Consider the following 72089-nt stretch of genomic DNA (forward strand, 5'->3'; position numbering starts at 1 on the left):
GCTCATGCATTAGCACGCCATTCTCGTTTCTATGCTAATTCTTTCATTCATTTATTCATTCATGTATTCATTGAGGGCATCCTAATTCGGGACGTTACTCCTAATATCTGAATAAAAGGTTTTTTCTCTAAAAAAAACTTTAGTAAATTAAATTTGAAACCAATATATCGATAAGGAAAGTAGAAAGTCTCAACCGCAAAACTATCATCTTAGCTAAGTAATAGCTACAGAATTTGTTAAACACTTGACATAAGAGATTGACACGTTATCTAACTTTTTAATAAAATTAACACATTTCTCAGCCACATCAGCCAAATATAATAAATAATGAGCTGATTTTAATAGTTTGAACAACTAAAAGTCAATCCGATTGAACTACCACACTATTTGTACCTGACAATTTAATTCATGATAGTGATTTTGAGTAGTATATTTCGACATGATATATCTAAATACACTTCTCGACATAATGTCGAGATATATGCATCGAAATTCACCATTCATTTTATTTATACACGGGTTCTGTTTGGTAAAGAGTTTTTTTGGGATAAAATTAGATGTTTGAATCACTTTAAAAATTTTGACTAGTCCAATCTCTAATAGTGATGTTTGGTGAAGAAATGTTTGAAAGAGCTTATTAGATCCAACAAGCTAATTTAAAAAGAAGAATATGATTTTAGGAGTTTTTCAATTGGCTTATTGCTTCATCTCTTTTGAATGACATTTTTACCCCTTAATTATTACCATTTTAATCCCAAATAAAGGTTTTATCAAGTCCTTTTTTATCATTTTACACAAAGAGTTATTAGCAATCAGATAAGTTAAACCAAACAAGTTTACACAATCAGCTAGTCAAATCAGCTAACAGCTATTTGCCAAACAAGACCACAATATATTAAAGTATTTATCCGACCATTACAATTTTAAATATATTTATTTGTTATAGGTATTTTAATCGGAAGGCATAATACCTATTTGGCTTCCCAATCTAAGGATTCAAAATCAATTAAAACCTTAAACTATCAAAATCTTCAATCAGGTCCCTGAACTAAGTAAAAAAAATCAATTCAGTCCTCATCAAAAATTATTCGGTTGAACAGTTTCAGACCCTTTTTCTCAAACCCATTTTGAATCAACACAAAGATTATTATAGTCCATATCAAAAGTCACAATTTCTGATTTTAGAATAGAATGATGACTCAATTAATGATTTTTACTTAGTTCAGAAACCTAATTAATAATTTTGATAGTTTAATTAACTTTTATTCAGAATGTATTTATTAAAATATAATGAATATTAAATATTATTCTATTTCAGGAAAAATATGTAAACTAAATAAAATAATTTTATTTTAAGAAAAAACATGTACAACTTATTTAACGCGTAACTTATTACCTGGCTTTTAATCTATTCAAAATTTTATTATTTGTCCTTTAAACTATTATTTGGTCACATTTGGCGCCTACTTATCCTAATTAGTGAAATTTCACCCGATTTAAATGGAAACTTAATAAAACTGTTATCCTATTGACACGTGATGATATTTTGTCACTTAAACTTGATAAATTTTAATTGGCGGATTTGTTTTTATTTTTTTCTTTGTTTTAAATCTAATTAATTATGTTCACATAAGAAAATCTATGTGGCAATAAACTTTAAGACGTGCGGCGTGTAAACTCCATATGTCAAAATATCATCACATATTAGAGGTGTAACGGTTTTGGCACGTATTCATCCAAATTGGATGAAATTTCACCAATTGAGATTGTTCAGGATCAAATTACCTTAAAACGAAAATTTTCAAGAATTAAAATTCCTTAAAATATCATAAACTATTTGAATTTTTTATTTTAGACCGTCAACCGTTGTTTTGAGATGTTGAGTGACCACTTGTGTTAAAAAGTGTAAAGTTCAGTAGTTATACCGTTAACAATTGAAATTCAGTTGTGACAATGTTAAAATGGGTAAAGTTTAATGGCCATGGGTGTAATTTACCCATAAAAAAATGGGCTATTTACATGAAAATCATATATGATTACAAAATTACAATTAAATCATATTACAAAACTTAATTTTCAATATGTCATTATTTTCTCTATATCACAAATAAAATATGATTTTATGTCCTAATTTATAAATTTTAGACCTCAATTCATAAATCCTACACCATAAAAAAATATATCTTAGATCCTCAATCAATAAAACATTGTTATTAAAATATATGAAAACCACGGATTTTCTTAGTTTTATATTACTTAAATTAGTACTTGACATAGTTGTAAATAGTTTTTGAAATCTGAATTTCTGTGTAAATTTTCCTAAAAAAAAATGTAGTTAGCAATTGGAAGTGGCATGTGAAAAGCCCAAAATAGAGGAACTATTTGCACTCTTCTCTATAACTTAATTAGTTTTATGCAATTAGCCTATTACATCTTAATGGGCCCAGCCCAAAAGATGAAGTACTTAATGGGCCTAGCCCAAAAGATGAAGTACTAACACAAAGCAATTATGTCTTGTAATTTTATTTTTATTTATTATGCAGTAATCTTGATTTAACAAACAAATATTTTTTTTTAGAAAAAAAAATGTGTAAAAATAAATTTTGTGGTTTGACATATTTGAAAAGACAATTTTTCTCGTTAAAAATTTGCGAACAGACGTCTATTTTTTTGTGAAATTTTACAGTTAAAGAATTTGTAGGTCAATTTTTCGGTCAAATAATACTTGTAGTTTAGTTAATTTGCAAAGTTAAATCTTGTATTTTATATAATTTACAAAATCAGTGGCTTGAATTACTCCAAATCGCTCTTTTTGAGGTAAATGATCACGATAATAATTTACAACTCAGATATTAAAGTTTAGGGTAGATAACTAAATTTCATTTTATTTTAATTATGGGAAAAGTAAAAAAAAAAAAACCTGACTGATTTATAAAGACAATCATCTTGATTTATAAAGACAATCATTTGTGCTTTATGCAGTTTACAATCTCAGTCATTCCATCACACATAGTTGTTATGCCTATTTACCCTAAAAGGAACGATTTAGACTAATTAAAAATATTGACTTTACAAATTGCTTAAAGTATACGGTCTGATTTTACAAATTAACTAAACCATAAATATTATTTGATCGAAAAATTGAGTCATAAATCATTTAACTAAAAATTTCGTAAAGCACGGAACCCTTATTTACAAACTTTTAAACCACAATGACAGACTTTATAAAACGGTCAAACCACAAGACTTATGTTTATACTTTTTCTAAAATCATTAAACTTCGTATTTAACTTTCAGTGGTCAAGAGTATAAAAAATCATAGCAAGATTGACATGTCACAGAAGAAATTTGATTATAATGTTAGCTAAACATCATGTCAAATATGTCTAATTTGTATGATTTATGTATTAAGAGCTACTATATACCATGTGACACATCCTAAATCATAAAAAAAATCACATTTTTATCCAATATAACACTTAATTGTTGTTTTCATATAGTAAAAAAACTTGTATCACGTCGATATTTCGGTAATTTTTGATACATAAATTGTTCTGAATTATTTTATTAAAATCAAATATGAATTCTAATAATTTTATAGAAAAATAAAATAAAATTGAGTGACATTTTTTAAAAACAACATCAAACTCCACAAATTATCAGTGAAATTTACTCACACAGTTATCAATAAGTTATAAAAATAAAATTCTATTAAAAAATATTATTTATTTAAATTTATACTTTTAATACAGTAAAATCTCGATAAATGCATATTCTTGGGATCAGAAAAAAAATTCATTAAGCGAGATTATTTATTTATCGATAAATGAATAAATTATTCATTTATCGATAAATCAATATTTATTATTTTATAGATAATTTTCCATTGTAAAATGCATACATTGTATGTGATAAGAAAAATCAAAAGACATCAATAATGAACAATGATGATGGAAATAATCCAAAGCCATATGATAATTGCGTTGTCGCAAATATGTCGTCAAAAGAGGCCTTTCAAGCAAATGTACCGTCAAAAGATGCATTTCAAGCAATTGTCACCTTAAACAACTACTTGCTACAACATGAGCAAAATACACCAAAAGTTGTGTTTGCACTACAAAAAATTAAGGATAGTGTTCATTTTGGTTTAGGTGGAAAGAAAAAATAATCAACTATACATGCATTTTTTCAGAAGAAATCACTTCTAGTTGATTGATTGAAATATATATTGTATATAATTCAATAATTATTAATTTATATTTTTATTTGGCCCTTAAGGATTTAAATATTTTTATTACTTAATGCATTTAGCGAGGTTATTACTTTAGTCCATTGGCCCAAGTTGAGACCGAAAGAATTTATTATATAAACGAGGTTATTACTTTATCGAACATTCATTTATCGAGGTTTAACTGTATAGTCAACCTTTAAGTTAACTAAATTGCACAATACTTTTCTTATATAAAAAAATATAATTTTTGATGTAGGTAAAAAGAGTAACTCTTTTTTAAGTAAATTAAATATTTAATATGTAAAGATTATAATTAAAAAATAATTTAATGTGTCAAATTAAAAATTAAAAGGTGTAGTCAATAAAAAATGAAATCATAGGATAAGTTGATGTGATTTGATACTAATAGCATTTACATTTTCACTATTTTAAAATCATATCAATATCAAGCTCATTCTCTATATTACTATTCTTAAAAACATGTCATAAAACTACTAATCAATGTTTTAAATTTAAGGAAACATTTAATTTAAATAGAATAAATCCTTAATATTCATGATGATGGTAAAAAAAAGTAAAGGTAATAATTCACCTACCAAAGTAAAAAGCAAGAACATCATACTTATAATTTTTTAACCATAGTAAAAAAGGCACCACTTTAGAATTCTTGTGCTTGATTATATTGGGTAAATTACACCCATAACTTTACCCATTTTAGCATTGTGGCCACTAAACTTTACACTTTTTAACGTCAGTGATCACTCAATGCTCAAAACGACCGTTGACGGTCTCAAAATAAAAAATTCGAAGAGTTAATGACATTTTAAGAAACTTCATGTAAACAAAGGCCTAACTCACTCCAAAAGGTACTTCAAAGGGCGAGGATTGCCTCACATATTTAAGGAGCCATATAGTTTTCTCATTTAGCAATATGGGATGTTTAACACGCCCCCATCACGCCCAATTTATTTGGTGCGTGACGCTAATATCAGTGAGGCCCCAACATTGAATCATGGCTCTGATACCATGTAAACAAAGGCCTAATAATCATTTTTTCTATCTCAGTTACAATAGTTTTAATACTTTAATTCTTAGATTTTTTTTTTTGAGGTTATTTAGGTGTTGTTTGGTTGGGAGAGAGTAGGGCTGTAATCGAGCCGAGCCGAGCCGAGCTTTGGCCTGTTCAAGCTCGGTTCGCTATAAAATTAACGAGCTCGAGCCCAAGCCGAGCTTGCTATAAAATTAACGAACCGAACCCGAGCCGAGTTTTGGCTTGCTCAACGAGCTTGAGCCGAGCTTCGAGCTTGTTTCGAGCCCAAAATCTTCTTTTGGATTTGGTTCATTAAGAAAATTATCTAACCATGAATTGTTTGTGAGTAAATTGTTAATTATATTTGTAAAGTTTGCTCGCAAATAACTCTTTAATTGTGTATATAAACAAGCTCACAAGCAAAGTTCGTGAATAAATAAACAAGATGCTTACAAATAGTTCGTCTATTACTCATTTATTATGTTTGTGAACGAATTCATCTAATAGCAAATGAAATAATATTAAGTTTAGATATTTGTGAACTAACACAAAACTATATAGTTTTCTACAAAACTAAAATTTGTTTATAAATGTTCTAATCGAGCCTGCTCGCGAGCTTTCGAGCCGAGCTTTGGCCTGCTCAAGCTTGGCTCGTTTACGAACCGAGCCAGTAAATCATGTTCACGAACGGCTCGTTTACAAATCGAGCCGATCACCGAGCTGCTCATGAGCGGCTGTGTTCATTTACAGCCCTAGGAGAGAGAGTGAATTTTTAGAGAGATAAAGCTCCAAAAAATGTGATTTTGGAAAATAAAAGATGTGGTTTCATGGTAAATGTGAACAACTTTAATTCTTGAATATTTTCATTTTGGGGTCGTTAACGGTCATTTTGAGGAATTAATTGAAATTGAGAGGCCACCGGTGTTAAAAAGTGTAAAGCTCAGTAACCATATAATTAAGAATTGAAGTTCAGTGGCCATAATGTTAAAATTGGTAAAGTTCAGTCGCCATGAATGTAATTTATCCTGAATATATTTATAGGATTAGATATAAACCCTTTTTCATATTTAATTGAATTGAAACATTGAATTTCTCTATCTATCGGTGTTTCTATTCTTCTCATTCTGTTTGTCTTTTCACTTTAAAATAAAGAGTTTTAAGTGTTTGGTTAGACATCTCATATTTGCCTTTTATAGCTAAAAAGTAGCTTTTACAAAAGTAAAGAATTTTCGCTTTTTAGAAAAACAGTTCTTTTTAACAACAAACTTTAAAACTCTCATACTTATCTTTTATAGGTAAGAAATAGTTTTTACAAAAACAAAAAATTTCTGCTTTTTAAAAAAATAACAACAAATTTGTTGTAACAACAAATTACAGGTAAATTAAACGGACTCTTTATCTAATTTATCTCCGAAATGTAGGTTGAAAGGGAAGATTGTTTTAAACTTATAAATAACTCGTTATCTTGTAATTAAATAATGTTGAATATTTAATACATCCCCACTTTAGGGTTAATATATAGAATGTTAAATTTGAATTTTTATATTCGTGAAAATATTTTTCAGTTAAATCAATTGTTATCTATGTCTCTCGAATGAAGGTTGAGATCTAAATTTAAACGTTAAGAAACTCTCGTTTTTCTCATTAATTTTTTGAGGTTTACTTCCAGTTTTTAACCGGAAGATAAGCTTCTTTTTTGTTTTATTTTTCTTTTTTTTATTGAATAATTGTTTTAATCGATCTATTATGGTAGATTTAGTAATTTATTCTTTACTTGTAATTTTTCATAAAATATATTATTTTAATTAAGTAGAGACCATTTTTTATGAGAGAGACATGGAAGGGGACACTGAAATAGGGACAACAAATTTTCTTCCATCTCCCTATATGGGTGGTTATGATTTTTTTATATAAGTGTTTTTCTTGTTCTTCTCCACGAAAAAAACAGAAGAGTTTTGTACACCATCACATAAATCTAACTAATTGAAAGATTACGAAGTCATTCCTGAAAAAAAAGACTGTAAAGTCGATTTAGGTGGAGTTTGTTTCCTATTGTTATGTCAAAAACAGTTTCAAGCAATGTCTATCAATACTCTATCACGATTTATGATATTGAAGATGTAGATTCAAACTCCCCTGATGTACTTCTAGATTGTAATTTTTTTAATTACTTATGTCGAAATTTAGTATTTTCTATGAATTAAATAAGGGTAAATAATTTATTAGTCATCTAGTTTTTACCTAACACACTGTTTAGTCATCCTATTTTGAAAAACACATTTTAAGGTCCTTATCTTTTACCAATATTAACTTTGTGGTCCTTTTATCTATTTTTTTAGATTTTTAACCAAACATATCTTAGTTTTTAGGACAACCATAGTACAATACAAGTTGACCATATTACTCTGTTATTTTATATATATATCTGTTTATGCTAAAATATAACGATTACAAGTTTAAAAAAACTAGACAAAATGACCAAAAGGTTAATATTGGCAAAAGTTAGGAACCTCATAATGTGTTTTTGAAAATAAGGGGACTAAACAGTGTGTTAGGTAAAAAGTATGAGAGTAATAAATTATTTACCCATTAAATAATTACGTTAAAAAGGGGAAAAGTATAAAAATAAACCTTGTGGTTTAGTCAATTTGCAAATACAATCCATGTGATTTAAAAGTTGTAAACATGGGTCTGAACTTTGTGAATTTTACAGTTAAAAGATAAGTGAGCCAATTTTTTGACCAAACAATAGATGTGATTTAGTTCATTGCAAAGTTAGAACTTGAATTTTGGATAATTTACGAAAACAATCTTTTAAATTGCTCATTTTTTAGGGTAAATAGTCACGACATGAATAAATTTTTGAAAGAATAATTGAGTACAAACTCATATTTACAAACTTTTAAATTACGTAGATTGTCTTTACAAATCAATCAAACCACAATATTTGATTTTGTAATTTTGAAAAAAAAAATCATCTTAAAAATAGAAAATGTTCTCACAAATTATAAATAATTTAATACTAATGTATCAAAATCGTCAATTAGGTTACTGAACTAAGAAAAATCATCAATTAAGTCCTTATTCTAAATAAAAACCACGAATTAAGGTATCATCTAAATTCATTCGGTTGAACAGTTTCAAATCATCTTTTCCAAACCTTTTTTGAATAAATATATAGATTATTATAGTCTATATCAAATAATCACAATTTCTGAATTTTGGATACGATAGTGATTTAATTGATGATTTTTATTTAAATGAAGTTTTAATTTGGGACTCAGACAAGTGTAATGTCTTTTAAAAAATAATCATATTGACGTGCTTAATTAATTGGCTTCACTATGAGTGCAGTCACATGTCGTTAAAATATGAAAAATAGTTGATTCAAAAAATACAGGCCTAATGCTCTTTCAGCCCCCTTAACTTGTCTAAATTGATCATTTTATCCTTTCAACTTATTAAATATCCTATTTATACCTTAACTCCATAAAAATGGTATTTCTCACCCCTCTTAACTTATCCAAATTGACCATTTTACCCCTTCACAACTCATCAAATGTCTTATTTCCCTCCATAACTCCATAAAAGTGATATTTATCACCCCTTATGATCCTATTTACGCCATTAACTCCATAAAAATGGTATTTCTTATCCCTTTATAGTGTAAAATTAATAGAACTTATTCAAATGAGTTTGAAAATATTTTTTTAATATCAACTTTTTATTTTGTTAAACAAGTTAAAGACATTATATGTAGGGATAAGGTACCAAAATAGGCCCATGGTTTTTGGAGAAGTATCAATTTAGGTTCCACGTACAAAATAACACCAATATAGGTTTAACGTTTAAAAAATGGTATCAATTTAGGCATCGATAACAGATTGTAAGGGGTAAGAAATACCATTTTTATGGAGTTAATTAAGGGGTAAATAGGACATTCTATGAGTTGAGAGGCTAAATGGACAAGTTTAGGGGGTGAGAAATACCACTTTTATGGAGTTAAATGGGTAAATAAAATATTCGATAAGTTTAGGAGGTAAAATGATCAATTTGAACAAGGTAAGGAGGCTGTGAAAGCATTAGGCCAAAAAAAACCAAAAATATATATGAAAAACAGTAAATAATAATTTTTAATTAGTTCATTGACTAATAGGGTCCACTTAGGTAATAAGGAAAAGGTCAATTATGGATGGTGAGAAGTTCCATCTAAATCAAAATCAAAGTAGGTTATGCACTTGAAATCTTATCATTTTAATAAAAATTAGTTTGGTTTACTGTTGTTATTTTGCTATTGGAAAATACTGTTTTTTTTTAAAAATAGAGATTTTATATTTTTATAAAAAACTACTTTTTAGCTATAAAAGACAAACATGAAGTGTTTAATCAAACACTTAACATTCTTATTTTTAAAAGTGAAAAGACAAACACGAAAAGTAAAAGGAGTAACTAAACACCTCCTAAATCATTATTTGCCACTCAACCTTTCTAAAATGTTGCTATTTGCATTTTAATCTATTATTTATAAGATTGTAGTCGAGTCGAACTGAACCGAGTTTTGATTTGTTCATGTTTAGCTCAAATGAAAATAATGAGCTCAAAATCCTGTTTGTGAACAGTTCGTGAACAACTTGTTTATTTTGTTCACGAACTTTGCTCGTAAGCAATTCATTAATTATGTCCATAAATTTTGTTTGCGACTAACTCGTTAATTCTATTCATGAACTTTGTTCTTGAACAACTAATTAACTATGTTCATAAACAAGCTAACGAGTAAAGCTCATGAATAACTAAACAACCGTCTTGCAAATAGTTTATTCACTGCTCGTTTATTTTGTTCGCAAACGAGCTTACCTAATACAATAATAGAAATACTATGTGGTTTTGAAATCTACAAAACTAAAGTTTCATATGAAACTACGTAGTTTTATATTTCCGTCTTTAAAGAATGATAACAATCCTATTGTTAACAAATAATTAAACTCAACTTGCTTATGAACCTTATAATCCAATTTGTTCACGAACCTATAAACGAGTTTGCTCACGAGCTTTCGTGTCGAGAGACTGCTCATGAACCTTATAATCGAGTTTGTTCACAAACTTATAAACGAGCTTACTCGTAATTTTTCGACGAGTTTTGTCATGCTGAAGCTCGTCTGGTTTATAAATCAAGTCGAATATGATCGAACTTTTAACGAGCCGAACATCAAGCCATTCATGAGCGGCTTGACTCATTTACAACACTAATTATTCAGTAACATTTGCCATTTGGCCGATAGACTTCTACAATTTCGTAAGTCTTATAAGATTAGGATTTGCTAGTTTATATTAAACTCTTGTTCTTCTTGTATTCATTTTCCTATTATATCTATACTTCTTAGATTGTGTATATAACTTAATAAGTGTAAATCATCAGGTCCATCTTAAATATTTTTGGCCTATGTGTTAAATGCAAAAATTGAGTCATATTCATTAAAAAAAATTAATACTTTCATATAACAATAATATTTCTATAAAATGGTGGGTAAATTTCACCTATGGTGTACAACGTTTGCCCTATTTCACACTTTGGTGTATAACCTTCAATTTGTCTCACTAATATGTATGAACTTAGGGGTGACCTCCCACTGTGGTGTACAACTGGTGAAAATGACCGGTCAACGCCAGTCAACGCGTCACCTCACCATTTTTCAACTTTAATTAAACACACCCCATATAGAATTACCAAAATACCCTTTATCCCCAAAAAAATAAAAAAAATAAAAATACACTCTCTCCTTTCAACTCCCTCTCTTTCCCATGGCTCATTTCTCTCTTTAACTCTTCTCCCTGTCTAACTCCTCCTCTCTCTAATTCAGTAGCCATTTTTCTCTCTCTAGAACTGGTTGCAACCTCTCTCTCTCTAAAATTCAAACTGATGGCTCCTCCTTACACACATTCTCGGCACTAACACAATCAGACAGTTCCATGTTTCTGTTGTTAATATGTAGGTGTTAAAATTTTTATTAAAGGTCAGCAATTAAAATTGAAAATTGGAAAATATTAAATTTTTATTGAAGGTCCACGATTATATCTTCTAGATTCATCGATGCGCGACGAAACTCCATTTTCTCTCAAAGTGGAGCGTGAGAGATTCATCAGATCTAGCATATAGAGATAGTTCAAAAATATATAATCCCAAATCTAAGCTTGGAACCACTTAGGCTAGAAAAGAGAGGTATCTCTGGATTAATCTCTCTACTGGACCTGTCGATTACGGACCTGCTTTATCTGGAGATAGAGTTCTACCTAAAGGAGAGTTTTATAGAAGTCGCTGCTTGCAGATTTTTCTTCATTAATTTCGAGTGCTTATCATGTACAACTTGTGCCCTCCTTGAGAATTCCTATGACTTTTGAGAGTTATTTTTTTTATTAAGCTTTTGAGAGTTCTTTGATATTTGAGTGTATGGATTTTTGATAGTTGAGTTTAGGGAAGAGAGAGAGAGAGAGGAGGTAGATAGAGAAAGGATTTGCTAGAAAAAGAAGGAAAGAGAGAGAAATGATTGATATTCAATATGATGGACCAAATGATGGATTTTCCGGCATGCGGCAGTGGAGTGGGCGTAGGCGGTGGACGACGAGGGTGGGATGTGAAGGAAGACGAGAAGGCAGCGTATACAAAAATGGATATGCCTTGAGTAAGCAAAGAGGATGTATCAAAGTTTTAAGACATAATAAACAGTACACATGGAATTTTAACAAATTAGAACCTATTTCAAATTAGGTTGATTAAATATGAATGACATACAGTGAACTTGTTGAGAAATCAATGGTGGTTCATTATACGGGTTTTTGGAGAGAGGAAGTTAGAGCGTATAATGATAATTGAATATAATATGGGTCCCACATCTTGTAAGGAAAGAGTTGAAAAAATGTGAAATGGAAGGTTTGACCAGTATAACCGGTCATTTTTACCTGTTGTACACCATGTTGGAAGGTCACCTATAAGGTCATACCTATTAGTGAGACAAAATGAAGGTTGTACATCAAAGTTTTAAATATGGCAAAAGTTATACACCATTAATGAAATTTACCCATAAAATGGAACACCAAAATACTTTTAACTTGATTTTTGACATAATAAATATAATTTAATTAGATATTTATATTTATAATAATAATAATAATAAAAAATTGGATCCCTTAAGGCCTTAGAGCGTTAATTTTCTGGATAAGTTAACATTCACTTAATTTTTCACATAATAAATAATACTTCCTCCGTCCCATTATATAAGTCGTTTTAGAAAGTGAATATTTTTCCAAAATATAAGTCGTTTTGGTTTTCCAAGAACTTTTAGTTTAGTTTTTTTGTCCAAACATTGAATATTTTGTCTTGATCTATGTGTTTTTGAACATTTCAATGCTTATTGCCGAACCATTACATGAGAGGTGATTGTTTTTAAGTTAACCAATATAAATTCATTAATTTAACTCTACATTCATGGTATTTCTTAATTTGTGTGGAAATCTCTAGAATGACTTATATTATGGGACGGTGAGCTCTTTGTACACCCTTAAATTTGGGATCTTGTACGAGAGAGCTCTTTATACACCCTCTTTCTACTCATGCATGTAATCTCATTGTGAATAAATCGAATATACAAAATTTTCATGGTACCATAGCCTTATCTTAACTAAACATTATTTTTTCGCTACCTAAAAGAAAACCGTAAAAGTCTATCCGACCAATATACGAAAAATAAATTTGAACAACGTTCCTTACCTTGTGTTTTTGAGTTACAGTAACCAACATAAAGGTTATAAATACTTTCATATATCGACTTTTAAGATTTATATCTCACGTCATGTCTTATTTGATGAACGTGTGTTCCTATTCACTCATCGTATTTTCTCTTAATCAACACCCTAAGTATATATTCTTCCTCTTCCGTTCCTAAGATTAATTTTCTAGTACAAAATCCACGTAAGGTAATGTTGTCTGTGATAATTTTCTCCGTCTAGTCCAACTCTAAAATGAAAACAACTCTTGATTTTACCTTGACACCACAAACAGATCAGTCGTCAAACAGATCAGTCTCGTCGAGTCGCACTTGTATCAATGCATGACTTTGATGCTTCCCTGTAGGGATGTAAACAGCGCGGGACGGGAAATGCATTTCCCATCCCTGTTCCCCATCTCTATCCCTACGGGAAATGCATATTCCATTCTCTGTTTATCGATGTTCCAAAAAAAAAAATCCTCATTCCCTATGGGGAATCACTATTTATGTTGCAAAAGAAAATAGTAAAGTCTAAAACTTTTAAGAAGCAGTAGCTCATAATACCAAACATCAATAATCATTCTCAAATTTTTCAAACCATAAAAAACAAAAAATTGAAAACAACTAATCACGTAATTAAAATGTACTTAAATCATCCAAAAAATTAATTATCACAGTGAATAGTCGGAAATTCCCTATCAGGGATTAATGTGAAGGGGACGGGGATCCCCACAAGCGGGAATACCTTTCCTCATCCTCGTCCCATCCTCACCACAAAGGACAAAACTATCACACCCCTGTCTCATGGGGATTCTCATCCCCATTGAGATGTGTCACTAATGGAGACGAGAAATCTCCGCTCTATTTACATCCCTACTTCGTCTAAGTACTTGGCACACTTCTAGTGACTCTTCTACCTCTCCAGGATCCATCCAAACATCTCTAATTCCGAAATACCTCCAGGACTCCAACGCCCTCCCCATCATTAGTTGTTCATAAACAACACCTTATATTCAAAAAAATTTACAGTATTATGGGAATAATACATCTGGACGGGTTCGGATTGGACTGGACTCGGGTTTAAAAATCAAATCCCAAGCCCATACCATATAAACCCACCTAAAAAAATATAAATGATTTTTAATTATAAAAAATAAAATTTATACTTAAAAATAAATATTTAATTATAAATATATAATTTATTAATTAATTTTAATAAAACGGATTGGACTGGACCGGTCCGTGCTATTTTTATCAATCTCAAGTCCGTCCAAAAAATAAACGGACTTTAGCAGACCTGGATCGGGCTGCATCTAAAATCAATTTTCATTGTCCAAGTCCAGCTCAAAAGTCACGGGCTTGGGCGGATACCCGAGTATATAGACAAGTCTAACAAAATGTAAAGTTTAAGGTCTATAATAAAAATAAATGTAAAGTTCATGAACTACTAGTGTAATTTACCCCTTAAACAAAGAAAGAGGATAGAACAACATAGAAACTAATGTTTTGATGATAACATAGAAACGATGTAGGCAATCAAACCCCAACAACATAGTGTACCATATATATGAATAAAAGAATGAGACCTTCATCTTTAGATTTTTATTGATTAAACTATTAATTTATTAAATTTGACATGACAACCCGTCAAAGCTCTAGATTGTACATTCCAATCCATAAATATAATTTCATACCTTAACCTTTTAAATAAAAAATAAATATAATTTTTCCCATAAAAAAAAATAAATATAATTTTAAATTCATGTCATTTATTTTTACATACATTTTCGTATCTAATGAAGTTATAGATATTTTCATAAAAAAACTAAACCGTTAATATAGATTAATTTGTATCAAATTAAAGATCAACGACTTGTTCCTTAAAACGTTAAAATTCTAAAGCTTAATTATATGTTTTTTCGTATATTTATTTAATTATAATATTTTTTAATATTCAAAATTAATAAAATAATTTTTTTTAATTTTAAATATATATATATCTAAGGATTAAAAAAATTGAAATGGAAAATAAAAGATTCATAAGTATTTTACTTTAAGCAAATCGAATTTCAGCTTCAAACTAATATATAAAAATGATTATTAAAAAATCGATAAATTAAGTTAATTAACCGGCACCTATATGCAGTGATAAATTGATGGCCTCCAGTTCCTGCTTTTTGCCACATGTTTATCAATGATGACATTTGTAGTATTTCACAATTGTGTTTTTTTTTTACTTTTCCGATCTTTTCTCCTTCCCCTTTTTTGTTTGTTCTTCTTCATCTTCTCTTGTTCAAACACTCACTTTTTTCTTTTATTAATATATTGCGGATTTGACAGTTTTTGAACCATGGATGCTCACCCCGTTCAAGTTCTGTCTCGTCCCAATTTCTATAAAAAAAACTGACACCCTATACAAACATATTATATTAGCCAATTTATAATAAATTGACTATATTCAATTTATTCTCATTTTTTTAAATAAAAATCATATTAAACTTTTAATTTTTATAATTTTTATTAATTAAATCTCAAATCTTTAATTTTTACACGCATTAAACCCTTTACTAATGATTTATTTAACCGAACTGTTAGTGATAACGCTCAATAGGTGTGAAAACTAAAATTAAAGAGCTTAATTTGAAAAATAAATAATCAGGAATTTAATGTTTAAAACCAGGCATAATTATAAATTTAACCTTAATATTTCAAATCTCATTCGAGTTAGAATAAATTTAAGGCAAAAAACATCATTAGGTCTTTGATCTTTCATTTTTTAGTTCATTAAGCCGTTGCTCTTTTATTTGGATACATTAAGCCCTGATCATTTATTTTTGGTCTCATTAAGCCATTCATGATAAAAAAAAGTAATTTTGAACATAAAATTGGGTTAACATATTGTTATTCAGAGCACTTGCATTCGAAATTTGTATTTTTTACTGTTTGAAAGCAGTTTTGGATTTGTATGTGGCTATAGGAAACTATAAAAACCTTAATTCAAACTGTAAAAAATATATTTTTTAATAATTTCAAATACAAATGAAGTTAATAAAATATTTTTAACAGAATTAGATGTTCTTAACTTACTAATTTGGTCATAAAGGGCTTAATGAGATAAAAAATAAATGATCAGAATCTTAATATATCCAAATATCAATGGCTTAATCAACTAAAAAATGAAAGATCAAGAATATAATGATGTTTTTTTTGCCTAAATTTAACCAGTGGCAATCTAGAATAGTTTTATCCTTAACGTTAACAAATTAGATCAATTTTAACATTATTAAAAATTACTGATATTCTATTTCTGAATTTCGTATCAATTATATATTAGTTGGTTATAAAAAAATATTTTTTTTCTTAAAATTTCATAATAAAATTTGAGGGTAATATTTCTAAATTTGAAAAATATTTGTACTTATCAATTTTTTTTGTCCAACTTTTGTATGGAGCACAGTATATTATATATATTTTATGTGTATGCATGTATTTGTGATGTTTTACTAATTAATGATAAAATAGTGCACGTGAACATTAGAGATGACAAGATTCATGACTCGAAAGATAATTTAATGAATTATTTTTTCAATTGACACAACTTATCAACGTTAAATGTAAAATGTTTTTAGTTGTTAACGTTAGGGCAAAATTACTATTAAATGTCAATCGTTAATGATAACTTTGTACCTTCTCCCCATGTATAATTATAATTATAATTAATGATAACAAGGCTGTCTTGACCTCTTAGACGCTTGAAATCGAGGATTCGCTTTGGTTTTTTCCGATTAGCCTCTTTAGGCGTCTTTTGGCCTCTAGACGATTTTTAGCCGCTTGGACTCCGCCTAGGTTGTGACCATGCCGCCTAGACCGCGTAGGCACTACTTACGCAACGATGAATAAAAACATTTTTTTATTATGAAGTTTTTTTTTATAATTTACTTTTGAGTTGTTTCAATGACATGATTGTTGAAATGTTGATTTTTACACATTTTTAATGATATATGTTATAAATATACGTGTTTTTAACATTAAATATTTTAATATTATTATTTTTATATATTATAATACATATTTTAATTGAATTTATATAACAATTTATCGATTAACAAATGAAAAGTACAAAAATACAATTCCGATTAATCTTCAACTAATCTCCGATTAATCTTTAAAAGCCTTGTTCATCTGACTAGCACCTAACGTTTTTTACAACTTTAAGCTATTTTCCATTTTTTGTATCCAACCAATTCTATTGAAAAAAAGGATTATTGAATATAATTGGATAAAAATAGAAAGTTAGTTGGAACTTTTAAGTTCAGGAGCAGTTAAAGTTTTCGGCAAGGGTGCAATGAGTTTTAAAATTTCACGTTTAATCTATTGAAAAATTTCACGTTTAATCATACGTTTGTGATTTGTTACAAATGAGTTTTAAAATGACGTAGATGTGAATTTGTAGATGACAATATTCATGATCGATAAGACAATTTAAGAAATAACTTTTTCAATTGATCCAACTTGTCAACATTAAGGATAAAATTGCTCTTGACTGCTAATGTTAAAGGTAAAATTATACCATTTCAGATGTTAGAGGTAAAATTGCTCCTAGGTGTAAAATGTTGAGGGTATTTTTGCACATTCTCCCCGTAATTAATCAAGAATCAATGTATCAAATTGAAACATGAGTGCTCAATCAACAAAATCAATAAAACCAAAGGCTTAAAAATGTAATTTTCTTTTCTTCATAAAATACAAAAAGATTTTTTTAAGTATCAGAAAAAGTATACAGAAGTAGATAGTTTTCCTAATTTTTCCGCCATTACAGAGAAACAAACAGTAGCGGTGCGAGAAAGCAACAAAGAAGAAAGAAAGAAAGAAAGAAGAGAGACGATTTTGAGTGACACTTCTCGTGATTTGCATTTCCACCTTTCCTTTTTCCCCTTCTCTTTCTTCATTCACTCTCTCCCCCTCTTTCTCCTGTGCCTAAACCCTAACCTTTTTCCTCTCTTTCCTTGCTTTTTGATTTTTCTATCTTCTTCACCGCTCCTTTCCTTCTCTGCTGCTTATCTACTCCTTCTCGGGTTATTCATCTGGATTCAGGTAAAACTTTGTTTTTCTTTCTGAATAGTTGGATTTTCAGGTGTTCTTACGTTTTTTTTTGTTCTGTTTTAGATTTTTTGATTTTGATTTTGTTTATATTTATGATTATGCTATTTCGTGTTTGTTTGATTTTAGGGTTTGCGTGCAGTATTTTGGAATTGCTATAGTTAATTTTGTTCATAAATTCAAATTTTGAATTGCTGATTTAAAAAAAAATATAGTTATTGGAGATTAATAAAGCAAATCAGCTTAAACGAACTATGTTCTTAGCAATTTTGTTTGGATTTTAATATTATGGCATACTGTGATGGTTTGAGCTTTCAAAATAACGGCCCTTTTTGTATTGTTGCTGTTTTCCTTGGACGGAAGGGATTTGAGCCAAATTTAACTCTAACGGCTTAAGGGAAGTCCTGATTTAGCCATAATATTTTCAAGATCAATTTTAGGCCTAGATTGACTGTTATTTAAATTGGTATGGGACCTTCCAAACAAGCTCGTTGATAAATTGAAGCATTTTCGTATATTTTTGGTTGGTTATTTGTAACTATATTAGTAACAATAGATATTTTAGACATTTTGACAAAAAAGGAAAAAAGGATTGACTTATATATTGCGGCCTTAGTTGTTAGTGTTTTAACAGATTTTTTTTGTAATTGTGTTAGCAACACACTAAATATCTTAGACATAATTGATGTTTGGAAGGTTTGAAGTGACATTTAAATAAGTTAAATAACAGCAAACCAGTATTTTCAGATTTTCGATAACGTATGGCTAAAATTGATCTTACTTGAAAACGTTATGGTTAAATTTACATCATTTTTACGTTACGGCTAAACTGCACTTTCCGGTTAAATTTGGAATTTAATCTCTTGCACGGAAACTAAAAGTGAAATGGAAACGGATATCGACCCGGATGACCACATGAATTTGGTCATTCACCGTTTGATCTAAGCCGATTAAAATCCTAAGGTGGAGATTCAAAGCATCCTAAGGTTTAGATTTAATCAGCATCCATGTGAACACTACTCTATTGCTAGGAAACGGTAACAAAAACACTAATTAAAGAAGAGTTCCGTGCAATATAGTTCTTAACCACAGGTCCACAGAGATCTTGGGGGATTGTTCCTGTTTATGATTTGACCATTTGTGCTTTATCTTGGCCAATTAAAAGAGGGAGAGGACTTTTAATTGGCATCTTGTAAATATTATCTGGATGAATTTTTGTAGTTTTCTCATTGTCCAAATGCTTGATGTATTGGTTATGCCATCAGCATCAGTAGTCATGAGAATTCTAAGGGGTAAAATGCACTGTCACTGAAGTTCGGTCTGTTTCACAAATCTCATTGAACTTCATGTCCTTTCAATAAAATTGAAAATTACTGAACTTCATATCTGATTTCAATGAAGTTATTCCGATTGATTTGTGTACAAAAACTCATTGAAACGTTGATGTGGCCCATAATACCATCAATTAAGCCCATGTTGGACACGTATGACTCTATGGTGATGTGGCAGAAATGTAGCAACCACGTGCATGCCATGTGGCACATCTGAAGCCACACACACACCAAAAACAAAGATTAAAAAAACTCACATCCTTATCCGACGTGGCGCTTAGTTTGTATATAGTCAAATGTGTTATTGTGTCACATCAATATTTGAGTGAGTTTTTATGCACAAATTGGCTTGAATGGCTTCATTGAATTTATGACCTTTGTGAAACAAATTCCAAACTTCATTAACCTTCGATGTAATTTACCCGAATTCTAAGAGACCAAAGGATGCATAGTGCATAGCTAGACATTCTTTAATATAAATTTCAGTTGTGCCCTTGATGGTGTTTGAATTCAAAGTCCAATTTGAACTTTGGAACAAATTTAAAAATCCAATATGAAATTGTATGCAGATGAACACTGTTATGCTTATCTTTATTGCGTTGTGGATGAATTGTTTCGTCTTTATATCACTTTCCTTGTATTTATCCGAAACATATTGATTATGCAGGATTTGAGTCTTTCATTTATAGGTCAATTGGCTAAAGTAGCAGTATGGTTGAAGATATTCTTAAAGGATATGTGGTGTTTTTTCTGATTTCTGTGCTGGTTTACCTTAGGAATGCTTCTTCAGAAATTGGCTAATGTGTTATTGCGGGGAGATATAGGTTCGTTGTAGCATTTGAGTCAAATCTAATGGATTCCATGCCAAGTACCTCCGAAATTGTTGAGTCATTTGAAGAGTTAGAGTCGAATCCAAAAGTGGATGAGAAAGGTAGGAAGCATTTTGTTCTACAGTCAGGAAATAAATATTCAATCGAGGAGGACATCAATCGACTTTTCGAAGCAATCGAAATGAGAACTTCTTCTAAGGTTACTCGTCTATCTGAAAGCAGTAAAGATGGTTTACGAAAGAAAGCAATGAAAAGACCAATCAGAGTTGGTTCACCACAAATGTCAGGAATTGGAATTTCTGAGCCGGTGAGTTTGAAGCAAGCATTAAGGGGTTTGTGCATCTCTCAGGCATCGGAAATGGCTGCAATGAAGCGATTATCAAAACCGCCAAGTTCATCAGGGGCAGCCTTGGAAACAGGAGCTGTTAAAAGATTGTACAGAGCAGTTGTAGTTGAGGCAAATGGATCTGGCGCCCCCCAAGGGAACAGTAATTTGGTGGAAATTTCCCTTGTACCAGAAAGAGTTGCATCAAGTTCCACGGAGACTATGTGCGAATCCTCACTAACGGAAAAGACAGAGTTATCTGGTCAAATTGCTCATTCTTCAGAAGATCAATCTCTTATGGAGTGTAGTAGTGAAATGCGAAAAACGAAAATTGAAAAGCTCAAGGCCAAAGATTCTTTGTCAACCTGTCTAGCTAGTGAGACATTATCAGAGGTTGAAGAGAAAACGTCAGCCACTCTTGAAGTTCCCGGCAAACCTCCAATTCCAGAGGGACAGGAAAACCGATTAGAAACAACATCATTACCTCATAATTGCAGTACTGGTGGACGGATGAACAATCTCGCTTGTAATACTCCACGATTTATGAAGCCAATCTTCAGGAATAAGAGCTTTATTAAGAAGAAAGTAAAGCAGGACTCGTCTCCTGTCTCAAGCCATTCCACTCCGGAATGTGGCAAGATCAATACGGATGTGGATCCTAGCACAAGCAATTCAGGAAATTGTGATTATGCTCGAGAGACCGGGCAGGAAGAAAGGGTGAAAGCAACTCCGGCATCCAATGCTAGCAACTCGAACAATGAGGACACAAGTTCAAGCAAAGTCGGGTCGAGTAATTCCACTAAGGGAACTAAATCTATTCTGATAAAAATTGATGAAAGATCAATATCAAGAGAAAAGGGTGAGTTCTCCCAAAGTTCGAAAGGTAGCATTGGTGATTATAGTAGCAGTACAAGCATTAGTGATGAAAGCAATCTAAGCGGGTCTAGTCGATGCGGGAATAGGCCTCATATGTCTAGGGACACGAGGTGGGAAGCCATTCGTCTTGTTCAGAGGCAGCATGGAAGCCTAGGTTTGAAGCATTTCAGGCTAATTAAGAAGCTCGGCTGTGGGGATATTGGGTCCGTTTATCTCGCTGAGCTAACCAGTACCGGTTGTCTATTTGCTTTGAAAGTGATGGACAATGAGTTTTTGGCAAGCAGGAAGAAGATGTCTAGGGCCGAAACCGAGAGAGAGATTCTTCAGATGCTGGATCATCCCTTTCTCCCCACATTATATGCTCATTTTGTATCTGAAAGATTCTCATGCTTGGTTATGGAGTATTGTCCCGGTGGAGATCTACACGTGCTGCGGCAGAAGCAACCTAGCCGGAGCTTCTCTGAACAAGCGGCGAGGTCTTATATCTACGAAACTGGTTTTGTGATTTATCGTTTATAATTAACAATTGCCTTGTGTTATTTTGAATTAATTGATATCATTACTTGTGCAGGTTTTACGTAGTGGAAATCCTCCTTGCATTGGAGTACTTGCACATGCTTGGAGTTGTTTATCGTGATTTGAAACCCGAAAACATTTTGGTCCGTGAAGATGGACATATCATGCTCTCGGATTTTGACTTGTCACTTAAGTGTGCTGGTAATACAATTACAGTTCAATCATCTTCTCCGGTTACAGAACCTGCAAAAAAGATGTCAAGTCCGTGCTCTGAAGCTAGCTGCATAGACCCTTTCTGCCTCCACCCATCTTGGCAAGTTTCGTGTTTCACTCCTCGACTGCTATCTGTAGCTTCCAAGTCTCGGAAGTTGAAATCCGACCTAGCTGCTCAAGTGAGTCCATTGCCACAGCTAGTAGTGGAGCCAACTAACGCCCGATCCAACTCCTTTGTCGGAACTCATGAATACCTTGCTCCCGAAATCATCAAAGGCGAGGGTCATGGCAGCGCTGTTGATTGGTGGACGTTCGGCATCTTCCTATTCGAGCTTTTATACGGACGAACACCCTTTAAGGGGTCAGGAAACGAGGAAACATTGTCCAATGTAGTTTCGAGAAGCCTTAGGTTTCCGAGTACCCCTATAGTCAGTTTTCATGCTCGGGACTTGATTCGAGGTTTATTGATCAAGGAACCTGAAAACCGGTTAGGATCCACAAAAGGGGCTGCAGAGATCAAACAGCATGCTTTCTTTGAAGGCCTTAATTGGGCGTTAATACGGTGTGCGATGCCACCGGAGATGCCAAAGTTTTGGGATGCCGGAAATGGCAAACCGGCCACGTTTTCGCAGAATAAAGATACCACGAAATGTAAGGAATCCGAGGGTACAGAAGAGTATACAGAGTTTGAGATGTTTTAAGAGTGGGAAAGGAAGATGTTTTGATTTTTTCTTTTTCAAAAATGAGATTTCTCATCCTTGTTGTAACTGATATATGTATTTATAGAATATATAATATAGTGTAAATGTAATTGTGGAAATTGGTGGGCAACTTAAAATGAGTACAAGATATATGCATACTTTACGGGTTTCGTGTTATCTCGTATGTATTTATAAATGATATAAATGTTAGAAAAATGATAGTAGTGTCAATTGTGTCATTTTAGTTGGATTGTTTCTATAAATTTACTGTTTTGGTTGGATTGTTTATGTAAATTGTGTTGCCGTGTTTAGGGGTGTAAACGAGCCTTGGTAATTCGCAAACTATTTGAGTTCGGTTCGGTAAAAGCTCGATCAAAGCTCGGCTCGATAGTGCTTGATTCAAGTTTGGGATCGGCTCTAGTACTAACGAGCTGAGTCCGAGCTTCCTCAAGTTCGGCTCGAAAGCTCGCGAGCAGATTCGATTTTTTTTAATTACTATTTATATTTCATTATATATATATCATTGGTTATTATTAGTTTTCATCACAATTCATAACTCAAATAAGATTTAACCCATAAAAAAAATGACACAAAATACATTACAAACTTTAATATATATTTCTTTGTTTGAAAGTTTTTTCCGAGTTTGTGTTTTCCGACCACAAATACTATTCTGGAATCTCGACAATAACATAATTATTTTTCTTTATAAATATTTTAAACTCATATGGAGTATGTTATAAGACTTTTTTTGTTTTCTACGCTATTTATTCTATGCATGTATGATGAATTTGGTTAAAACTCGTTGGAAACTCGATAAAAGTTCGGCTCGATCGGTCAAAGCTCATCAAAGCTCGGTTTGAGAGAGCTCGGCTCGAGATATTAACGAGCCAATGCCGAGCCTACCTAGGGTTCGGCTCGACTCGGTTTGTTTACACCCCTAGTCATGTTAGAAATTGTCACCTCTACTTGGAAGTAAGAGAATGCAATTTTTGACATGAAAAACATGATTTATGCCATATGATACGATATTATTTTTGTTTCATTCATATTATATGTAATTGTATCTAATATATAGATGATATAATACGATTATTCCAATTGTCACTTCTCACTTCATACTTTGTTCAGCATTGAAGTTTCTCTACATATTAGTTCAGAGCATCTCCAACCCTCACCAACCAAATTTCTATACCAAAATGGCATAGAATTAAAAAATCAACCAATTTTGGTTGATTTTGGTTTCCACCAAAATTTATTTTGATGGAAATCAATATTTTAATATAAATATATTTATTTATTATTTTAATTTAAATCATATTTTATAAATTATTTAATTTAAATAAATATTATTTAAATGTTTTTTTCTTTTTATATTTCATAGTTAAATATATTATTAATGATTTAAAATTAAATAGCACTGTTTTTTTATTTTTTAATTAATTTTCGAATTAATTTTTTTATTATAGATTATTGATGATAATAATAATATATGTAAAAAATAATAAAATATTAATAAAAGTGTTACGTAAAATGGAATAAAATGGAGAGTATTATTTTTAGTGTAATAAATGGTGTAGTGGGTTGGAGAAAAAATAAGATTTGATGTTCAAAAAATAGAAAATGGAGATGGAGATAGCGTAATGGGTTGGAGATGGCCTTACTCATAGTTAGAGTCAGGAATAGATGTATGGGGAGAATCTCCGTTCCTGTGAATATATAGGGATGGCAACGGGTACTCTACCTGCGAGTACCCGGCACTACCCGATTCTAATGAGACTACTCGTACCCTGTATAAAAGGGTATGAGACGAGTATGAGATCAAAACCATGATGGGACATGTATGTGAAGACCCCCCAGGGTACCCGGTATCCGTCATAACATTTTTATATATTAAAAAACTATTGTGGTTTAGATGTAAGATGTGAGATTTGAACACCAACCTTTTGTTCTTCGACCATTAAGTGATACCACTAAACTATTTTATTTTTATTGATTATGGTTCAATTTTTAGATGGATGGTTTATTAAATTTATACTTTTTTAAATTTTGTAATATTTTTTGTTTTATTTATTGATTCTTAACGGGTAAGGGTATCCGTGGATATTTGTGAATTAAATGAGACGGGTATGGAATGCAAAACATATACCCGTTAGGGTAATTGGAAGAGTACAGGTAATTAAAAAATAAACGGGTAAGAATTTGGGATTGACATTACCCGCGGATATCCTACCCGTTGCCATCCTATCCATATATGAATTAGAGAGAATTTTCGCATGGACTCTCCGTGGGAGTTTGGGGGGTTTTTTGCTAGTTTTTGTTTTAAATGTTAATGAAATTAAACTTATACATTGAATTAATAATAATTAAATTGGTAAAAAATAATTATAATAATTTAACATTGAATTATTTATAAATAATATATTTTAATTGAATTATTTATAAATAATATATTTTAATTGAATTATTTATAAATAATATATTTTAATTTTTTAATTAATATTGTAATTAAATTTATTATAGATAAAAATTAATATTAATATATATAATCTTATTAATAATTACGAGTGTTTTATTTTCATACAAATATAGATTCTCACGGTGTAGGAGGACATTTCTTGTTCTTGTCCAACTTCAAAAATAAAAATTCTCCGAGGATTTCTTATTCCTATTCCTATCGGGTAAATGCTTGCGAGAGCAAGAAATTCCAATCCTATCCATAAACCACCCTAAGACTGAGTATGAATTTTGAAAATATTGAAATGAAAAAAAATCCAGAAACAAATTGAACCCTTGACTTTTTTTATAAAACCGAATCGAACTGTAACGTTGATTTACATTACGTATAATTCTCAAGATTTTCAAATTCTCACTATTAGAGATTCTTGAACCATACAGAATGTCTGAATAAAAACATTCAGAAACGGATAGAACTGTTAGGACCAAACCGAATTATACCGTTTACTCTCAGTAAGTATGTTCTCTCATTAAGTATGTTCGGGAGATTTTCAAATCCCGATTTGGACCGAACCGATCTCACCCCAACTCCACCCAACCCACACACTACCCTATCCAATATCAACCCTATTCTATTTCCAATCAGAGATAAATTACACTCATGGTCACTAAACTTTATCCATTTTAATATTATAGCCACTGAACTTCAATTCTTAACGATATGATTTACACTTTTTAACATCGGTAGCCATTCAAAACCTCAAAACGACTGTTGACAGCCTCAAAATAAAAAATTCGAAAAGTTAATGATATTACAATAAACTTTAATTCTTGAAATTTTTTGTTTTGAGGTTATTCAGATGTTGTTTGGTTATGAATAAGAGTGAATTTTTAAAGAGACAAAGCTCCAAAAAATGTGATTTTGAAAAATAAAAAATATGGTTTCATGGTAAATATCATTCTGAACAACTTTAATTTTTGAATATTTTCACTTTGATGTTGTTAACGGTCATTTTGAGGAGTTAGTCAAAGTTGAATGGACACCAATGTTAAAAAAATATAAAGTTCAGTGACCATATCATTAAGAATTGAAGTTCAGTGGCCACAATATTAAAAATATGTAAAGTTCATTGGCCATGGGTGTAATTTACCCATAGACAGATAAAATCCTCATAATTTCAGACCAAATTCTCAGTATTATATTTAATTTTATTATCACATCACTTCCAAATTCACGGGAGAGATGATGAAGGCATCATCAATATCTTCATTGTATAGTGCTAACCCATATATAAATTTACAATCTTACCACAAAACTTCCATAAATTTTCAATTTCTAAAACCCCCAATTCAATTTCAAACCTACCCACCACTTGTCAAAAACTTCACTTTCCCCAATTCCAAACCCCAAACCAGTTTTCAGTCTCTGGTGCTCAGAGCATCAGCAATGGCGTCTTCAACGTCCGAGAGCAAGCCATTCTCCGTTCTTTTTGTGTGTTTAGGTAACATTTGTAGAAGTCCTGCTGCTGAGGGTGTTTTTACAGACATTGTAAAGAAGAGAGGTCTCGATTCGAAATTCAAAATTGATTCTGCTGGCACCATTAATTACCATGAGGTATGAAATTCATTTTGTGCATTTGATTGTTTTTGAATGATTGTGATTGATTTTGTTTTTTTTTGTTGATTATGATTATGAAAGGGAAATCCAGCAGACTCGAGAATGAGAGCTGCCTCGAAGAAGCGTGGGATTGAGATTACATCCATATCTAGGCCGATACGAGCTTCTGATTTTAGGGATTTTGATTTTATTCTTGCTATGGACAAGCAAAATAGAGGTGAGTAACCATGACTTTTGCGGGGGTTTGGTATTTTATTGGGATAGAGATAAAAATATGATAATCGATAATTATTATTCAATCTTTGCTACGTGTGGTATGTGGTACAGGGATAGGATAAAACAATACATTTTACTGTTTTAACCTTATTTAAACTACATAACATTAATTTGAGGGATAAGATGGACTTTTCCATTCTATTAAAATCGTTTGAGCTTATCTCACCTCTTTATACCACCCCTTTTAGGTATAGGATTTGAGGGATAAGAGCTTATGCCTCATCTATCTTACTCTTCTATCTTCCAAACAAACACGGCATAACATATCTCGTGTTTTTTATAGTCAACTTTCACCTAAAACAAATGACACGACATGTGGTTGCCACCTACATGATATGTGGTTGCCACCTAGCTAGCTGAAATGACACGTATTAGCCAGCTAGGTGGCAACCACGTGTTGTTTTGTTCAGTGCGGAAAGTTAACTATGTGGCAAATTATTAGAAGCATCCGGTTCTCCATGTCAAATGGAGGACTTCCATACATATTTTGACACGTGTAATATGGACCCACGTATATTACAAGAGGTCCTACTATTTTAATTATTATGTAGGGTCACAATACACATCCAAATGTGAATTCGGGGTCCTCTACGTTCTTGACAGCCCATCTTTGTCTCAGTAGAGTCTTTCAGTGGCATGTTTCGGTCCTCTTCCCCATTATTTAGAAAAAGTGGGCCACCGGTTCAGGTACAAGTCCGAGTGACATGAAAGACCCGGTGCTTAATATAAGAACTCTAACTATGTTTGTGTCTTTTTACTCTTCAAGTCCACAGAGTGAATTTATTAGGATAAAATTCTAAGTTTGAATGATTTTAAAACACCATAAAAGTTCAATAACCAACTGTACATTTAACCATGTAACTCCTTGATGATGGCATTTTTAATTAGTTGTATTGGTTAGCTACGGTTTTGATCACATGGACCTTAATGATCATATAGTATTTGGTCATTCACCGTTAGATTTAGACTTATTAGAATCCTAGGGTAGAGATTCAAATCATCCTAAGGCTTAGATTTAATAATCCTAGATCTAATTTGATCATTAAGGGAACATTACTGTGGTTACCTATGCTTAAGATTAGAGTTGACACAAATTTCGGAGATTCTTGAACCGGATTGTCAAGTTAAATAAAAAGATCTAAAATTAGATTGAATTGTCAACTTTTTCTTTAGGATCAAACTGAATTCTACCATATGCTTAGACTAGGACTAAGTACGGATGATAGAGATTCTTGAACCATACCAAATACCAAAAGATATATAATTTAGATTGAAGCGTTGTTTTTTGGCCTAATACATCTCCAACCCTCTAAGTTGTCATAAATCTTTAACTAACCCCTGAACTTCAAAACGTTACAACTAACTCTCTCAACTTGTTTATTTGGAACAAATAACCTCTCAAATTCCATGTGGCAGCGTGCGATAGTAGGGGATTAATTGTAGCGTTTTGAAGTTCCAATCACGTGCTGCCAAATTGTCCCGTTAACTTCCATTGGTTACAACTCTGGAAGTTTGTTAATCTCCAGACAAGAACCAAAATGAAATCTATAGGTCCGAAAGAACCGAACCTTTTGTATGTATTTTTATATGCCTGAAAGTATCATTTGGCCTCCGACCGATAAAGAATATTTGTGTTTAGCTCCTGACCTATTATTTTGCGACGTGGCCCTGATGTATAGCAATGATATTTAGTCCAATTTAGATGAAAATTAGTGTGTATGCAAGAAGACCCATCAAACTGCGGGTGAGATGTTTGCTAATGGATTTTATTTTTTTTTTGTTGTCGTGTGACCAAGAGGTCACGGGTTCGAGTCTTAGGAGCGGCCTCTTGCCAAATAAATTGGCAGGGGAAGGCTTGCCCCTAGTACACCCTTGTAGTGGGACCCCTCCCCGGACCCTCGCTCAGCGGGGATGCGTAGTGCGACCGGGCCGCCTTTTTTTTTTTTACTCAATTTGTAAAAAAGTCACGGGTTCGAGTCTTAGGAGCGGCCTCTTGCCAAATAAATTGACAGGGGAAGGCTTGTCCCAGTACACCCTTGTGATGGGACCCCTCCCCGTAGCGGGGACGCGTAGTGCACCGGGCCGCCCTTTACTCAATTTGTAAAATCCCCACTCTAATACAGTTCCGGAAATTTTCTAAACTCTGGAGTGAACCGAACCGACCTCACCCCCACATAAGAACTTATGTTAATTCTATTCTGTTGCAATGGTGTTAATTTATATGTGAATGTTAATGTTGTATGCAGAGGATATACTGGAGGCCTTTAACAGGTGGAAATTTAGAGAAGAACTGCCTGAAGATGCACACAAGAAGGTAGGAATATTAAGAATCAATAGTGTGAATTTAGTGGTTTCTTTTCCGGGTTGAATCTAACGCAGCAACGTCAAAATGGGTTGTCGTGTCGTAATGGTGTTATATGATTATATATTCCTCATAATTATATATGATATAAATGCATAAAAAATTGATGATTGTGTTAAACCTATGAAGCACCGACTCGAGTGCGGACACGGATGCGGACATGGCAAACGACATTTTTAGAAAATATGAGACACGGGTGTGGCGGGACACGGCAAATTCTATATAATTATTTATATATATTAGATATAAAATATATAAAAAAAAATTGCTAAATCACAAAACAAATCGAAGAAGGAAAAGAAATAAGCTCTAAGCGTTTATAATCGCGATATACAGGTGAGAATTAGATGTAGTTTAGGTTTTTTTTTGTCAAATTTGTAATTGAACCATAGGTTTTAAAAGATTTTAAAAAAACCCTAAATTTTACATATTTTCACCATTAGCTGAGTCCCCGCCGTGTCCCCCCGAGTCCCTACCGTGTCCCATCCGTGTCCCATGTCACCGCCGAGTCCCGCCGTGTCCCCGGCGAGTCCCCGAGTCCGGCGAGTCCGACACGGCCATGGCGACCCCGGTAGGGATGGCAACGGGTACTGTATCCGCGGGTACCCGGCACTACCCGACCCTAATGGGACTACCCGTACCCTGTATAAAAGGGTATGGGATCAAAATCATTACCCGTTAGGGTAATGGGACGGGTATGGGAATACCCCCCAGGGTACCCGGTACCCGTTACCCGTTATAAATCTTTTATATATGAAAAAATATTATTGTTTCTTGTATGTAAAATGTGAGATTTGTACCCCAACCTTTTATTGTTCAACCGTTAAATGATAGAACTAAGTTACTTTATTCTTATTTATTAAGGTTTAATTTATTCAATCTTTAGATCTATGATTTATTAAATTTGTACTTTGTTAAATTTGTAATATTTTTTTGTTTTATTTATTGATTCTTAACGGGTAAGGGTACCCGTGAATTAAATGGGACGGGTATGGGCTGCAAAAAGTATACCCGTTAGGGTAATGGGACGGGTACGGGTAATTAAAAAATAAAAGGGTAAAGGTTTGGGATTGGCACTACCCGCGGGTACCCTACCCGTTGCCATCCCTAGACCCCGGGGAAGAGTCCGTGCTTCATAGTGTTAAACGGATGGTGTCAGGCGAATTATGTCCGTAAATCGTGTTGTCGTGCCAGAATTTTACAGCCTTATTCTAATATATGTGTTATTTATGCAGGTTAAACTAATGTGTTCTTATTGCAAGAAACATGATGAGACTGAAGTCCCAGATCCTTACTACGGTGGATCTCAGGGTTTTGAGAAGGTAATTTTTCTTTTTATGTGCATTCAAGTTTAGAGGGCGAGCCTTAACACAACGGTAATACGTTATCGTCGTATGATCGAGAAGTTATGAGTTCGAGTTTTAGCAGCGGTCTCTTACAAAAAAAATTAGCAAGGGAAGGCTTGCCCCCAATATACCTTTGTGGTGGGACCCCTCCCCGAACCCTCGCTTAGCAGGGACGCGTAGTGTACCGGGCCGCCCTTATGTACATTCAAGTTTAAATGAAAAAGAAGAATTCATGCTGTTCATAGTTGTTAAAAGCGCACCTAAAGCTTAAGGCGTATAAATGTGCGCCTAGTCGTGGTTATAACAGGCGTGTCTATTTGTTAGATTGGTTTTTTTTTTTTTAGGATTTTATGAGAGTTAGATATGTGTTTAATCTTTACAGTTGGATTAGACACATCTCGGGTCCAAAAAAAAGAAAAAAAAAAGAGACGGACTTGGAGAAACGTAGACACCACAACGGGTTAAAGAAGTAGAGAGAGTGATTGATGAATTTGGAGATTTTGATGAGAAGTAGCGATTAGTAAACTTAGGATTTACTATTTCGTTGAACACTTGAAACTTTAGAATATGGGGTTTATTCGGTAAATTACATTCATTGTCTCTCAACTTAGGTCGTACTTTCTTTATGTTCGCTTACCTTCAAAAGAAGAATGTATATTTTACGTAGTCATTAAAGACACACCTAAGGCACCAAGCGCACAATGCACTAGGCGGAGCACCTTAGCAAACGAAAGGTGGGCGTTGTCACTCAGGCGACCACCAAGGCGCGCCTAACCATAGTTAAAAAGGCGCGTCTATTTGTCACGTTTTTTTAGGGATTTTATGAGTTAGATTCATGTTTAATCTTTACATTTGGATTAGACATGTTTAGGGTTTAAAATAAACAAAAAAGAAAAGAAGACGACGGACTTGGAGAAACGTAAACACCACATCAGGAAAAAGAGAGAAAAAACGAGGTAACGTAAAAAGAAGAAAGAGAAAGACAATGACGAGAGTGATTGATGAATTTTGAGACTTTTGATATGAAGTAGCTATTAGTCAACTTAAGGTTGAAACTTTAGAACAGGGGTATTATTCGGTAAATTACATCTATCGTCCCTCAACTTAGGTCGTACTTTCTTTATGCCCATTTCCCTTCAAAACCGGACATAAAATCCATGAACTTTATCCTTTACTAACATAAAAGTCCCTTTTAAAAGTAAACAACCTCAAATGATCAATGCCGATCTCAAAATGGAAAAGTCCAAGAATTAAGGTTGTTTTAAAACCACACTAACCACCATTCGATTTTCCAAATCACCATTTTCGGACCATTCTCTCTCTAAACATCCATTTTATATCCCTCCTAACCAAACAACACCAAACAACCTCAAAACTCAAAAGTTCAAGAATTAAAGTTGCTTTAAGATATCATTTCATCAACTTTACGATGAAGAGTTATTTACTATTTGAAAGGTCAAAGGTTAAGAAACTTTTATGTTAGTAAAGGAAAAAGATTACCTACGGGGTTGTAGCTCAGTTGGCACTGCAGACTTAGTTTGTAGGAAGAGATCTAGGTTCCATTCCCACTAAATAAATGGTAAAATTTAGGGACTTATATGTCTAGTTTTAAAGGTAAAAGTCCATAAATAAAGTAAAACCTAAGTTGAGGGTAATATGTATAATTAAAAATATTTTCATGATTCAATATGGGATAAGGTGTAAAAATATCCCTAACTTTGACATCAAGAGCAATTTTTACGTATAATGTTGGCAGTCAAGAGCAATTTTATCCAATGTTGATAAGTTTGGTTAATTTCAGATATCATTGTAAATAATGATGTTTTGCTACTTATTCTGCTGCACCAGTTACATATCGGTTAGTTAAAAAAAAGATTTCATATTTTCTGTTATTTAATAATAGAATTGGATTTTAATATTTAGGTTAATTAATTTTGACAAAACACACTGTTTAGTCCTTGTATTTTCAAAAACACATGGTAAGGTCCCTAAACTTTTTCTCAGTGAACTGTTTAGTCCTTCTGTCCTTTTGTTAGATTTTTTACCGTTTATGACTTCGGAAATGACTAAATTACCCTTTACTATTTACCTTCAAACTTCAGAAGAGGAAATCCAATTTAGGAGAAGAAGCTATTTGTATGGAGAACAAGAAAAAGAACACAACCAATGCTTACGAATTTGAACGATTAAGAAGAAAATCAAGAAGAAGAACACTCAAAGTTGATTTCAGATGCATTAGAGTTTAAAGAAAAGGAAAATAAAGAAAAAGAAGAACGTAAATCCAAATTGACTAATAGAATCTTCATGAGAGTCTAACGGCAGGGGCTAAACAGTTCACCGAGAAAAACGTTAGAGACTTTATCGTGTGTTTTTTAAAATACAGGGACTAAACAGTGTGTTTTGTCAAAATATAGGGACTAATAAATTAATTACCTTAATATTTATAAATTCGGTGAAATATTTTGAAATTTTTTGTCCAAATCGTACTAAGACTTAAAAAAAAATTTCAAGTCTAATCATATGTTTATGATCTGTTACTAATGAGTGATAATATGACGCACATGTCAAGTGTAAGTGTAGATGACAGGCTTCATGACCGAGTATACAATTTAATGAATCATTTCTCAAATTGACAATGTTAAGGGCAAAATTGCTCTTAACTGCAACTTTAGGAGTAAAACCACTTCTGACTATAAACGTTAGAGGTATTTTTACACTTTATCCATGCATTTTTATTATTTTAGTGCGCTTTGCGTTACTCGGGCGTTCGTTCCCTCACGCCTTAGTTCGCCTTTCGGGTTTAATAACTATGATAATTAATCATATTATAAATTATCTTTATCACAGGTTCTGGATATACTTGAAGATGCTTGTGCATCATTATTGGACAGCATTGCAGCAGAGAACAGTTACATTCAAAGTTCATAACTTCCTGCATTCTGCCTTTTCTTTTTCACATTTTGTGTAAATGATATAAACAGATTGCATTGCATAATACACTGCCCAGATCGTTACGCGTTTCGTGCGGGTCGAAACTTACATGACAAGGAATTTCCCTACCTTAGAACCGTTATGGTTACAGCCGCCGCAGCCCGTTTTGTTGAAGATGTTTGATAGTCTCATTACCAATGTTTAGGGTAAATACATAATTAGTCACTAAACTTACATGGTTGTCTCAAAATAGTCACTCAATTTCAATTTGTCTCAATAAAATCACTTAATTTTGAGTTTTGTCTCAATTAGGTCATTCTATCGAACTCAGTGATTAAAAGACATCGAAATAATTACATGGGTGACACGTCAGACTGAGTTAACTTAGATCTCTGACCGAAACGAAATGTGACAACCAGTTATTTTTGTGAAAAAAACTAAATTGTATTTGTTTTTCATAACTCCGCCTGTGAGGGTCACTTGGTGGCCTTTACAGCCGGTCCCAAGCCCGGACAAAGGAGGAGGGTTGCGGTAGGTTTGTGGCGGCCAGCGTAAAACTTAGCCACATCTTATGACATGAACCATAATATAAATACCGTTGGGGCGTTCCCTACTCAGCGACGCGCTGCACTTCCTAGACCCGGGTGTAGTGATAAATGTGCAAGGGTTGCTAGGTCGTCGCCCCGAAGCGGCGCGCCACCCCAGGACCCGGGGGTGGTGTCAAATATGCAAGGGTTGCGGGTAAATAAGCTAGTCCACGGTAATGGTAGGGGTAGGGGTAAGGGTAGTAGGTTACGCTTTGGGACATGGAACATAGGTTCTTTGACAGGAAGATTAGCTGAAATTGTAGATGTTATGAAGAGGAGGAGAATAAATATATTATGCCTACAAGAAACCAAGTGGGTTGGAGCCAAGGCTAGAGAGATAGCTCCTTGGGGTTATAAGCTTTGGTACTCAGGAAAGGATAAGGGTAGAAATGGAGTAGGTATTCTTATTGATAGGGAGTATATTGATGAGGTAGTAGCGGTGTCTAGGAAGAGCGATAGAATTATGAGTGTTAAGCTAGTGATAGGGGATGAGGTTGTGAATGTCATTAGTGCATATGCGCCACAAATAGGATTAGATGTGTCTATAAGACAAGCTTTTTGGGATGACTTAGAGGAAGTGGTGCAACAGGTTCCTAGGGATGAAAAAATGGTACTAGGGGGTGATCTCAATGGACACGTGGGTTCTAGGCGAGATGGGTTTGAGAGTGTTCATGGAGGGTATGGCTTTGGAGATAAGAATGAAGCAGGAAATGATATTTTGGAATTCGCATCAGCCTATGACTTGAGTATCATGAACACATGGTTTATGAAGAGAACATCCCACTTAGTGACTTATCGGAGTGGCGGTAATGCGAGCCAAATTGACTTCTTCTTAGTAAGGAGTGCTTGGAGAAAGAGTTATATTGATTGTAAGGTGATCCCTGGTGAGAGTACGACAACCCAACATAGAGTAGTGGTGCTAGATTTTCGAAGTAGGAAATGTATAAGAAAACAAACACCTCAAGTAGAGACTAAGATTAAGTGGTGGAAATTGCAAGGGGAGAATCAACAAAAATTTGTGGATGAGATGACCAAAAAAGATATTTGGACTTGCAATATGGATTCAGATATAGATTCGATATGGAATAAGATGGAGCATAGTATAAGGGAAGTAGCGAAGGAAGTTCTAGGGGAATCTAAAGGTAGCATGCCACCGGGTAAGGACACATCTTGGTGGACAGAAGAAGTACGACAAGCAGTAAAGAGTAAGAGAGAATCCTATAAACTATTGGGGAAATGTAGGAGTGACGAGAACTACGAAAAATACAAAGAGGCTAAAAGGGAAGTAAAGAAGGTCATACGAGATGCTAGAGCAAAGGTGAATCGGGATCTGTATACAAGATTGGATACGAAAGAAGGGGAAAGAGACATATATAGAATTGCTCGGATGAGAGATAGGAAGACGCGAGATCTCGGAAAAGTTAAATGTGTGAAGGATGTGGACCAGAAAGTCCTAGTTGGAGATAAGGATATCAAGGAACGATGGAGGTCCTATTTTGATGACTTATTTAATGGAGATCGCCAACAAGATGTTGGAGATATAAGTATCCATCACGATATGATAAATCATGAATGCCTGCGGAGAATTCAAAAGGGTGAAGTCAAAATGACATTAAGTAAGATGAAGTTGAAGAAAGCAGTAGGACCTGATGGCATCCCTATTGAGATTTGGAGATGTTTGGGAGAAAGAGGAATCGAATGGTTGACGACGTTCTTCAACAAAATTTGGAGAAACAATAAGATGCCATCAGAATGGAGGAAAAGTACCTTAATCCCTTTGTATAAGAACAAAGGCGATGTCCAAGATTGTGCCAACTATCGGGGAATCAAATTAATGAGTCACACTATGAAACTTTGGGAGCGAGTGATTGAACAAAGGCTAAGGAGGACGGTGAAGATCTCGGAAAACCAGTTTGGCTTTATGCCGGGAAGATCAACTATGGAAGCCATCCATCTAATGAGACAATTAATGGAGCACTATCGAAATAAGAAGAAAGACTTGCATATGGTTTTCATTGACTTGGAGAAAGCATATGATAAGGTACCAATGGAAGTACTTTGGTGGGTCTTGACAAGGAAAGGCATTTCGCGGAAATATATTGACATCATAAAGGACATGTATGAGGGAGTATGCACGAGTGTACGTACTAGTGTTGGGAAGACTGAAGAGTTTCCTATTACGATTGGAGTGCATCAAGGTTCCGCACTAAGCCCATTTCTTTTTGCCATCGTTATGGATGAACTAACAAGTTCACTTCAAGATGGTATACCATGGTGCATGCTGTTTGCAGATGATATTGTGTTGGTTGATGAGACGAAAGGAGTGGAGATGAAGTTGGAACTATGGAGGCAAACTCTAGAATCTAGAGGCTTTAAGTTGAGTCGAAGTAAGACAGAATATTTGGAGTGTAAGTTTAGCGGCCGTAGGAGTAGGGAGGTAGGGACAATCACCCTAGATGGGAGAGTTGTTCAGGCCTCGGATTGCTTCCGGTATTTAGGATCTATTATCCAAACGGATGGAGAAGTAGATGGAGATGTTGCTCATAGGATTAAAGCTGGTTGGTCGAAGTGGAAGAGTGCTACGGGTTTCCTTTGTGATCCCGGCATGCCTAATAGATTGAAGGGAAAATTCTACCGGACGGCAATTAGACCAGCATTGTTATATGGTACGGAGTGTTGGGCAGTGAAACACTGCCACATCCATAAGATGTCGGTGGCGGAGATGCGTATGTTGAGATGGATGTGTGGTCACACGAGAAAGGACCGGGTGCGTAATGAAATAATTAGGACAAAAGTAGGGGTCACATCTATTGAGAATAAAATGAGAGAAAACCGACTAAGGTGGTTTGGCCATGTGAGACGTAGAGCGCTTGATGCGCCGGTTAGGAGAACCGAAGAGTGGCAAAGGGATGTAGTGGTGAGGGGAAGGGGAAGACCTAAGCAAACTTGGAGGAGGGTGATCGAGAGTGATATGAGTTTATTGGGAATTGAGGAAAATATGGTAGTGGATAGGACGGAGTGGAGGGAGCGAATCTGTGTCGCTGACACGACTTGATTTTCACGGTTTTATATGATGGTTCATGTTAGCCGACCCCGAATCATTTCGGGACTAAGGCTTTGTTGTTGTTGTATTTGTTTTTCATAAAAATAACCGACATGTGATAGCCGGGTGGCACTTACGTGGATCTCATGTGTCGTTTTGGTCAGAGATCGGAGTTGACTCAAGCCGACGTGTCACCTATGTCATCATTGCGATGCTTTTTAATAACTGAAATCGTCGGAGGGACCTAATTGAGACAAAATTCAAAGTTGAGTGATTTTATTGAGACAAATTGAGTGACTTTTTTGAAACAGCCATATAAGTTCAATGACCATTGGTGCATTTAATCCCCAATGTTTATCCATTGAAACGGACCAGGCTGCAAAATTCGGATTGAATCTATTTAGATTATAAAAATTTGAAATTTATTAGAGTGATGTTTTATGAGCTTGAATCAGCAGTGGAATACTATGTTGCCCGGACCTGGATACGGATAAGGAAAATATCTTTTCTATAAAACATAAGACACAGAAATGTGGAGAAACGTGTAAATCTTAAAAATATTGGGCACACTTATAAATATTAAAAATATATTTTTATAATTGAAATTTTGTAATGTAACTAAAAACCTATAAAAGAAATTGAAACACGAAAAAGAGATTAGAAGTAATTATTTATCTCTAACGAACGATTCCCATTAGGAGGATTTGAGTTTACAAAACACTTAAATTTCAAAGAAAGAGATTAGAACGTGGAAAGAGATTTTGGTTTGTGATTCGTGAAGAAGTACCGGAGATTAGAACATATTTATAGAGATTGAAAAGTTTCAGAGTCGGTTCCTATTAAGAGTCGCATCTTTTCGTCTCTTTGCAATTGTTTTTTATTTTTGGACAAATTATTAGAAGCATCCGGTTCTCCATATCAAATGAAGGACTTTTCATACATTTTTTGACACGTGTAATATGGATTCACATATATTATAAGAGATCTCACTATTTTAATTGTTACGTGGGGTCACAATACATGTGTCCACATGTGAATTGGGGGTCCTCCGAGTGACATGGAAGACCGGATGCTTAATATAAGAACTCCTGTTTTTATCTCTTCAAGGAAACTGCATTGTGTTTTTGTCTCAGAAACGCATTCCCATATGAAATCGCATATCCAAGTTTCCAATATTATAGATCGGCCTCGAAACGTATTGCACCCATTCTTGCCATTTCTGTATCAGAAACGAGTCGGAAACATGAAAAGCATGTAAGTTCATGTTTACGTGCTTCATAGGTGGGGTAAATTATACCTATAACCTTGAACTTTGCACTTTCTTTCATTATGGACTCTAAACTTCAAAATTGAATATTACCATTGATCAATATGACCGCTTCAATAACATGTAACTCTCTACTGTAGATTTGATGAAAACGATATTTTAAACAACTTTAATTTTTAAACTTTTTGTTTTTGAGATTATGTAGGTGTTGTTTGATTAGGAGAGAGAAAATGGTTGTTTTAGAGAGAGAAATATAAAAAAATAGTAATTTAAAAAATTGAAAATAGTGGTTTTAAACAACTTTAATTCTTGGATTTTGTCATTTTGAGGTCGTCATCAGTTATTTTGATTTGGTCAATGGTAAAATGGGTAATTATGTTAGTAAAGTGTAAAATTCATAAGCCAATATTCGATTTTAAAATTCAGTGACCATGATCAGAGTAAGTATAAGTGTAAATTACCCATCAGTATTGAGAATTAAATAAGAATCTGTTTGGTTCAATTGTTCATATCTACTGTTTGTTGTTGTCAGCGATTTACTGTTAGCTGGTAAAAGTTAATTGATTTTCCTTCTAAATTAACTAACAGTTGTTTCTCAATTCTAACCGAACACCCTTCTTCTAGTTAGAATGAAAATCCGAAAAACAAGAGAATCAAATAGACATTAATCAAATAATTTTGGATTATAATTACATTCTTAGATTGAATATTTCCAGTGTTTGGTTACCTGCTTGTCACCTTCTGTTTGCACTTTTACTTTAAAAATTGAGAGCTTCAGGGGTTTGGTTAGACACCTCATGTGGTTGCCTTTTATAGCTGAAAAGTAATTTTTTTACAAAAGCAGGGAATTCCTACTTTTTGGAAAAGCAATGTTTTTCAAAAACAAACTATAACAGCAAACAACAGTAAAGACGAATTGCTTAATACGATTTTTTTTTTAGTGTATTTATATTATATATAATCGAATAGAATATATAAACAATATAATGTGACGTAGCAACTCGAATGGCCCGATACTTTACTTAAATTGCAAGCTATCTTTTGGCATTTCAGAACGCTCTTTTAACCAATCTAACATGGTCCACACCAACCCGGTCCATACAACTACACGTAGATAGGCTAACCCATCAAACATCCTATAGAATAATGTTTCAAATTTGCCTTTGTCATTTTTAGGGAAATACAGATTTACTCCTAACATATAAAATGATACAGATTTATACTATTTCTTACAATAGAGAAAAATTTGCTCTAGTAACCTCTTAAAAGGACAAAATGGTCCTTACTTTCTATAACCAAATTTTTTTTTTATGGAACTCTAAAAGTAATATACCCAACAAATGAATTAATATCACATGTATACATCAATCATCTCCCATGCAGTGATATACAAAACATTTCATTGCTCAGATATATTACCTTTGAAGTACTGTAAAATTTATCGTCCATAACCAGGGGCGGATGTAGGGGGGTAAAAGGGGCCATTTGCCCCCCCCCCCCCCTTCATCCCATTAAAAAAAAAAAATTAGTACAAAAATAAGGGTTAAAGTGCAAAAATACCCTCTAATGTTTTGGGTCAGGAGCAATTTTATCCATAACGTCTAAAATGGCACAATTTTATCCCTAATGTTGGAAGCCAAGAGCAATTTTACCCCTAACGTTGATAAATTGGGTCAATTTGAGAAATAATTCATCAAACTGTCTTCTCGGTCATGAATAATAGTGTCTGAAATTGATCCAATTTGTCAACGTTAGGAGTAAAATTGGTGCAAAACAAAATTGATATGCAATTGGTGCAAAATAAAGAAAAAAGACTGTATTTTATAATAGTATCTGAAATTGATCCAATTTATCAACGTTAGGGATAAAATTGCTCTTGGCTACAAACATTAGGGGTAAAATTGCACAATTTTAGATGTTAAGGGTAAAATTGCACCTGACCCAAAACGTTAGGGATATTTGATGCGTAACAACCCGAGAATCCCGGAAATAGATGATTACGAGTCGGAAACATTATAATTTACGTTTTTTTTATTATCAAAAACACTCATGAAAATAATGCATGACAACTGAACGATTTTGCATTTTTCGTCACCAAAAATTGAACAATTTTGCATTTTTTGTCATAAAAAATTGAACAATTTTACATTTTTTGTCTAAATTTTTTTTTACGTAGAATTCCCCCTTCCCTCAAATCCTGGATTCGCCACTGTCCATAACCTACAAATACAGAAAGCTACTCTTTCGACCAATGAATCAATGTCACATGTATACATTTTTTACTCCAACTATCTCTCATATAATGGTTTCATTGGTCGAATGTATTTCTCCTGAAATACCATAAATCTCTCATCCATAACTCCATTGTTCACTCGTCTCATCCTCTTTATCTCTTTACTTTGTCTATAATCTCTATTCACATGTAACAAACTTTATCGTCGAAGTTTACACAAAACTGTCCCCAACACAGATTCCATATGATATGCAGGACTGGCCATGGACATAAGCAGGAGTGCGGCTGCCCTAGACCCAAGGTTAAAAAGGATCCATTTTTTTTTAATATATATAGTTCAAGTTTTCGAAGCGGCCTCTTATAAAAAAAATTAGCAGAGGAAGACTTACCCTTAATACTTCCTTATGATGGAACCCCTCCCCGGATAGCGGGAACGCGTATTTCACTGGACCGCCCTTTATATATTGTAAATTTTAGTTATAATACATATTTAGACCTAAAAAAGACCAAATAATATGCTATTTTAGATCTAAAATGGATCCAAATTTCCATTTTAAACTTGTAAGTACATTTTTCTTTTTATTATTAAAAACCCCTTATCTCTTATTTCGCCTAACGCTCATAAAATATCAGTACGGCCTCGATGATACGCCTAACAATCAATTTTTCAGTTAACTTTCTCACAACTATATCATTTTCTACTTACAAAATGGTGTTGTAATGTGTTACATACAAATAACATTCTCAGCTGCACAAATATTACAAAACATATTTCATTTGAAGCTCTATTGAATCTCCTGTAGTTTTGTAGACTGAGAAAGATCATATTATGAAGGGCTGTTTAGTTCCTATCCTACCGCCGCGTTTCCTCCTCGGATTGGCATTGATGATGCAAGAAAATGTGTTTTGAAGCTCTGAATCCTCTTCGTTTACGAGTATCTTTGCCGCGGTCGGGTCTCGAAGGAGAAGCTTTGCCACGAGATAACCAGCGATTGACCATGTTTGATATAACCGAGCCTGTTTTCCGATAAACCTTGCTTTCTGTGTATCGTAATATTCTGGCCATTTGTCTCTTGATATGCGTCCTCGCCCATTAGCAAAACCAAGGACTTTTAGGTTGATACTATCCATTTCACCATTAATGACCTTAAAATAGAAACTTTCAAGAATTGATGATGCTTTAAGCAACTTTAATTCTTCGACTTTTTAGTTTTGAGGTAAGAAAGAGAGTTAATTTCTAGAGAAATTTGTTTTTGAAAATGACGATTTTGAAAAATCGAATACGTGGTTCTATGGTAAGTGTGTTGCTAAACAAATTTAATTTTGGGAGTTCTCCATTTTGAGGTCATCAACTGTCAAACTGCGCGAGAACCTTAATCCTCTTTTTGCAACAAAAAAAAAAAAAAAAAAAGACAGTCACCCACCTAAGGTAAAATAAATCTGATTCCAAAAGTAAATTTATATCATTTCGTACGTTAGAAAAAAATTACTTTCTAAAAAAAAGACACATCCTATCTAGTAACCGCCTAAAAAGGAAAAATAGTAGTCCGCACCCTACAAGTACAGAAAACTTCTCTCCGAATCGTGCAAAGTTTTTCACTCGTTTCATCCTCTTTATCACTTTACTTTCTCTCTTTAAAGTCTCTATTCATATGTAACAAACTTTATCATTTAAGTTTACGCACGGAACGCAGATTCAACAACCAGAAAAACTTATGACAGTCAAATAACTGTCAAACCAACCCATTCAGATTTTCCCTTACAGGTAAAATAAATCTACTTGGAACCGTTAGAGTTAAATTTATACCATTTTATACGTTAGGAAAAATTTGCACTTTCTAAAAAAAAGACAAATTTAAACCGTTATCACAACATCCCATCTAATAACCGCCTAAAAGGGCAAAATAGTAGTCCGTACCCTACAAATACATAAAACCTCTCCCTGAACTCTCCGAATAGTACAAAGTTTTTCACTCGTCTCATCCTCTTTATCTCTTTACTTTCTCTTTCTAAAATCTCTATTCATATGTAACGAACTTTATCATCGAAGTTTACGTTCAACAACCAGAACAATCACCTTACCACGGTACTCTATCACAATCGATATGATACGCCTAACAATCAATTTTCTAGTTAACTTTCTCACAACTATATCATTTTCTACTTACAAAATGGTGTTGTAATGTGTTACATACAAATAACATTCTCAGCTGCACAAATATTACAAAACACATTTCATTTCAAGCTCTATTGAATCTCATGTAGTTTTATAGGCTGAGAAAGATCATATTATGAAGGGCTGTTTAGTTCCTATCCTACCCCCGCGTTTCCTCCTCGGATTGGCATTGATGATGCAAGAGAATGTGTTTTGAAGCTCTGAATCCTCTTCGTTTACGAGTATCTTTGCCGCGGTCGGGTCTCGAAGGAGAAGCTTTGCCACGAGATAACCAGCGATTGACCATGTTTGATATAGCCGAGCTTGTTTTCCGATAAACCTTGCTTTCTGCGTATCGTAATATTCTGGCCATTTGTCTCTTGATATGCGCTTCTCAGCAAGCTTCACAGCTTTTTCTGCAATTTCTGGTCTGTTCATCCTTATACATGCCACAGTGAGCTGAAAAAGAGAAATTTGTGAAGAAGGGCCAACAAAGCGGCTAATTGTACCGACAAGATCTCAGTTTGAGATTAGTTTCACAAAGATTACTGAACTTCATTTTCGATAAAATCACTGAACTTCATATTTGATTTCAACTATGTTGCAGGAAAACTTGTCCGTTCTTTTCTTGTTTCCATTATCGTTTCCTAGCTAATTTTGCTTAGAAATAACGTTTCACAGTAACCGTTTCCGTTTCGTTTCCCATTTCAGTTTCCATGCATCATAGGATTTCAATAGTCAATCTGGCCAATTTGAGTATAAATGTCGCCAGAATGTTGACGAAGCACTTAAGACAATTGAAACTAAGCGCCACGTAGGGATGTGGTTTCTTTTGTGTGGCTTAAGATATGCCACATGGCACATACGCGACGGCCATAAAAGTCAGACTTGTCCAGTAATGAAGCTTAAGAGTCAATTATCTTTGGTGTCACGTCAACATTCTACCGAGTTTTTGTACACTAATTTGCCAAAATGACTTGATTAAAATCAAATATGAAGTTCAATAATTTTATTGAAAGAAAATGAAATTTAGTGACCTTTGAGAAACGGACTCCAAACTTCAATACCAATAAGCGCATTTTACCCCAACAAAAAGTGTATAGTGCATACAATCTCCCCGAAAACAATTTCTTTTTGTCTAATATGGCTATAAGAAAATTATAGAAAAAACTTATGCCGAACTGTAAAAGAATGCCGAACTGGATTTCGTTTGATGTACACAACTACCTTTTCTGGTAACAAAGGGATTAATGCATGGGCTTAATCAACAAAAATAAAAAAGATCAAGGATCTAAAAATGTTTTTTTTTTCTCTCTCCAACGATGTATTATAAGGATGCAATACATATATAACAGTTTGTGAAGAGTCAACAGAAAGTGTTGCACGGAGACGGACATAGATACAGAAATGGACACGGAACAGACACAGGTAAACATTATTTCTAAAACATAAACTTCATAACATAGCCTTCAAATAAAATCGGACACGGACACAGGCACGGAATGTAAAAATAAGGAGCATCCGTGCAACATAAGGTCCAATTTGTTATTTAATCCCTCAATTTCAGTTTTGGTATTTGGTCCTTTTTAACTTTTTAAAGTAGAAACGGACACAGACACGAAAGGTAGAAACGCTACTTTTTAACTTTTTTTTTTTTTTTTTGCAAAATTTGGCTCTTGACCATACACTTTCAACAGCATGTACAATAACACATTGCTAAAAATATCGTTTGTCAATAGTCAAATTTTGAGAAAAATCAAAATACGAGGATCAAATGTGCCAAAATCGAAGTATAGAGGCCAAACTGACAAATTGTGTCAAATTCAAGGGATAAAGTTTATATTTTGCCCAAAAATAATTTTTTTTAAAGCTTTCATGTATAATGTTGTACGGACACTCTCTTTAGTAGAGTTTCTGCATTTCGTGCTTGTGTCCATGTAGGTATCCGTATCCGTTGACGGGGATAAGGTGCAAAAATAACCTTAACGTTGATCGTCGGGAGTAATTTCTCCTTTAACATCTAAAATGGTGCAATTTTACACTTAACACATTATAAAATACAGATATTTTTGTTCTTTATTCCGTATCAGTTGGTTCTAAAAAAAAAATTCACATTTTTTGTGATTTAATAATAGAATTGAAGATTAATATTTTTAAATTAGACAAAATATTTGAATTTTTTTGTCCAACTTGTACAAGAAACAATATAAATTTTTAATTTTTTTCAGGTCTATTCATATATTTGTGTTCTGTTACTAATAATTGATAAAACGACGTACATATGAAGTCAAGATCACAAATTTATGGCTGAGAAGACAAAATTCATGGCTGAGAAGACAGTTTGATAAATTATTTCTCAAATTGACCCAACCTGCTAATATTAGTGGTAAATTTGGTCTTTGCTACCAACATTAGGGAAAATTTCACCATTTTAGACGTTAATGGTAAAATTGCTCCTTGACGTCAACATTAAGGGTATTTTTGCACCTTATTCCAAAAAGCTATGTTTTAGAAATAACATTTTCCATGTCCATTTTCGTATCCGTGCAAAACAAAGATAATGATCCAATATACGACCAATAATGAAACTTCTAGCAAGATTCAGAGATGAAAGACTAACCTGCCAAAGCAATGTTGGCCAAGAACCACCATTGTGGTAAGACCAAGGACTGCAGTAAAATATGATTTAACAGACATCAGCAATAGCCTAAGCAAGTCAATGTATTAAAACGAAGGTAAAATACATCCATGGCCGCGCTACTAACATTGTGGCCCCTAAACCTCATTTCTTGACGGGATAAGGGTCAAATTTGACCCTAAAGTTTTCGGAGAAGTGCAGATTTGGCCCTAATGGATGAAACGTACAATTTTAACACTAACCTTTCCAAGCAAGATTAAATTCTCCTTACGTTACCGAAATTTTGAAAAGACTAGTTTGAATTTTATTTACTGTCATATCGGACCTTCCAAACATCAACTATATCCAAGATATTTAGTGTGTTACTAACAAAGTTGCATAAAACTTGTTAAAATACTAACAACTGTGTTTAAATAATCAACAAAAAATGTACGAACATGTTTCAGTTTATCAACAAACTTGTTTGAAAAGTCCAATATGATAGTCCCGTAATTGTCAAATCAGTTCGTTCAAATTTTCCATTAGAAAGGGGTAAGATTAATCTTGCTTGGAAACGTTAAAGTTAAATTGGTGATATGTCATAATTTAAGGCCAAATTTGCACTTTCCAAAAACGTTAGGGTCAAATTTGGCCCTTATCCCTTTCTTGAAATATAAGTTTTTGAACTTTATATATTTTTTTATATTGAAATACGGACCTAGCCCAACGGGAATCCCAACCAGGTTGGCACCCCCGAAAAGGCAAAGAACCAAATATATAAATGAAGAGATGAAAAAAGTATGAAACCAGTACAAAGAATGTTTTAAGAAAAATAATTCAAAATAATGATTCGACAAGTTTGATTACATCATTGACTCTCTTTTTTTTGTCAAATACCTACTTTACACTCATCATTTCGTTATTTCTTTATCGGATTTTTGTTGTTTGGAATACTAATGTTACAGTAAGTGTAAAATATAACCTTAGTATCAGACTAACATGATAAACTGTGAACATCAAAACCGGACATAAAAGTCCATATGACCAATGTAAATACCATGTGAAATGCTGGTAAATCACATTCCTTTACTAATATGATGACTCCTAAACTTTGAGGTTATTGACATGATGACCCCCTCAAGGAGGGGGTTTACCATCATACATGTGGTCATCTAAACGGTCATTTTGAACTTTATGCTAGTATATATCAAAATTAAGGGACTTTTATCTCTGGCTTTGAAGTTCAGGAGCCATCATGTTAGAAATGCTAAGGTTGAGTAGTCATACGTATATTTTACTGGTCACAATAATGTAAAGTTCAAAGGTTTCTACTTTACACTTAAAATAAAGGCCTATTACATCTATTGCCCCTGTACTTGGCCCAAAACTTGAACAGTCCCCCAGAACTTTCAAAAGTTCTAAATGACCCTCTATTCTTGTCCTGTTGCATTCAATAACCCCATAATTCTCAGTAGAATTAGTTGGATACAGAAAATCGGAGACACGCTCCGCCATATGTCAAAGTGCTCGTGTCGAAAACAAAACGACAAATAAACAAATAATTAGGAACTTTTGAAAGTTCAGGAGGTTAGTTGAAGTTTTCGGTTATTGAATACAATTGGATAAGAATAGGGGTTATTAACGTCGATGGAATTTTTTGGGACAACAGACTGACACGACATGATTATCATTTTTCTGGCATTTATATCCTATATAATCATATGAAACATATAGATAACATAACACGATTTTGACACGATAACTCAAAATTCATAAGTATCGAGGTTAAGAAGCATTTACGTGTTCTTGGGATCACAGCCTGTTATAATTCTCCATTCCTGGCCATCTAGAGCAGGATAACATATTTTGAAAGGCATCTCTGAAACTAACTCTCCCCATTTTGCTTCTACAAGATCCAAAATAGCATGTGATTGTTCAACTGTTGCAAGATTACTCACAATAGACCATAAGTTCCCGAGCGAAAAGAATCTGAAGTCCATGTGAGCTGGCTGCAGATTTCCAATCAAATACCCTCCTTTTTGGGGCATAAATTCAACTAACCAAGAAGGAATCTGATCAGGGTAAATGTTAAATTTATTAACTGCATCATATGAATATTCCTCTGTCTTGTAACGGTAAATTTCATTTAGTTTTCTCATATCAACCCAGTAATATTCTCTGATGTGGAAAGATAGAGCAACTAGCCGATTATTCAGAGCTGTAATAAGGTCAGCTGAAGCTTCTTCAGGAGCAAGCATCTCTCGTGCACCAAGTAATGCTGAATAGAATAGTGCCTGCAAGAATATGCAACTTTATATGCAAATTATGCCAATTTATAATAAGTTTTATGCCTAACACATTTGTTGTACACTGTACTTGGCCAAAAACATCAACTGCCCCGTTGAACTTTCAGAAGTTCCAAATGACCCCTATTATTGTCCGATTGCATTCAATAACCCCCTATTTCTCAATAGAATTTGTTGGATGCAGAAAATGGGCGACACTCCACCACGTGTCAATGAAAATGCCAAATAGACAAATAATTAGGAACTTTTGAAAGTTCACGGGCCAGTTGAAGTTTTGGATTTATTGAATGCAATTGGACAAGAATATGGGGTTATTGAATGCAATTGGACAAGAATAGAGGGTTATTGAATGCAACTGGACAAGAATAAGGGGTCATTTGGAACTTTTGAAAGTTCAGAGGGCATTTGAAGTTCTGGACCAAGTATAGGGGGCAACATATGTATTAAGCCTAATTTTTAAACTTCCAAGAGATACATATGGATAGATGTGCCAATTATGTACACCACCCGATAACATGAATTTAGTAGGTTAGTGTTTTATCAAACAGGTAGATCATTTTTTAGTTGACAGGTAAACTTTTGGATTGGGTTAAGGTTGATCTGCTAACTTGAAAATGACACAAAGATCCATTTTTTTTGTTATATCCTCTTATGTTTTTCACGTCACTTTAATAAAAGTAATAAAATTAAAATTGTCACCCACAAACACGACTCAAACCACATCTTTTTATGTCATCCTTAAGAGAGATAACAAAATTAAACGTGACTTGTGAACATATTACGCGAACCCAAGATAATATTAGCGGATTTGGAATTTGTTAAATAGATTAATTGGATCAAGTTTATGGACGGTCAGAGTTAACCTACTAATCCAAAAACAATATAATTATTTAGAAGTATAACTATATCCTCCTATATTTGTAAATGTCGCCATTAAAAGATACGTATTAGTATATTACCCGCGAACACGACATGAAAACAACACTAACCTAATTGGGTTAACACAATTCTGACACAAAAGTATTGGAGTTGGGTTGGGATTGACTCATTTGATACTAACCCTATTGACTCCGCACGAAGACAGACTCACTTATACATGATGAAATAACATGATATAAGAGATAGAGTAACAAAATATATGTAGCAGCTAATTTGTGAGAAAGAAAATGAACTTCTTAATTAGAAAGCTAAATACATCACGACCTTGAATTTGGCCCAAAAAATCGATTGGCCCTGAACTTTGGAGGAGATGCCTCATTATCACCCTGAACTTACTTAAAGTGACTTGATCTCCTGAACTTTGGAGGAGATGCCTCATTATCACCCTGAACTTACTTAAAGTGACTTGATCTCCTGAACTTACTTAAAGAGACCTGTTACCTCCCCGAACTTGCTTAAAGTGGCATATTAATCCCTGAACTTGCTTAAAGTAATACGCACTTTAACTTGCCCAACTCTCCTCTTATATTGCCACGTAGCAATATGAGGTTAACCATGTTACATTAAGCAAATTCAGGGAATTGGAAAATACAGGATTGTCTCCGCCCCTGCTAATGAGACATTCTTAAAATTCAAGGGGCCGATCGGTTATTTGGGCCGGGCACTTAATGTATCAGGGCCAATTAGAATTAAAATTGAATAGTTTGGGAGAAAATCTATGAACCTGAATCTCCAATGGATGTCCATGAATTCCCATACGACGATCAATCATACAAGAGCCATCAGTCACTAGTAAAGTTGGAAACATGTCAAAACCATCAGCAAGACAGAGTTTCATAATCATTTTGATCCCAGTTTGCACATCAATCCTCTCTTGCACAGAGAGATCTCCAGAACATTTTCCATAAGCTCGTAACAATATGATCCACCACAATCCTGACAAATTAATCGATAGTTAACCAAAACCGAAAAATTAACCAATTGTCTATATGTACATATATAACTAATATATGTAGAATTTTAACCATCTCTCTCTCTCTCTCTCTTTATATATATATATATATATATATATACATATTTAGTTTTAGTTTTTAAGTTAAAGATATTTAAAAACTTCAAATTTATTTGTTCATAGTGTTTTTTTTTTTTAATTTTAATATTTTAATAATTATATATTAATTTTAAAGCGAATAATTATTATTATTATTTGCCTATGAGGGGTGGGCTCAACGGTAAGGAAGCGACTCTTGTGGCACCTCCACTCGGGTTTAATTCCCGCTGATGTTCTTGGAGTCCCCATTGTGGAGCAATATGTAAGCCCTTACCTTTGCAGCCTAGAGACTTTCCCTGACCTGGAGAAGCCCCACCCAGGGGCGGATACAGGGGGCCCGGGGGGCCGGGCCCCTCCGGCCGCCGGAACTTCCATGGTTACGAGTAGTTTCGGCCCCCCCTAATATTAGCAATAGTCTATATATACTCTATGTAGTAATATTTCATTGTTTAAAGGTAGATGGGATGGTTAAAAACACTTGTTTTTTTTAGAAGCTCCTAGGTTCAATTCCTCCCAACCTCAATTTATTTTAGAAAGTGTTTATTTATTTAAATTTTATTTTTCAATAATTATAAAACTATGTTACCATTATTAATTAATTTATTTATTTTCATAACACTTTTGAACTCATTTTTATTATGTCTTTTCAATTAAAAAAAATTATTTCTTATTTTTGAGACTCAAACAACTGAATTTCTAAATTAAATTTTAATATTTTAAAACTAAAAATAAAAAAAATGTAAAAATGTTATAATTTTTTTAGAAACTAGTATTGAACTAATAAAAAAAATTAAATATATCCCATTACGTGTTAAGTTTGTCCAAAATTCAAAATTTCAATATTTTGAATCTATTAGGTACTCCATAAATCCAAATTTCTATTTTTTTTAGGCCTTAGCCTGTCTAAATACAAATTTCTAATTTTTTTTGGCCTGTTAGGCCTTTCTAAATCTAAATTTCTATTTTTTTGGCCTCTTAGGCCTCCTTAAATCCAAATTATTAATTTTTTTACATGTTCAGCCCTCCCTACATCCAGTTTTTTTTTTTTTACTATTAGGACTATTAAACGAAATCTAGCTTAAGTTTGAGAAATTGTATATTAATACTTAAAATTGGTTCTTGACCATTCAAATTATAACACGCATATATACAAAAAAAATTAAGCAAGTTCGATTTAGCAAAAATTTTTTTTTTCCCCTTTTAACTTTTTGCAACAATTTTTTTTCTATGAAAAGTCACTAATGGTTGACCAACCGAAATATAGGTTAAACGACCGACGCAATAAGTTAACCGATATATGGTTAACCGGTTCTAAGGGACTGGTTAGTGAACCGATAAATTCGTTAATAGACTAGTTAACCGGCCATGTGCATCCCTATCAGAGAGCTAAAATTCATCAAAGAAAAACTTTACGAGATTCAACTTACATACCGGAATCAACTGGTGCAACTCGACCAATTGCTGCTTCGCCAAAATCTGCATCTAAAATGTCTTCAGTTGCAGAATCATCACCTTCAAGGGGAACGGTTCGCACCTTGAAACTAGCAGGCATAAGTCCTTGACCTGGACTATGACAATCCATGGTTTTCTCCCAACTCTGTCAATAGGGGCATTACTCAAGACTGATCAAACAAAATGTAAAATAGTACAAATTTGTTAATCCATACTTCTAAGGAAATTTAGCATAATGGAGCTTATTGGACATAATCATGAGAGAGCATTAAACTTCCACGCATAGTTATTAAAGGCGCACTAAGGCACAAGAGGGACCCGACGCCTTGGCTAAAGGCACAGGTACGCCTCATCAAAAGTCTCCAAATTCATCAATCATCACCTACGTCTCTATACTAGCATTTCGGAGTTCCGTGTCTGTCTCTGTATCTGTTTCATGTTCTTGTACATTTTAGTTTGAAGGCTATTTTATAAAAGTTATATTTTGGAAATAACGATCTGTGTCCATTTCTGTGTCCGTGCAACATAAATCATCATTCATCATCATCAAATTCTTCTCTCTCTTTTTTCTTTTTTTTTTTGTTATGGTGTCTATGTTTCTTTAAAGTCTGCCTCCTTTCTTTCTTTTGTGTAGTTTATTTGGACACTAGATGTGTCTAATCTTAACCGTGGAGATTAAATATGTAACTAACTCTTTTAAAACCCTAAAAAAAAACATGTGACAAATAGGCACGCCTCTTATAACCAAGACTAGGTGCACAAAGGCGCTACATGGTGGTCGCCTAAGTGACAACACCAGTCTTTGGGGTGCTAAGCCGCTCGGCCTAGTTCCTTGCACACCTGAGCCTTAGGTGCGCCTTCAACAACTATGCTCCCATGTATTTGCACATAAAAAGAAAAAGCCAAAATAATAAAAGCATATGATTAAGTCAAAGTTCTCAAATAACCAACCATGATAGATAGCTTCCGACAAACGTAGTTCAAGAATCAGCATGGCTGACGATTGACGGGTGACTACAAGCTTCCAAACTAACATAGGAATTTGGAAAAAGGACAATTTTTATGCAGGATCCGGAGACTTGAAAATCTCCAAAATTGTACATTATGAAAGTAACCAGTACAATTCGGTTCAGTACTACATAAAAAGTCAACAATTCAATCCAACTCTTTATCTTTTTATTCGGGTATTCGGTTTGGTTCAAAATATTCAAGATATGTGCTCATCCCTAGCTACTAACATACAATTGTTTATGAACATAGGAGTAATAGTAGCTTAATGTCTAAATACTTAAACCTAAGCTTAAGGCAGCGAAGAGATCACGAGTGGAACAATTTAAATATTTAAGTACCAAATCAATGGAGTGAACAGACATTACCTGCAACTGAAGGGTATAAAGGATGAAGTTCCGCACAATATCATACTCTCCCTTTAAAAGGAAAGCTATTCCAGAAGGAACGAAGTCCCGAATAAAAACCTGATCATAGTTCAGAATGCTCATATCAGATGGATCATTGGCAGCAATTGTCCCAATAGGATTACCACAATAATTTACAATGGATGCGCGAAGTAAATCCCACGCCTCTTCCTCAAGCAATGTCACATCTTTAACAGTTCCAGCCGCATTTATATTACCATTTTGTGTATGTTTTGATTGTTCATCCAATTCCAGACCTTGAACATTTGATACCACTCTGGTGCCATTTACAGGAAGAGATAAAGGTGTATCCTCATTCGCGGCTACCCCACCGATACTATCAGCTTTTTGGCATCTCAATCTCGTAGAATTCCGCCTCTTAGCCGAGTCAGTATTTGCATCAGAAGTGACATCCACAGCCTGATATGCATTAAGTTTTGTGTATTTCTGTGAAATTCTTGAACCATTCTTCGATCTTCGATGCACAAAACCGTTGTTTTTTCTGTTGTTTAAATTGGATTTGAAGGAAAGCAGGAAATTCCAGTTGTTGAAATATGAATCAGAGCAATAAGGGCGAGGTAAACCACCGGATAGAACTTGTAGGACCATTTTTGAAGTAGCCATGGTTGTAATTTAGACCTGATGGAAAAGCTATGGAGATGAGTTCTCCTATTATGATAAATTAAAATCTACAGGATTAAAAAAAAGAACTCATAAACATCAATAGTATGAAAAGGAAATACGACTTCGAATTCATCAAGCAAACTGATTTTCAGACAAATGTAATAGCTCTTGTATGACAGCATAATCCATAAAAGTAAAACACAAACAGATATTCAAGGAGGAGACCTAGAGAAACACTGAAAGAACAATCCCTGTGAAGAGTGGCTTCTAGGAAAATTGTTTGGATCCGGGGAGCTTTTGCCATTCGGGAGAAACTGAAATTTTGAGCCTTGTGAAGGAGTACACATATGGTTCGACACTACATCCGACCCAAACCCTTTAAAAAAGTAATGAGTTAATGGGTCCTTCTTGATTATATACCCTTCACGCAACTGATATTCTTCCAACATGAGATTTCCAATACTAACTCACACTTGCATCCCAACAATCTCTCTTTCAAGTGCGAGTCTCTTCTACATTTGGGTGGCCTTGCTCCCCTCGAGCAGAAATTCCTTTTTTTTTGGTAGTACTGCAGCACGGCCAAGAGTTAAACATCGACTCCAGTTATACTATAGTCACGTTATAACTCTTCTTTCTACATAGGAAGGCCAACCATAAAAGCATCACTTGTTGCATCATACTCATCCAAAGCCGAACCATCGGCTCTAATACCACTTGTTTAGATCCGGGGAGCTTTTGCCACTAGATAAAAACTCTTAGCCTTGTGAAGGAGTATACTTATGGGTGTGACACCGCATCCAAACCAACCAAAATCTTTAAGGTAATAAGTTAATGCGTCCTTCCCAATTATATATTTCTCACGCATCTCATATTCTTCTGATATAGGTGATATTTGTCGAATATAAACTCGCCACGTGGCACTTAAGAAACCTGAACCAGCACCTATGCAAAGGGAACGTGTGGCGCCTCCATAGCCAAACTCGATAATATGACTCCGTATTAGAGACCTCGACTCAGAAGTCTCAAAAGACCCAATCAAGGATCCATCTGTTACAACAATCACGCCCCATCCCGTGAATCTCGGGCCTAGTGGGCTTGAGGAATATCAGACCCCGATTTTTGGGCGCATGTTCACCTATCATTAGGTGACACATAGCACATCTCGCTCCTCAACTCATAACCGTCTTCTACCATCTGATCACATCACAGTAAGTTCAACTCAAAGTACACTACTTCATCCATTCATTAAGCTTTTGATTTAATGTTATGTTCATCTTCGAATTCTTCGAGTCCTACCTCAAACTGACTTAGGAGCAGTTTAGCCGGACAACAACGGACCCCTCTTACCTTATTTATGTCCAATTGCAAGTCTCCAAGTGGCCATCAGTGGGATTTCAAATACTAACTCCCGTTTGCATCCCAACACGATTCTTATCCTTATTCAATTACTAAAAACATTGTAAAAGAAGTGCCAGGAAGGGATCTTAGTACCTTCATAAGAACATTAGATACTTTGAAAGACATTGAAGTGTTGCTATTTTGAAAGAAAATACAAACTAAGAAATTGAGAAACAAATACTGCAGATACAATATTCTTTTATCGTTAGAGAAGGATTAATGTCTATTTACAGGCTTACAAGATGATTAATTAATCATATAAAATCAGGAACTAAAAGATAATAATTTAAATAACTCAAAATCTTATCTTATCTTTTCTAACCTCAAATCCATCAGCAACCAAACAAATCTCATATTCAATAGTTCTATCTCTTGTAAAACACAACAGTAATAGACTGAAATTAACACAATTTTGATGTCGACTTACGGACCGTTGAATCACTCTGTTAAAATCAAAGGTTGAAAAGAGGGGAAAGAAAAAACAAAAGAAGAATTGGAGAAACACCATAGGTAAGGAAGGAGAAGGAATATAACTGACCTATTTTGTTGTGAAGCTTCAGTAGGGAGACTAAATGCTTCCAGTAGTCTGTAGATTCTTTTCTCGAGAAAGAGGGAAGGGTTTTGGGCAGCAATGGAAAGTTTCCATTTTCTCTCCTGCCAAACAAGAATTCTGTACTTGATATTTCTATTGTAGCCAAACGACAACGTTTAATTGTTCGTTTATTAACAAGACAAAATACTGTAGTGGATTAGATTAGAGATACCAACGTGCATTTATATAAAGGATAAATAGGGATGGCAACCGCTAGGGCCACCCCACGAAACTCTTGTTTTAATGCCCACAGATACACTGAGTCACCCGTACAGTCCCGTTCAATTGGATCTTAGGGATCAAATTGTATTTGGACTTTCACCATCAGATTAAGCTATAACGTAATCAGACGGTGTTAAAATTAGCTAATTAAATATTATTTAACTGATTTTTTTTCTTTTTAATAATTAATCGTATTTCTAGAAATAAATATGTGTTTCCCTTTGAGACAGGAAAGAAGAAAGAACAATGGAGAGAGAAGAAGAATGCTTTTAAGAGAGAAACCACCATTTTTCATCGCTGATATGATTATTTTAAGCATTTTTTTTTTATGGAAGACATGGCTATTTCTTGAATTGTTTATGCTCAAATCAATTTTCGTTATTACACTTATCTCAAATAAATTAATATTGAGAAATTCCATTGCTTTTGGAAAAAAAGCTCACAGAAATTCCATTGAAGATTTAGATGTTTTTTCCATTGAAATTACATTGTTTTTTCTGAAAATAATTTCTCGAGCAGGACTGGTATTTTTGTTCAACAGATTGAACAATTATTTCCCTGCAATTTTTCGACAGAAAAATGTCTTGAAATTCTAGAGAAGTTTTCGAGAGAAACCAGAGACATAAGTGAGATTCGCTGGTTCGGAACAGGACTGCCATCCAAGCTATAAAAAATAGTGGTTTCTCTTTCTATCCATCGTTCTTTTTTTTTTTGTACGAGGGAAACATATCCTTATTTTTAGGAATACTTGATTATATTAATTATTAAAAAGAAAAAAAAATCAGTTAAATAATATTTAATTAGCTAATTTTGTCCCTAGGGTCCAATTGAACGAGACTGGTCAGCCGTATTTGTGGCTAGTGTGAATTCCAAATAGTTATTTTTTAGTTATTTATACCCGTTTTATTATCGTAATGGATATATTTTTATATCCTATATCCGTCCTATTAATTTGTGGATACCCATGAATACCCGTACCCATTAAGAATCATAAATAAAACAAAAAAATATTATAAATTTACTAAAGTATAAATTTAATAAATTTACTGAAGAGTGACACATGGATGTAGTGGTGAGGGGTAGGGAAAGACCTAAGCAAATTTGAAGGAGGGTGATCGAGAGTGATATGAGTTTTTTAGGGATTGAGGAGAATATGGTAGTGGATAGGACAGAGTGGGAGGAGATAATTTGTGTCGCTGACACAACTTGATTACACGGTTTTATATGATGGTTTATGTTAGCCGACCCCAAATCATTTCGGAACTAAGGCTTTGTTGTTGTTGTATCCATCTAGAAATTGAACAAATTGAACCTTAGTTATAATAAGAATAAAGTAGTTTAGTGGTATCACATTAGATAACAAAAGCTTTAGATTTAAATATCACATATTACATCTAAAAAACAATAATATTTTTCAATATATAAAAGTGTTATGAAAGGTAACGAGTACCATATACCCTGGAGGTATTTTCCATAACCGTCCCATTACTCTAACGAGTAGTGATTTTGGTATCATACCCGTCTCATACCCTTTTATACAGGGTACGAGTAGTCCCATTAGAGTCGGGTATCCGCAGATACAGTACCCGTTGCCATCCCTAGAGATAATATCTAAATTTGCCCCTAACAATTTTGGAGCAGTGAAGATTTATCTTTAATATATGAAATAATGTAATTTTTCGTTGTCAATCAAAATCAATTTTATCCTTAGCTAGCTAATAGAAAATTTAAACATACTGTTTTGATGTCATTTAACTCGTTATTTAATTATCACAACAGATCTTGCAACACATCAATTATATTTAAAATATTAATTCTGCAACTAAAATAATTAAAATTAACCTGCCGAAGTGATAATATTTAAGTCTGTCAGATACAAGTTAATCACAAAAAAAGATGCAGACACTTCCCTCGGAGCAAATCGTACATGTCCATCTCAACTACATAGGGGCGTAAACGAGCCTCAGTAGTTCGCAAACTATTCGAGCTCGACTCGGTGAAAGCTCGATCAAAGCTCGGCTCGATAGGGCTCGACTCAAATTCAGGATCGGCTCGAGCACTAACAAGATGAGTCCAAGCTTCCTCAAGTTTTCATTATATATATACATATTCGAAAGCTCGCGAGTAGGCTCGATTATTGTTAATTACTATATATATTTCATTATATATATACATATATATATATATGGGTGAGATCCAGTGTGACAAGGGGTTAGGATGTGACAAGGAACTTATTGTGTGACATAACAAAACTACGTAGTTTTGATCATAATTAAAAAAGGCAAGGTGTCAAATTTGTAAATAAAATGAAAAAGAGTATAGAGAAAATTGTTTTATTTCTTTTCTTTAAAATACATTTTCCCGACATCTCTAACATCGTTTTTTGAAAATTTTTATATTATAAGACTCGTCTAAATTAGACGGTCATTTTAAGATCCCTGAAGCTCAAGTAAAAAAATTTCCGGTGAACGGAATCCAGGTGGACGTTTTCCGGCGAGACAAAAAGTGCCCAGAAAATTCTCAAACAAATCCAGAAAATGTAAAACATTATTCTAAGAAATTTTAATTCTTGGGTCGAAGCGGGATTTCTTACGGTTTAGTCTCAATAAAACTGTTTCCTTAATTTTATCCATTTTACATGCTTCAACAATTTATTGGGTCAAAACTGTAAGGAATCTCGCTTTGAGCGAAGAATTAAAGTTTCTTAAAATGATGTTTTTAAATGTTTTAGAATTTTTTGATAATTTTTTGGGCACGTTTTTTTGTCCTACTTACATTGTTCCAAATCAGTGTACAATTTGTTCCAACATAATACTTATATTGTTCAAACAGAAAATTGTTTTATTTCTTTTCTTTAAAATACATTTTTCCGATATTTCTAACCTCGTTTTTCGAAATTTTTTATACTATTAGAGTCGTCTAAATTAGATGGTCATTTTAAGATCCATGAAATTCAAGTAAAAAAAATTCCGATGAACGGAATCTGGGTAGGCGTTTTCTAACGAGAAAAAAAGTGCCCAGAAATTTTTTAAAAAATTCCAGAAAATGTAAAACATTATTCTAAGAAATTTTAATTCTTAGGTCGAAGAGGTATTTCTTACGGTTTAATCCCAATAAAACGTTTTCCTTAATTTTATCCATTTTACACGCTTCAACAATTTATTGGGTCAAAACTATAAGGAATCTCGTTTTGAGCCAAGAATTAAAGTTTCTTAAAATTATGTTTTACATATTTTGGAATTTTTTGATAATTTTCTGGGCACGTTTTGTGTCCTACTTACATTGTTCCAAATCAGTGTACCATTTGTTTCAACATAATACTTATATTGTTCCAACAGAAAAATGTTTTATTTCTTTTTTTTAAAATACATTTTCCCGACATTTCTAACCTCGTTTTTCGAAAATTTTTACATTATTAGACTCGTCTAAATTGGACGGTCATTTTAAGATCCCTGAAGCTCAAGTAAAAAAAATTCCGGTGAACGAAATCCGGGTGGACGTTTTCTGGCGAGACAAAAAGTGACCAGAAAATTCTCAAACAATTCCATAAAATTTAAAACATTATTCTAAGAAACTTTAATTCTTGAGCCGAAGCGAGATTTCTTACGGTTTTGACCCAATAAATTGTTGAAGGATGTAAAATGGATAAAATTAAGGAAAAAGTTTTATTGGGACTAAAAAGTAAGAAATCCTATTTCGACTCAAGAATTAAAGTTTCTCCAAATAATGTTTTACATTTTTTGGAATTGTTTGAGAATTTTCTGGGTACTTTCGGGTTTTTTTTATCGGAAAACGCTCATCTAACCGCCAGATTCCGTTGATTTGGGACTAAACCGTAAGGAATCTCATTTTGAGTCAATAATTAAAGTTTATCAGAATAATGTTTTACATTTTCATGATTTTTTTGAGAATTTTCTGGACATTTTTTCTCACAGAAAAACAGATCGCCGGATTCCATTCACCGTAAATTTTTTTACCTGAGCTTCTGGGATCTTAAAATGACCGTCTAATTAAGACGAGTCCGACGGTATAAATTTTTTTGAAAAACAAGATTGGAAAAGTTGGAAAAATGCATTTTAAAGAAAAAAAATAAAACAATTTTCTCTTTCCTTTTATTTACAAATTTGTCACCTCCTTTTGGTTAATTACAAAATTGGTCATTGTCACATAATAAGGCTTGTCACACGATAAGAAATGCGTCACACCTGATCTATATATATATATATATATATATATATATATATATATGAGGAAGTCTTCAATGGTTTCAACCCATTCCATGGAACCAAAATAAAATAACCCCTCAATAAATTCATATCATATTTCTCTCTCCTCAATTAATTCTTAGACTTTCTCTCTCCATTTATCTTTACAATACATCATTTTTATAGAAAATCTCAGTCACAAGGTTGAAGTTTCCGGCGCACAATTTCCAGATTCCGGCCACAAGGTTCCAGATTCCGGCCACCACGAAAAAATGAATAAAAATTAAATAAATGCAATAAGAAAACGTTTTCTTCATGGACATATAAAACACAAGAAACTGAACAGCCACAAGGTTGATGTTTCCAGCGCAAGGGTCCAGTTTCCGGCCACCACGAAAAAATGAATAAAAATTAAATAAATGCAATAAGAAAATGTTTTCTTCATGGACATATAAAACACAAGAAACTGAACAGCCACAAGGTTGATGTTTTCAGCGCAAGGGTCCAGTTTCCGACCACCACGAAAAAATGAATAAAAATTAAATAAATGCAATAAGAAAACATTTTCTTCATTGACATATAAAAACAAGAAACTGAACAGCCAGAAGGTTGATGTTTCCGGTGCAATGTCCCTGGGAGGCGCCGTTGGGATCGGCCGGGGACACTTCGATGCCAAAGTCAGTAGAATATAGGGAGAATAAACTATATTGACGAAGCTTAGAGAATATAAAAGTAAGTGTACCTTGATAATATGAAAAGGTAGGCTATATATAGTTGAGAAATTCGTAACCCCTATGTAACTAGAAAGCCTCCATTAATGCTCATTTAATGGTGGTTACAAGTTACTATTTAATGATTCATTTAATAATCATTTATGACCGAGATGGCGGCCAGCCGTTACCTAGGTAAATGGAGAGATTCGCCTAAGAGATCCGCCGACGAATCTCTTAGAGCTGATCTAGGATGATCCGCCAGACGGCTTCCTTTGCTACGTGGCATATCTTAAGGTAATTATCCCTTTCGGTCCTTATGATAATATCCTAATGTTATCAGAAGCCCCCCCCAAAAATGCCTTTAAAGTCCTTTAGGGCTTTTGGACTTCTGCGCGCCGTCTTATGCTTCCGCATTTAATGTGCACTCTGTTCAACGTCCTTTGATGATTGACACGTGTAATAGCACACGACCCTAGGAACGTTTCAAAAACCATCTTTCATCTTCCGGAGTTTCTCTTCCTTTCTCATTTTCCATTTCCTCCCGTTTTCGAAGCTTTTCCTCAGAAACTTCAAAGATCCTACTCAAGCTTCTACATTTCCATGTAAGTGCTTTTTCTTTTACTCTGAATGTTTAGAAGTTCATCTTCATCCTCTGGGTCAACTTCCGAGCTCTTTAATTCGACGCCCTCCCAAGATCGAACTAGATTTTAGTTGGACCACATCCTCATCGGAAAACTCCCAATCTTCTGTCGGCGAGATTAATTCTGGTTTGACTGAGTTCAATAACTCGGCGCGTAACCCTTACCAGACTCGTTCCACCGGAAACCCATTTTCTTTTCCGGTTTTACCCCGGCCGGTGCCCGTAACCGGTTTCTGGGTTTAATGGCCTCTTCTTCTGTTCCTGTTAGAAAAAAGAATCCTCGAGCGGAGTCTACTTCGTCTCGTATGAGTGCCACGGATTTGGCGAGTCTATCGGATCGCTTTCCGTGGATCAAAAATTACGAAACCCAACTCCCAGCTTCTCATCAACGCCCCTCCAATCCGCCGGTGGGCTTCTTTACTGTATTTTGTAGTCATATTGAGAGAGGGTTTCGCCTTCCTCTTCCTCAGATGTTGGCGGATATCCTCTCGTATTTTGACATCGCTGTCAGCCAGCTACACCCCAACGGCTGGCTTGACATGGCGTTAGATTGTTATCTTGCGTCAAATTTAGGTGTAGTGTATAATGGCCGAATCTTTAGAGCTTTTCACAAACCCTCCAGGAGGAAGTCGGAGTCTTATCTTACATTTGCTAAATTTGGTGTTTATTCGCCCTTTTACGACGTTCATAGTTGGGACGAGAGTTTTTTCTACGTGAAGATAAAGGAGGATGACCCGTTAGGTTTTCCTTCTGTCTGGAATTCTCGTCCGCTACACATGGCGGGCGATATGCGAATCTTAACACACAGTGATGAAAAGGTGGCGGATCTCATGAAGCAAATTAAGGCGGATGCATGGACGTATGCGGATGCCTTAGCCTTCATGATGAGTGACATTCCTCTGATCCGCCGAGTGGAGGATCAATTCATTTATTCAAAAATTACTCAGTTTGATCAAGGTACTTTGTATAATTCAGGAGCTTTAATTATTCTGATATCTTCTTTGACAGAGGTGTGTCTAAGGCAAATCGTGCTCTTGCAGAGACGCGCAGGATGTTTCAAGAAGAGGAAGCCCGCAAGAAAAATCAGGCGGCTAACCCTCAACCTGATATGGGCAAACGCCCTATGGAGATGGCTATCGATCCGCCTCTGAAGAAGAGGCAGCCCAATAATGTTGGGAGTACCAAGATAATGGCGGACGCGATTAAATCCGCCAAACCTACTGAGAAAGTGGCTCAGGTAATTAGTCTCTTGATTTTGTTTCCTGCTCATCTGATTTTAAAGCGGCGTATGGTTTTTCCTGTTTAAGCGGATGGCGAAGCCTGATATCGGTGGATATTGGTCCGCCAAGTTTGGGGTTCAAGGAACTTTTGAGAATGAATCTCTTTTAAATGACCTGGACGAAGCTTTAGGACATGTGGGAGAAGTACAAAAGGATTATGACCAAATTCCTGAATCGATCCACGTCCATAAGGGAAAGTCTGAGCTTCTTTCGGTGAGTTTTTAAAAGAATGTGATGATTTGTTTCGTTCTTAGGCTAAATCCTTTTATTTTTTCTCAGCTGTATGCTCGTTTGCGCACTCTGGAGAATGGAGTTCTTCAGAATGTGGCGAATAGGGCAACTATTGAAAAGCTAGAGAAAGAGATAGCAAATGCCAATTCCACTATTGCCACTGCCAACGCGAACCTAGCCTCCGCTACCGCTGCTTTAGTCCTCCGAGACGAGGAGATACAAAACCTGAAGGCAAAAATAGCTTCTGATGCTAAGAGCCATGAAGATGCTCTTGGGGAAGCGGAATACACAGCGGGCGAACAAGCCTTCTTTTATGGAGAGATGCTTATGGCGTACTTCTCTTTATCCCATCCTAAAGTTGATTTCACAGATCATGAGTTCGCTGTCCCCGAACCGGAAGATGTGGCAAGGTTCAAGAAGATGCCCAATGCCAAGGAGTACCTTCGCAACTATGTGCGAAAATGGATGAAGGGAACCCTGCCGGATGTCAAACCTTCTACCACAGTTGCGTTGGATGACCTCCAGGAGATGCCGTCCAAAGCTGATTCCGAACAAAAAGGGGATAAGGAAGTATCTCTTGAAGGCGGATCCCTGACTGTGGAGAAGAAAGACCCTCAAGTGAGCGTTGGGGGCGAAGGAAGCACAAAAGAAGATGCCCCTATTATCATTTAGTTTAACAAGTTTTTGTAAAAACTTTTCAAGCATAATTCCAAACATTGCTATGTATAAACATTGTGCTACTTCTATCCTCGCGCAAGACAGTGTTTTTTAATGTGAGTATGTTTAGGACTTTTGTTTGAAGTAGGTGGCCAGCCATACTTCATTATATGAACCTTTGTGAAGGTTTGGAGCTGTTCTATTCCTTCTTTAGAGGAAGTAAAGCTGCCCAGGGGTTCAACTTGCTACCTATCTTTGAGGTGAAGTGAGCCGCCCGTAGGACTTGTGAATTCCTTTTTAAAAAGGATAAAAGAGTGTAAAGACCTTGCGTCCAAGGATCGTTTTAACTCTTATTGAAGATTGGGATCCGCCCAGAGACGGATCCGCCCATAAGATTGATCCTCTTATGTGCTTTAAGATAGCGATATATTGCGAATGTGGAGAACGTTGGGTGCCTCCCCTTTCTTTTTAAGACTGGAATATTGATATTGCAGCAGTAAATTATAAAAAGAACATGAATAATAAAACCAATGATATTTATTAATGGGATGAACACCTTATTACAACGGACAGGTCTTTTATAGATGAGCCTCGTCAAAACCTTTAACAAGAAAAACCCCATGGGAAAAAGCTTGTTAAAGGAAAAAGAGTACTCAAGACCACACTTTATTTTCTAACAAAGTATTTGCGGAGATTTTGGAGGTTCCAGGTGCGTGGCAAGGTGTTGCCCTCCGTATCTTGTATTTTGAATGTGGCTGGTCCCACCTTCTCCACTATCTGGTATGGACCTATCCAATTGATCCCCAACTTGCCCTTGCCTTCTCGGGATTGGACTTTATCAGCCTTGCGAAGCACAAGATCTCCTATCTTTAGATCCACAAGCTTGGCATTTTTATCATGATAGGATGCGATCCGCTGTTTATATGCTGCCATGCGTACATATGATTGATTCCTGCGATCCTCAACCTGATCCAGATGCTCCCTTAATCGCTTATCGTTGTCTTTTTCACAGTAAAAGGCCACTCGATCACTGGGGACTTGTATTTCAACGGGGATTACGGCTTCCACTCCATGAGAAAGGGCGAATGGCGTTTCTCCCGTAGCAGTTCTTGGGGTGGTGCGATAGGCCCACAAAACACTTGTAAGCTGGTCCGCCCATTTTTTGTCGTGTTCACCCAACCTCTTTTTTTTATCCCTTTTACAATCATTCGATTGGTCACTTCGGTCATTCCATTGGACTGGGGATAATAAACGGAGGTGAATCTGTTCAGGATGCCCAATCCCTCACAAAAAGCTTTGAATTTGCCACAATTAAACTATGTCCCGTTGTCAGTGATGATGGTATGTGGAATGCCATATCTTCCTACGATGTTATCCTTGACAAACTCCACTATCTGTTCTGCTGTAATGGAGGAAACGGCCTCGGCTTCTACCCATTTGGTGAAATGATCCACTGCTACTATTACATACCTCTTTTGCCGACGAGTTGGAGGAAACGGGCCAACGATGTCTATTCCCCAAAGGGCGAACGGACGGCCTTCAATAATTGGTCTCTGAATGTGCTTGATAGTGTGTGACTCATTCGCATGAATCTGACAACTGTGACAAGATTCCACCAAACTTTGGGCATCTAACTCAGCTGTGGGCCAGTAGAAACCTGCTATCCTGGATTTCCTCAAGATCGTGGCGGATGCTTCATGCGACCCACAAGATCCTTCATGCAGCTCCTTGAGGATCTGCTGCCCTTCTTCTGGTAGAATGCATCTTAGCCAAGGATGACTAAAGGATTTTCTGTAAAGACCATCATTGATCAAGGAGAAGTAAGCTGATCTCCTGACAATCCTCTTCGCCTCTTCCTTGTCTTCTGGTAATGTTCCATTTAGTAGATATTGGCGGATGACTGTCCTCCAATCATCTTCCACCGTTGTGAGTACGAACACTTCTTTAGTAGCGAATGCTGGAGCCATTTTTACCTCGAAGGGACAATCTGGATCCGCCCAGTTTACTTCACAAGAAGCCATTTTGGCCAATTGATCAGCCTCTGTATTGGATTACCTTGGTATGTGAACCAATTCCCACTTAGTTTCTTTAGCTTCAAGGTTATCTAGAATCTTTTTGACTTCTGCTACATAGTTGGCTAGAACCTCGTCCTTCACCTCGTAATTCTTGATCACCTGGTTGACCATTAGTTTAGAATCGCTGTATATCACGATCTGTTCCGGGGTGATTTCTTGAAGTAGGCGTAAGCCCAATATTAGAGCCTCGTACTCCGCAGCGTTATTAGTAGCATGGAAATTTAACTTTGCTGCGTATCGCAATCTTATATAGTGGGGACCTTTGATCACAACTCCTACACCAGCTCCATCTGCAGAGGAAGCTCCATCTGTATACATCGACCACTCTTCTAATGGAGGCTTGGGGTGAGATATCCCCTCGTCAGTGAATTCATTCACGAAGTCCGCCAGGACCTGACTTTTCAAAGATGACCTGCTTTCATACCTTACATCGAATTTGCCCAGGCGAATCGCCCATTCCATCAACCTTCCCGAAGTGTCCGGCTTCTGTAATACCTTTCTCATCGGTATATGGGTTCGAACTATCACGGTGTGCGCCTGAAAGTATGGCCTAAGGCGAATTGCCGTGGTTACGACAGCCAGTGCCATTTTGTCCAACTTCGAATATCTGGTTTCAGCATCTTTCAAAACCTTACTCACGTAATAAATGGGGAATTGTTGGCCATCTTCTTCTCGCACCATGACTGTGCATACGGCTTTATCCGTAACTGACACGTACATATATAGATCCTCCCCCTTCAAAGGTCGACTCATCATGGGTGGCTCTGTAAGGAACCGCTTGATCCCTTCGAATGCATTTTGGCAATCTTCATTCCACTCAAACGCCTTTTGTCCCTTGATAACTTCGAAAAAAGGCTGACATCTACGAGCTGAGCAAGAGATAAACCTGCCCAAGGCTATGATACGCCCATTGAGGCGTTGTACTTCTCTGATATTCCTAGGAGGTTGCATTTCTAGGACTGCTTTGACTTTGTCAGGATTTGGGCTAATTCCTCTTTCGCTAATCATGAACCCTAGAAATTTGCCATATGTTGCCCCGAAAGTGCATTTCTCTGGATTCAACTTGATGTTGTGGTGGCGAAGTACGTCCAGTACCCCCCTTATATCCTCTGCATGCTTCTCCACAGTTGTACTTTTAATGATCATGTCATCTACATAGACAGAATAATTATCAGTCTTACTGTCTGCAAATATCTTGTTCATCATCCTCTGATAGGTAGCTCCTGCGTTTTTGAGCCCGAAGGGCATGACTTTAAAACAATAAGTCGCTTGATGAGTTACGAACGAGGTCTTGATCCTATCTGAGGGCTCCATCAGGATTTGATGATAACTTGACTTTACGTCAGTAAATGAATACATTGCGTGACCAGCCGTTCCATCTACGAGCATGTCTATGCATGGCAAAGGATAATTATCCTTAGGGCAAGCTTTATTGAGATCCGTAAAGTCAATGCATATGCGGTAAGATCCGCCAGCTTTCTTGACTAGCACTACGTTCGCCAACCACTGAGTGTAAAGTACTTCCTCAATGGCATCCGCCTTTTGGAGCTTGGCGATTTCTTCTTCTATCGCTTTTTGCCTTTCTGGACCATGATTTCTTCGCTTCTGAGCCACAGGAACTGCATCTTTATCGATGTTAAGCTTGTGGGTGATCACATATGGGCTGATTCCCGGGAGAACTTCGTCCTTCCATGCAAAGACATCTTCAGCTTCACAAAGTACTTTGGTGATCGCATCCCGGATCTTGCCCTGTAGCCCCTTAGCTATTCGCACCTGCTTCTCTTCTGCCACAAAGTACATTTCGGTTTCACCTAGGGCCATTGTGACACGCTCTTCCTCATCTTCTTCTTTAGATTGAGGGCGAATCGTTAAGGATGCAGAATATGTTTCTTGGGCTACCTTTTGACAAACTTTGACCATCACACCTCCCTTGACCGTGGGAATGTAAAGTGTCAAATGGCGAATAGAGATAAGAGCTGCAACTTCGGAGATAAAAGGTCGTCCAAGGATAATGTTATAAGCTAACTGTCCATCCAAGATCGAGAACTCCAAATCTCCTCTCCAAACTTGATCATTATCAGCAAGCTCACAATCCAAAGTTACTTGGCCTTTCGTCTGAATGGTATGACCTGTCACTCCCAAAATGTCAACCACCGTTGGCTCCACCTGGACGGGATCAATCCGGAGTCTGGCGAATGCTCCTCGGGTAATGACATTACATGAACTTCCCATATCGATCATTACCCTCTTCATCTCCTAACCTTCGACCGTCATAGTGACGACCAGTGCGTCCGCATGGGGTAAAATCTCAGGACCCGCATCCGAGAAGGGGCGGTTTAGCGATGTCCTGTCAAGGGTGGTTGTCTTCGCCTTTTTCAATGCTGGCTGATAGCCAGGTCCGCCTGCTATGACATTGATGGTACCCTTTCCCTTCTTCTTTGGGTCCTCCTTGGATCTATCATCTTCCTTTCCTTCTGTTTGGATGAACCGATCCAACTTTCCTCTTTCAATGAGTCGCTCAATTTCTCGAGCTAACTCCCAGCAAGCGTCTGTATCATGGCCATTTTTCCTGTGATACTTGCAATAATTTTTAGGATTCTTTCCTTTATTGGTGTACTCCCCTCCTTTTGGCTCGGGGTATGAAATGCTCCGTTTGTGTTGACTATTCTCGATCCACATAAGAACCTCGCTTTTAGAAGCATTGAGAGGTGTGAAGGAAGTGACAAACGTCGATTTGTTCCTAGAATCCCTTCGTTTGCTCCGAGAAGAAGAATTTTGACGTTTGTCTCTGTCCCGATCTCGGGGACGAGATTCGCCTTTGTCTTTTTTTGGTGATGATGGAGAACCTCGGCGAATATCGTCAACCTCTATAAAGTCTTTGCAACGCTCCATCAATTCTGCCATGCTGGTAGGCTTTTTGCGGATGAGGTCCTCTTGTAAAATTTTACATGTAGTGTTTCTCACGAAACATTCCACAGCTACGGAGATATCGACATCAACTATTTGTATACACAACTGGTTGAAAGTGTCCACATAATCTCGGAGGGGCTCATTCGCCTTTTGCTTTAATTCGAAAAGCTTTCCGGATTTCACCACTGCAGGGATGCATCCAGCAAATTTTGCACAAAATTCCCTGCTCAATTGATCAAAGCTGTTTATTGAGCCTGGAGGTAAAGATTGAAACCACAAATAAGCTGGACCTCCTAGTGTGGTGACAAACATTTTGCAAAGCACGGGTTCAGTAGCTCTATTGAGTCTGGCTAAGATCCGATATTTTCGAATATGAGCCTCCGGATTATCTTTGCCTGTGTATATCGCAAGGTTGGGAATCTTGAAAGCTCTGTCGGTTTCCTCTGCCTCGATCCAAGCTGCAAAAGGCGAATCCCTATTGGCGAATGGATTATGCCTAGCATTTTCTTCGTTCATTTGGAGTACTAGGGCCCTCACCCTATCATCAAAATTCTTCGGATCCGCCTTAGGGCGACCTCTTCGTGGCGATCTACTTGGAGAAGAAGAAGAAGAAGAACTTGACTCAGACGATGGATCTGATGGCGAATGTCTTCCTGCATTACCACGTCCGTTCCCTCCCCCTCCTCCCCCATCTCCTCCACTACCTCCTCTTCCTGGTGGAGTTGGACCATTTCCTCCTTGCTGGCCTCCTGACGAGGTGTGTCCAACAGTTCCCGAAGATGGATGCGGCGGTGGTCCACCTATATGAGATGTTATTTCTGGCCTTTTACTTCTTCTACGACCAGTAGATGGAGGAGATCTGCCACGGCGTGGGGATCCTGCTCGCTTATTTTTATTCTTTTTATGCTTTTTACGCATGGGCTCCTTGAATCCGCCATGAGACAAATTTGTCCGTGGAAGCCTGGGTACATTTGGTCCACCGAGACTAAACCTTGGAACCCCCGATCCGCCAGGAGGGACCGTATCATTCCTTCGACTTCCCTCGCCAGGAAATAACTCCCTATTAACCTGTCGTCCGTCACCCGGTGCCGTAGTGGTTATTATGGAATCAATATTATGAGCTTGAAGGAATGAAGAGCCATGGGCACCCGGTCCCAGACCAAAGTTTAAAGGAGGTAAGGATGAGACAGATGTCGTAGATATTGTACTCCAACACGGAGGGATAGTCATGGATGCCCGTAGGCGGTTCCCTATCTCAACTCCATATCGTGCCTCAATATCCTGAACACACATATCGATGAAAGAGGCAGTGGGCATATTTCCATCAATATTAATTGTAGGAGCAGTTGTGCTTATGCGTCCAGCACTAGATGGTGTAATTATCGGTGATTCAATCCCAGAGGAGGGATTTGGTCCTTCATCGGTCATGATGTTTCACTGTGAACGAAAAAATCCTTTATTTGATCAAGGATTCCACGCTCACCGCACCAATTGATAACACAAGAGAAACTTCTGATCGGATCACGTCCCTGGGAGGCACCGTTGGGATCGGCCGGGGACACTCCGATGCCAAAGTCAGTAGAATATAGGGAGAATAAACTATATTGACGAAGCTTAGAGAATATAAAAGTAAGTGTACCTTGATAATATGGAAAGGTAGGCTATATATAGTTGAGGAATTCGTAACCCCTAGGTAACTAGAAAGCCTCCATTAATGCTCATTTAATGGTGGTTACAAGTTACTATTTAATGATTCATTTAATAATCATTTATGGCCGAGACGGCGGCCAGCCGTTACCTAGGTAAATGGAGAGATTCGCCTAAGAGATCCGCCGACGAATCTCTTAGAGCTGATCTAGGATGATCCGCCAGACGGCTTCCTTTGCTACGTGGCATATCTTAAGGTAATTACCCCTTTCGGTCCTTATGATAATATCCTAATGTTATCACCAGTTTCTGGCCACCGCGAAAAAATGAATAAAAATTTAATAAATGCAATAAGAAAATATGTTATTCATAGACATATAAAAACAAGAAAATGAAGAGTCACTTTGTTTACACCAAAAATAAAGTTTTTTTATTGCATACCCTGGTTTACTCTTTTTCATGGGATAAACTTTTCTTTTTAGGAAACTTTTTCTCAAAAGAACAGTTTAGGAAACTTTTTCTTAAAAGGCCTGTTTAGGAAACTTTTTATTTCGGGAAACTTTTCATATTTTCCATTGATTTAGGATTTCCTAGAGTGAACCTCAGTTTCCTTTAGGGGAAACATCTAAAATAGTGTACCAACTTCCTATGTAGTGTACCTTAGGGGAAACCATGGTCTACCTTAGGGGAAACCATGTAGTGTACCTCATGGGAAATCATAGTGTACCTCGTGGGAAACCAACTTCCTATAGCGGACATCAGGGGGGACTTAAAGTAAACATATGGGAAATCATGTAGTGTACCTCATGGGAAATCATAGTGTACCTCATGGGAAATCAACTTCCTATAGTGGACATCAGGGGGGACTTAAAGTAAACATAGGGGAAATCATGTAGTGTATCTCATGGGAAATCATAGTGTACCTCATGGGAAATCAACTTCCTATAGTGGACATCAGGGGAACTTAAAGTAAACATAGGGGAACCAAGTGCCAGCTAATATTTTAACGTGTTTTCGCGAGCCAATTAAAAAGCAGGAACAATCAGAAAGTGTACGTATCAATCCATCATGGAAGTTAAAGTGGAGGTTACTCAATGTGGTGGAGAACGTGGATTAGTGGAAGCAAGCAGGAAGTTACCTCCAACATTTATAAATGGAAGGAATCACGATGAAATAAGCCCAATCAACCGATCAACCAACTCAACACAACTACCCAAAACTCTAGCAAATTATCTCTAGACTTTAGCAGTTTTACAATTCCTAGTTGTTCCCTTAGATTTAATTTTCAAGTGCAAAGTTCATTCAAGCTTTCACCACATTTTTATTTTATTTGTTGTTCAACCATTTTCTGTAAGGTCGGTATCGTTTTGATAATCGAATCTTAGGAATTTTACGGTCTCTTTATTCCTTACAATCATTTTGATAATTAGAAGTTAGCAAGCGCACTCAATTTCACTCCATAGTTTGATAATACTATAATTATCTGGCACGCCCGCAATTTCCCACAAAAGAGCCAAACAAAAATTGGCACGCCCAGTGGGACTCACAAAAGAGCCAAACAAAAATTGGCACGCCCGGTGGGACCCGAATCATAATACCGCCAAAGGAAAATGATAAGAAAAGCAAAGATCATGTAGCAGCCAACTCTAAAGAAGAGGAGATCATGGCAACATGCAATGTTCCACATATGGTGGGAGGAATTGAAGGGAAAAATAATGTTAACCCCAGAGGACACACTTGGATCTCTAGAGAGATCCAAAATTCACAATTCTTGCATAGACATTTCAATTCCTTTGAAAAGAATCTGGAAGCTCTAAGGAGCGATATGAATCAGAAGATGGATAAGATACTGCTGAAGCTATTGCAACCAGGGGGCATCAAGAGTGGAGGAAACCATGTTCCTCAAGGCTCCTTGGAGTCCAATGAA

The 72089-nt window shown here is 35.2% G+C and overlaps 3 protein-coding genes across 4 annotated transcripts; 2 read left to right on the forward strand and 1 right to left on the reverse strand.

The window, feature by feature from the left end:
* The first annotated feature begins 17811 nt into the window (after positions 1-17811).
* Positions 17812-23083, forward strand: LOC136222412 (serine/threonine-protein kinase D6PK-like). 2 transcript variants are annotated; one of them, XM_066010147.1, is made up of 3 exons: positions 17812-18115; positions 20120-21959; positions 22055-23083. In XM_066010147.1, exons 2-3 carry the CDS (start codon positions 20305-20307, stop codon positions 22911-22913), a joined length of 2514 nt encoding a protein of 837 aa, XP_065866219.1. In that variant the 5' UTR covers positions 17812-18115; positions 20120-20304; the 3' UTR covers positions 22914-23083. The 2 variants fall into 2 exon arrangements, with proteins under 2 accessions (XP_065866219.1, XP_065866220.1); XM_066010148.1 differs by having other exon boundaries at positions 20229-21959.
* A 3495-nt stretch (positions 23084-26578) lies between these two features.
* On the forward strand, positions 26579-34211 carry LOC136221856 (uncharacterized). The gene is made up of 5 exons (XM_066009310.1): positions 26579-26985; positions 27070-27205; positions 29511-29578; positions 30862-30948; positions 33820-34211. The coding sequence occupies exons 1-5, from the start codon at positions 26614-26616 to the stop codon at positions 33898-33900; spliced, it is 744 nt and encodes a 247-aa protein (XP_065865382.1). The 5' UTR covers positions 26579-26613; the 3' UTR covers positions 33901-34211.
* Positions 34212-43158: 8947 nt separating this feature from the next.
* Positions 43159-55721, reverse strand: LOC136221975 (alkaline/neutral invertase E, chloroplastic-like). Its single transcript, XM_066009452.1, has 7 exons — positions 55529-55721; positions 52930-53607; positions 51533-51698; positions 49775-49986; positions 47606-48099; positions 45809-45857; positions 43159-43647 (listed from the first exon to the last, which is right to left on the reverse strand). Exons 2-7 carry the CDS (start codon positions 53590-53592, stop codon positions 43318-43320), a joined length of 1914 nt encoding a protein of 637 aa, XP_065865524.1. The 5' UTR covers positions 53593-53607; positions 55529-55721; the 3' UTR covers positions 43159-43317.
* Positions 55722-72089: the final 16368 nt, after the last annotated feature.

This window comes from Euphorbia lathyris, chromosome 3, assembly GCF_963576675.1.
Source record: "Euphorbia lathyris chromosome 3, ddEupLath1.1, whole genome shotgun sequence".
Taxonomy (NCBI): domain Eukaryota; kingdom Viridiplantae; phylum Streptophyta; class Magnoliopsida; order Malpighiales; family Euphorbiaceae; genus Euphorbia; species Euphorbia lathyris.

What these genes read in the sequence shown, in the direction of transcription:
- LOC136221856 (XM_066009310.1), top strand. Translation starts at nt 26,614, where the DNA reads ATGATGAAGGCATCATCAATATCTTCATTGTATAGTGCTAACCCATAT. An exon ending in GCACCATTAATTACCATGAG is followed by an intron (nt 26,986 to 27,069) that starts GTATGAAATTCA and finishes TGATTATGAAAG; the next exon opens with GGAAATCCAGCAGACTCGAG. An exon ending in GATCTCAGGGTTTTGAGAAG is followed by an intron (nt 30,949 to 33,819) that starts GTAATTTTTCTT and finishes TCTTTATCACAG; the next exon opens with GTTCTGGATATACTTGAAGA.
- LOC136222412 (XM_066010147.1), top strand. Translation starts at nt 20,305, where the DNA reads ATGGATTCCATGCCAAGTACCTCCGAAATTGTTGAGTCATTTGAAGAG. An exon ending in TTCTCTGAACAAGCGGCGAG is followed by an intron (nt 21,960 to 22,054) that starts GTCTTATATCTA and finishes TTACTTGTGCAG; the next exon opens with GTTTTACGTAGTGGAAATCC.
- LOC136221975 (XM_066009452.1), bottom strand. Translation starts at nt 53,592, where the DNA reads ATGGCTACTTCAAAAATGGTCCTACAAGTTCTATCCGGTGGTTTACCT. An exon ending in AGTTGCACCAGTTGATTCCG is followed by an intron (nt 49,987 to 51,532) that starts GTATGTAAGTTG and finishes TTAATTTGTCAG; the next exon opens with GATTGTGGTGGATCATATTG. An exon ending in GACATCCATTGGAGATTCAG is followed by an intron (nt 48,100 to 49,774) that starts GTTCATAGATTT and finishes ATATTCTTGCAG; the next exon opens with GCACTATTCTATTCAGCATT.